Source organism: Triticum aestivum, chromosome 5B, assembly GCF_018294505.1.
Source record: "Triticum aestivum cultivar Chinese Spring chromosome 5B, IWGSC CS RefSeq v2.1, whole genome shotgun sequence".
Lineage (NCBI taxonomy): Eukaryota > Viridiplantae > Streptophyta > Magnoliopsida > Poales > Poaceae > Triticum > Triticum aestivum.
The window spans coordinates 341,977,791-342,049,879 of NC_057807.1; the positions used below are offsets into that span (position 1 = coordinate 341,977,791).

Consider the following 72,089-nt stretch of genomic DNA (forward strand, 5'->3'; position numbering starts at 1 on the left):
CGCCCAGACGTCCGACTGTGGCATTTCTTTTAAGCCCTTTATGTGGTGTCGCTTAGACGCCCAACTGCGGCATTTCTTTTAAAGCCCTTTATGTGGTGTCGCTTAGACGCCCGACTGCGGCATGCATTTTATTTATTTACCTTTCGAGGCGTCGCTCCAGACACCCGATCGGTTTTCAGTTATTTATTTTATTCATCAAGTCCTACAATATTATCGTTATTTTATGAGCATCACCCTTGTTCATGACGCATTCATGCATTCATTGATTATATTTTTTGTCCGAACTGTCTTGCGAGTACTTTCAAAGTACTCACCTGGCTTGTTGATTTGGCCAGATGTTGATGAAGGCGATCTCATGGATGAAGAGTTTGATAGCGAGTCCGACGCCTAGAGGAGTCCCAGTCAGTCCCGTGCGATCATGTCTTGGTCATTGTATTATCCTCTTCCGCAACTAGAAATAAATTCATCGAGCCTCACCTCGACGCTCGATGTGCTGCCAGTAGAAGTCAAGTTATCCGCCACCACGTTTCCTCGAGCTAGTAGCATACCACCACACCCCTGTGTCATAACTGCCCATATGTAAGATATTGGCGAGCTTGTAATAAATTGTTGAGCAGCCTCAGCTCAACCCTGTAATATATTTGATGCTACTGGTTCTCTGTTTATCAAGCGTTGTCTACCAGAAAGGATGACTTTTCCTATACTGGGATTAAAAGATCAGTTTTATCAATAATCATTTTATTAAAAAGCCGGTCGTGACACATAGTCAATCCGACTCGGCATATTCTTCTTCAATGCCATCTAACAAGCGGTCTAATTTACAGTCCTGTTGGGAATACTTTGCAGCCAGCTCCACCTGGCCATATGCCAAGCTAACCAGGATCTCCTTTCCGTCCGGACCTATAGGGCCGACCTCGGCCATGTGGTTTGGGTCAGCCTTCGTGTACCGAGTCTTCACCATGGCCCAGGCCTCCCTAGCACCTTGACGGCAAGCCGATATCTTCCATAACCGGAAGCGCTGCCGCACTTCCTCCAGCTTCTTGGCAAGCTCCTCAAGGCCTTCGGGCACGGAGAGGGATGGCCACATAGCCTGGATGACGCCTCGCATTGCCTGCCGAACTTGCTCGTGTAGTTGCAACAGCTCGGGAAGATGGTCTCCCGATGAACCGGGCATTTCCTCCGCCAGACGACCCGTCAGCAGACCTACATACATAGCTCTGTCAATCGACTTCCTTGCCGAATTATTTTTTCGAAGATTCATTCAAGCACTTACTAAAAATGCCGCGTCGAAGTCGCCGATTCTCCTTCGCGGCAGAAGACATCTGAATGCGAACATCTTTCAGTTCCTCGCCTAGCTGGTATTGGCGTCTTAAAGCTTGTTCTTCTCTTGCCTCACCCTTGTCAGCACGTTCTCGCCAGCCTTTAGTTGGTGTAGGAGTTGTTGCTGGTCCGGATTTGCTCCGGCCTCATCTGCATTATTATAGTCAGGGTTGCACGCCTGCCGCATTTCAAAACGGAGGTACCTTTCGAAGCACATATTACCTGTGGGCGTCCCCTTGACATTCTCTGAAGCGGCCAATGCGGCCTCGAGCTGAGCCTTGCACTCTTCGAGCTCCTGGGACAATTGCGTGTTCTTCTTTGTAAGACACTGCATAGCACATGATCCTTCAAATAGTTATCTTCACTGTTTCAAGTCTCGAGGGCTACTGACATATATAACCGTCAATTCTACTCACATGTATGTCTTTCACATACTGCTCCGTGGCTCTGGCTAGACCATTTTGAGTAGCACGGAGATACGCATCTCCTGTATTAAAGGCGTCCAACGCCTCTGGGGAAAACACGCGTCATGGAGAATAGTCCGGCGACGCCTGTGGTTTAGGGCACTCTCCATCTCTGAATTAGTGGCAGATAGTTCGTCGGTGCCCTCTGTCGGAGGAGCGCCCGAGGCGCGTCTCGTGTCTGCCTCCGCTTCCGGACCCGGCCTCGAACCTTGGTCGGCGGACATAGTCCGGCGGGCTCTCTTCTTTCTAAGAAAATCATGAGCATTAGTAGGACTCAAGGGCATAAACCCTAGGCGTTAAATCCGCACACCATACCATTGCACCGGAATCTCGATCTGGTCCACACTTCTTTTTGGCCCGCCTGGTTTCAGCGGCCCTTGTTGGCTGCCCACCGTGGGCTCGGCCTTCCGCCTCAAGGATTTACCCTGCGAAATGTTGTTAGTGCATGGCATGCAAGATAAAACATGAGAATACTGGGACTTCGGTCTTAGTTACATTGGAGGCTGGAAGTAGTCCAGGATAGTCAGCCGTGATGGCCACTAAAGAGTTATCCTTGCTCAATTGATGAAATAATCCATCAACCAACTCCACACATAAGTCCGGATCCTCTTGGGAGTCCGGATCGAGGGACCATTCCGGATCCTCGGGTTGTGGAGCAGAGCTGTTTATTTCCTTCACAGCCTGGCGCAGCTCCTGCGTTTAAACATTACTGGTCTAAGTACTCAACTACGGGGATTTCGAAAACGGATAGGCAAGTGAAAGTGTCCGCTCACCCAACTAGAAGGATTGTACATAGAGAATCCGCCTTCTGGGTTGACGAGGAGGAATTCTTCCTCTTCCCCCTTGTACAAAGCGGATAAGATTCTCGTTAAAGTGGCGGCCGAATCTGGCCCCTTGCGACCGCACCGGGTAGCATCATCCTCCCCGTTGAAATCCCACATGGGGTGGCCTCTGTATTGAAGCGGCTGCACCCCTCGCGTGATGCATATGGCCATGACCTTGATCATGGTCAGTCCGGAATGAGCCAACAACCTTATCCGGCTCATCAGGTATAGGACGTCCCTGTCAGCTTCCCTCTGAGGGTTCCGTGGGCGCCAACTCAGGCGCTTCTTCAACGGGGCATTATTGAACTCGGGGAGGCCAATCCGTATAGGGTCCGGCAGGGGGACGTCATCTATATAAAACCATTCCGAGGGCCAGTCTTCGGACACCCTCTTTGGGGTGCCGGATAGATATCCGGTCCCGGTGATGCGCCATAGTTCGGCTCCACCCACTTGATAAATAGACCCCTCCTGAGAACGAGGCACAAGGCAAAACAACCTCTTCCATAGAGAGATATGGGCCTCAACACCCAAGAACAGCTCGCAAAGGGCCACGAAGCCCGCAATGTGCAGAATGGAGGCGGGCGTGAGGTTGTGTAGCTAGAGGCCGTAGAACTCTAGCAACCCTCGAAGAAATGAATGAATTGGAAATCCGAGTCCTCTCATCAAATAAGGGACTAGGCATACCCGCTCTCCTCGAGAGGGATTGGGGACGCTCTCCGCCTGCTCTCCATCGCTATATTTAGCAATCCCGGCTCGAACTGGGACCATATATGCTGGGGGAGAAGCCCCTTGGACTGAAGCACTACTAGCTCGCTATGCGGGACGGAACACTACCCCCAATCTCCGGGCCGAGCGCTGGAGGGGCGAGAGGAGGAGCTGCACCGACCGGCCATGGTGGAATGGATCTCTGGAGAAGGCACTCTGATGAAATCTCGCGGAGGGGGATGGTACGAATTGGATCTAAATCCCCGTCTCTTTTATGGGCGGCTCATTAACGCAACCAGGGGGTAAATGAAAAAATCCCCTGGCTTTTCGCATTCGTTTGACACGTGGAAGATGGTCATTATGGGGCACAGAAGCAGAGGAGGGCAGCACGCACTAGAAGCCGGACACTATTCGACGGATACAGAGAATTTGCAGGAGAACCCGCCTTGCAATGCCGAAGACAACTTGCACGCCAGACTCGTCGTCATTGAAGCCTGGTTCGGGGGCTACTGAGGGAGTCCTGGATTAGGGGGTGTCCGGATGGCCGGACTAAGACCTTTGGCCGGACTCCTGGACTATGAAGATACAAGATTGAAGACTCCGTCCCGTTTCCGGATGGGACTTTCCTTGGCGTGGAAGGCAAGCTTGGCGATACGATATGAAGATCTCCTCCCATTGTAACCGACTCTGTGTAACCCTAGCCCTCTCCGGTGTCTATATAAACCGGAGAGTTTTAGTCCGTAGGACGAACAACAATCATACCATAGGCTAGATTCTAGGGTTTAGCCGCTCCGATCTCGTGGTAGATCTACTCTTGTACTACCCATATCATCAATATTAATCAAGCAGGAGTAGGGTTTTACCTCCATCGAGAGGGCCCAAACCTGGGTAAAAACATCGTGTCCCTTGTCTCCTGTTACCATCCGCCTAGACGCACAGTTCGGGACCCCCTACCCGAGATCCGCCGGTTTTGACACCGACACCCTTCAAGATGCTAAGGACAAAGGATTGGCTCAAGCTTCAAGATCAAGACTCTTCATTTTATATTTTAGTGATCCAAGATCACATTGAGTCTATAGGAAAAGCCAATACTATCAAGAAGGGATGAGGTGTTGCTTAATGAGTTTCTTGCTCCACAGTGCTTAGTGATATGCTCCAAAACCCTCAACTACTTTCCCACATCCACATATGTCCTAAACCAAAAGTCTAACTCAGCCCCAGTGATTCTTTCTATCCGGCGCCACCGAGTTTAGATGTCATAGCCACTGCCACAAACCTTAGGCAAATCGGTCTCACCGACAGGGATCTCGGTCTCACTGAGATGGGATTGTAATCTCTCTGTGTATGCCCATTATCAAAATCGGTCTCACCGACTTTGAGCAATCGGTACTACCAAGATTACAATGCAAACTCTCTGGTTAGCTTATTACCAAAATTGGTCCCACCGAGTTTGAGTAATCGGTCCCACCGAGTTTGCCTGACCAACTCTCTGGTTAGCTAATACCAAAATCGGTCTCACCAAGTTTGTGTAATCGGTCTCACCAAGATTACGTTATGCCCTAACCCTAACCACATCGGTCCCACTGAGTTGCATGTCGGTCCCACCGAAAACCCTAATGGTCACATTGTTTACTGAATCGGTCTGACCGAGTTTGTTGATTCGATCCCACCGAGGTTGGTAAATTGTGTGTAACGATTAGATTTTGTGTGGAGGCTATATATACACCTCCACCTCCTCTTCATTCGTGGAGAGAGCCATCAGAACAAGCCTACACTTCCAGCATCCTATTTCTGAGAGAGAACTACCTACTCATGTGTTGAGGCCAAGATATTCCATTCCTATCATATGAATCTTGATCTCTAGCCTTCCCCAAGTTGCTTTCCACTCAAATCTTCTTTCCACCAGATTCAAATCCTATGAGAGAGAGTTGAGTGTTGGGGAGACTATCATTTGAAGCACAAGAGCAAGGAGTTCATCATCAACGCACCATTTGTTACTTCTTGGAGAGTGGTGTCTCCTAGATTGGCTAGGTGTCACTTGGGAGCCTCCGACAAGATTGTGGAGTTGAACCAAGGAGTTTGTAAGGGCAAGGAGATCGCCTACTTCGTGAAGATCTACCGCTAGTGAGGCAAGTCCTTCGTGGGCGACGGCCATGGTGGGATAGACATGGTTGCTTCTTCGTGGACCCTTCTTGGGTGGAGCCCTCCGTGGACTCGCGCAACCGTTACCCTTCGTGGGTTGAAGTCTCCATCAACGTGGATGTACGATAGCACCACCTATCGGAACCACGACAAAAACATTTGTGTCTCCAATTGCGTTTGAATCCTCCAAACCCTTCCCTTTACATTCTTGCAAGTTGCATGCTTTACTTTCCGCTGCTCATATACTCTTTGCATGCTTGCGTGTTATGTATTGTGAATGTTAAACTTGTGCCTAAACTCCACTTAAACCTAAAGAAGTTAAAAACTACAACTTTGGTACTTAGTGTCTAATCATCCCCCCTCTAGACACCTCTTCTCGATCCCTTTCAGGAGGGCAGCGGCGCGGTGTAGATGGCTAGCGGCGCGGTGGTGACGGTCAGTAGCGGAAGCGACGGGGTGGGCGGCGGTGAAGACATGATCGGAACTGAGCTACCTGATACCAAATTGTTATGGCGCTACTAAAAGGAGGGCGTGAGAGGGCCGGCCGGGGGCCTTTTGCCCACGGCCGAGCAAGATGGAAGGGATTTCCTTCTTAATTCTTACTTGATTAGATTGATACATCTCCTCTCTTTATATAGAGAGGTTTACTTGACTCCCAAGCAAGGCTTACTTGACCCCTAAGCAAGCGACCCTTATCTCTAATTAATCCTAAGACTAACGGGCCCATTAGGCCCATTACGTACTCTAACAGGAAATCTGTTTTAAGGAACTCTCACCTTAAAATTCTAAATGAGCCACTTGTTCTTCCTTGAACACACTCAAAAGATATATGTGAAATGTTGGACCATTATCTGGGGTAATTTAGACACTTCATGGTACTCATATACACATTCATAAAATGTTTTTAAGTGTGTCTCTTATCACACATAACCATGATCTTACTCAATAAATAGCTTAACTTATCAAAGTAGGAGCAAATTTTCCTAAACAAAGGATAAACCCATTCGAATGGACAATGTCGTTGAACTCATTTCACAAGAATTTTCTGATTGCATTCAGTATCCTATGTATATACCCAGAATGGTTTAACTAAATTTCGTATCGAAGATAGTCAAATAAATTACATGACTACTTTTAAAGAATTGTAAATTTACTAGCCTCTTGCTGGATAAATATGGCCTTACACACCGTAAGTATGATCTAAATCATACCAACTGCATATCATACTACTTTCCCCTTGTAGTAACTACATGGAAATCAATAAAGTATTTCCCATCTGTGATAATTCGGTTACATACCGATATCACCACTCCAACGTACATCAATGGGCACTCACACAAAATTAGGGATCTATGTGAGGAATAACAATTTATCCCTCAATCAAAATTATTCATTGCCCGTATACTGATTGCATCATTAATAAGGATATTTTCTGGCATTAGGGGGAGTTAAGTACCACAAGGAATGCCGAAATTATAAATGTTATTGACGTTCAATCCTTATATCCACGTACTCAAACAATCTGAACTAGAAGTTTAGAGAATCATATATTTGCAACACATTGCAAATCAGCCATATACATTTAATGAAGACAAGGTGTCACTAAATTCTATATTCCTGCAGTAAAGTGTCAGAAAGATTGAAGGTACCTGATAAATCGTTCTTCTCCCCAAATAAGAGCAAGAGGGGGAGAAAGTCTGACCACATGAGATATAACTTCTCATATGCTTCCGCGGAAACAGAGGAAATTACGTCCTCAACTAGTAAATGCAATTCAACATCAAGTTGAGAGACACCTCATAGGATGCTCATCATCTAAAACCTGGCATAATTGTGCACAAATTTTTTGATGCCGGGACATCGAAACACCTTGACTTTCTTGTAGTAGGAAATCACAAGGAGTTAAAAGGAATAGATACATTTTCCACAAACTTCATCGATTCCACTAGAATCATATTGAAGGAAATATGCCCTAGAGGCAATAATAAAGTTATTATTTATTTCCTTATTTCATGATAAATGTTTATTATTCATGCTAGAATTGTATCAACCGGAAACATGATACATGTGTGAATACATAGACAAACTGAGTGTCACTAGTATGCCTCTACTTGACTAGCTCATTAATCAAAGATGGTTATGTTTCCTAGCCATGGACAAAAGAGTTGTCATTTGATTAACGGGATCACATCATTAGGAGAATGATATGATTGACATGACCCATTCCGTTAGCTTAGCACTTGATTGTTTAGTATGTTGCTATTGCTTTCTTCATGACTTATACATGTTCCTATGACTATGAGATTATGCAACTCCCGTTTACCGGAAGAACACTTTGTGTGCTACCAAACGTCACAACATAACTGGGTGATTATAAAGGTGCTCTACAGGTGTCTCTGAAGGTACATGTTGGGTTGGAGTATTTCGAGATTAGGATTTGTCACTCCGATTGTCGGAGAGGTATCTTTGGGCCCTCTCGGTAATACACATCACTATAAGCCTTGCAAGCATTGTAACTAATGAGTTAGTTGCGAGATGATGTATTATGGAACGAGTAAAGAGACTTGCCGGTAACGAGATTGAACTAGGTATTGAGATACCGATGATCGAATCTCGGGCAAGTAACATACCGATGACAAAGGGAATAACGTATGTTGTTATGCGGTCTGACCGATAAAGATCTTCGTATAATATGTGGGAGCCAATATGAGCATCCAGGTTCCGCTATTGGTTATTGACCGGAGATGTGTCTCGGTCATGTCTACATTGTTCTCGAACCCGTAGGGTCCGCACGCTTGATGTTACGATGACAGTTTTATTATGAGTTTATAAGTTTTGATGTACCGAAGGTTTTTCGGAATCCCGGATGTGATCATGGACATGACGAGGAGTCTCGAAATGGTCGAGACATAAAGATTGATATATTGGAAGCCTATATTTGGATATCGGAATCGTTCCGGGTGAAATCGGGATTTTACCGGAGTACCAGGGGGTTACGGGAACCTCCCCGGGGGTTAATGGGCCTACATGGGCCATAAGGGAGAAGAGGAAGGCCGGCCAGGGCAGGCCGCGCGCCCCCTCCCCCCTAGTCCGAATAGGACAAGGAAGGGGGGGCGGCGCCCCCCTTTCCTCTTTTCCCCTTCCCCCTTCCTTCTCCAACAAGGCAAGAGGGGGGAGTCCTACTCCCGGTGGGAGTAGGACTCCTCCAGGCGTGCCCCAAGGGGGCCGGCCGCACATTCCCCTCCCTCCTTTATATACGGGGGCAGGGGGTACCTCTACACACACAAGTTGATCTTCGTGATCGTTCCTTAGCCGTGTGCGGTTCCCCCCTCCACCATATTCCACCTCGGTCATATCGTTGCGGTGCTTAGGCGAAGCCCTGCGTCAGTAGAACATCATCATCATCACCACGCCGTCATGCTGACGGAACTCATCCCCGACACCCTGCTGGACCGGAGTCCGGGGATCGTCATCGAGCTGAACATGTGCTGAACTCGGAGGTGTCGTACGTTCGGTGCTTGGATTGGTTGAATTGTGAAGACGTACGACTACATCAACCGCGTTGTCATAACGCTTCCGCTTTTGGTCTACGAGGGTACGTGGACAAACTCTCCCCTCTCGTTTCTATGCATCACCATGATCTTGCGTGTGCGTAGGAATTTTTTTGAAATTACTACATTCCCGAACAGTGGCATCCAAGCCTAGGTTTTATGCGTAGATGTTATATGCACGAGTAGAACACAAGTGAGTTGTGGGTGATACAAGTCATACTGCTTACCAGCATGTTATACTTTGGTTCAGCGGTATTGTTGGATGAAGCGGCCCGGGCCGACATTACGCATACGCTTACAAGAGACTGGTTTTACCATCGTGCTTCGCACACAGGTGACTAGCGGGTGTCTGTTTCTCCAACTTTAGTTGAACCGAGTGTGGCTACGCCCGGTCCTTGCGAAGGTTAAAACAACACTAACTTGACGAACTATCGTTGTGGTTTTGATGCATAGGTAAGAACGGTTCTTGCTCAGCCCGTAGCAGCCACGTAAAATTTGCAACAACAAAGTAGAGAACGTCTAACTTGTTTTTGCAGGGCATGTTGTGATGTGATATGGTCAAGACGTGATGCTATATTTTATTGTATGAGATGATCATGTTTTGTAACCAAAGTTATCAGCAACTGGCAGGAGCCATATGGTTGTCGCTTTATTGTATGAAATGCAAACGCCCTATAATTGCTTTACTTTATCACTAAGCGGTAGCGATAGTCGTAGAAGCAATAGATGGCGTAACGACAACGATGCTACGATGGAGATCAAGGTGTCGCGCCTGTGACGATGGTGATCACGACGGTGCTTCGGAGATGGAGATCACAAGCACAAGATGATGATGGCCATATTATATCACTTATATTGATTGCATGTGATGTTTATCCTTTATGCATCTTATCTTGCTTTGATTGACGGTAGCATTTTAAGATGATCTCTCACTAAATTATCAAGAAGTGTTCTCCCTGAGTATGCACCGTTGTGAAAGTTCTTCGTGCTGAGACACCACATGATGATCGGGTGTGATAGGCTCTACGTTCAAATACAACAGGTGCAAAACAGTTGCACACGCGGAATACACAGGTTAAACTTGATGAGCCTAGCATATACAGATATGGCCTCGGAACACGGAGACTGAAAGGTCGAACATGAATCATATAGTAGATATGATCAACATAGTGATGTTCACCATTGAAAACTACTCCATCTCACGTGATGATCGGACATGGTTTAGTTGATTTGGATCACGTGATCGCTTAGATGACTAGAGGGATGTCTATCTAAGTGGGAGTTCTTAAAGTAATATGATTAATTGAACTTTAATTTATCATGAACTTAGTCATGGTAGTATTTTGCAAATTATGTTGTAGATCAATAGCTCGCGTTTTTGCTTCCCTATGTTTTTATATGTGTTCCTAGAGAAAACTAAGTTGAAAGATGTTAGTAGCAATGATGCGGATTTGGTCCGTGATCTGAGGTTTATCCTCATTGCTGCATAGAAGAATTATGTCCTTGATGCACCGCTAGGTGATGAACCTATTGCAGGAGCAGATGCAGACATTGTGAACGTTTGGCTAGCTCAATATGATGACTACTTGATAGTTTTGTGCACCATGCTTTATGGCTTAGAACCGGGATGACAAAAACGTTTTTGAAATGTCACGGAACATATGAGATGTTCCATGAGATGAAATTGGTATTTCAGACTCATGCCCGAGTCAAGAGGTATGAGACCTTTGACAAATACTTCGCCTAAAAAGATGGAGGAGAATTGCTCAACTAGTGAGCAAGTACTTAGATTGTCTGAGTACTACAATTGCTTGAATCAAGTGGGAGTTAATCTTCCAGATAAGATAGTGGTTGGCAGAGTTCTCTAGTCATCATCACCAAGTTACTGGAACTTCATGGTGAACTATAATGCAAGGGATGACGAAAACGATTCCCGAGCTCTTCATGATGCTGAAATCAATGAAGGTAGAAATCAAGAAAAGAGCATCAAGTGTTGATGATTGACAAGACCACTAGTTTCAAGAAAAGGGCAAAGGAAAAGAAAGGGAACTTCAAGAAGAACAACAAGCAAGTTGCTGCTCAAGAGAAGAAACCCAAAGCTGGACCAAAGCCTGAAACTGAGTGATTATACTGCAAAGGAAATGGTCACTGGAAGCGGAAATGCCCTAAATATTTGGTGGATAAGAAGGATGGCAAAGTGAACAAGGGTATATTTTATATACAGGTTATTGATGTGTACCTTACTAGTGTTTATAGTAGCCCCTGAGTATTTGATACTTGTTCGGTTGCTAAAATTAGTAACTCAAAACGGGAGTTACAGAATAAACAGAGACTAGTTGAGGGTGAAGTGACGATGTGTGTTGGAAGTGGTTCCAAGATTGATATGATCATCATCGCACACTCCCTATACTTTAGGGATTAGTGTTAAACCTAAATAAATGTTATTTGGCGTTTGCGTTGAGCATGAATATGATTTGATCATGTTTATTGCAATACCGTTGTTCATTTAAAGTCAGAGAATAATTGTTGTTCTATTTACATGAATAAAACCTTCAATGGTCATACACCCAATGAAAATAGTTTATTGGATCTCGATCATGGTGATACACATATTCATAATATTGATGCCAAAAGATGCAAAGTTAATAATGATAGTGCAAGTTATTTGTGGCACTGTCGTTTGGGTCATATCGGTGTAAAGCACATGAAGAAACTCCATAAAGATGGACTTTTGGAATCACTTGGTTATGAATCATTTGATGCTTGCGAACCGTGCCTTTTGGGCAAGATGACTAAAAGTCCGTTCTTCGGAACAATGGAACGAGCTACTGATTTATTGGAAATAATACATACCGATGTATGCGATCCAATGAGTGTTGATGCTCGTGGCGAGTATCGTTATTTTCTGACCTTCACAGATGATTTGAGCAGATATGGGTATATCTACTTAATAAAACACAAGTCTGAAACATTTGAAATGTTCAAAGAAATTCAGAGTGAAAGTGAAGAATCATCGTAACAAGAAAATAAAGTTTCTACAATCTGATCATGGAGAAGAATATTTGAGTTCCGAGTTTGGCCTTCAATTAAGACAATGTGGAATAGTTTCACACACTCATGCCACCTGGAACACCTCAGCTTAATGGTGTGTCCAAACGTCGTAACCGCGCTTTATTGGATATGGTGCGATCTATGATGTCTCTTATCGATTTACCACTATCATTATGGGGTTATGCATTAGAGACAGCTGCATTCACTTTAAATAGGGCACCATCAAAATCCGTTGAGACGACGCCTTATGAACTGTGGTTTGGCAAGAAACCAAAGTTGTTGTTTCTTAAAGTTTGGGGCTGCGATGCTTATGTGAAAAAGTTTCAACCTGATAAGCTCGAACCCAAATCGGAGAAGTGCGTCTTCATAGAATACCCAAAGGTAACTATTGGGTACACCTTCTATCACAGATCCGAAGGCAAGTTATTCGTTGCTAAGATGGATCCTTTCTAGAGAAGAAGTTTCTCTCGAAAGAAGTGAGTGGGAGGAAAGTAGAACTTGATGTGGTAATTGTACCTTCTCCCTTATTGGAAAGTAGTTCATCACAGAAATCAGTTCCAGTGATTCCTACACCAATTAGTGAGGAAGTTAATAAAGATGATCATGAAACTTCAGATCAAGTTGCTACCAAACCTCGTAGGTCTTCCAGAGTAAGATCCGCACCAGAGTGGTACGGTAATCATGTTCTGGAAGTCATGTTACTAGACCATGATGAACCTACGAACTATGAGGAAGCGATGATGAGCCCAGATTCCGCGAAATGGCTTGAGGCCATAAAATATGAGAACAAAGTATGGACTTTGATTGACTTGCTCGATGATCAGCAAGCCATGTTAAATACATGGATCTTCAAGAGGAAGACGGACGCTGATAGTAGTGTTACTATCTACTAAGCTCGACTGCGAAAGGTTTTTGACAAGTTCAAGCTGTTGAATACGATGAGATTTTCTCACTCGTATAGATACTTAAATCTGTCCGAATCATGTTAAGCAATTGCCACATTTTATGAAATCTGGCAAATGGATGTCAAAACTGCATTCCTTAATGGATTTTTTAAAGACGAGTTGTATATGATGCAACCAGAAGGTTTTGTCGATCCAAAAGGTGCTAACAAAATGTGCAAGCTCCAGCGATCCATCAATGGACTGGTGCAAGCATCTCGGAGTTGGAATATATGCTTTGATGAGTTGATCAAAGCATATGGTTTTATATAGACTTTTGGAAAGGCCTGTATTTACAAGAAAGTGAGTGGGAGCACTACAGCCTTTCTGATAAGTATATGTGAATGACATATTGTTGATCAGAAATGATGTAGAATTTTCTGGAAAGCATAAAGGAATATTTGAAAGGAGTTTTTCAAAGAAAGACCTTAGTAAAGCTACTTACATATTGAGCATCAAGATCTATTGAGATAGATCAAGACGCTTGATAAGATTTTCAATTAGTACATACCTTGACAAGATTTTGAAGTAGTTCAAAATAGAACAGTCAAAGAAAGAGTTCTTGCATGTGATGCAAAGGTGTGAAGTTGAGTAAGACTCAAAACCCGACCATGGCAGAAAATAGAAAGAGAATAAAAAGTCATTCCCTATGCCTCAGTCATAGGTTCTATAAAGTATGCTATGCTGTGTACCAGACCTATTGTATAGTCTGCTCTGGTTTGGCAAGGGAGTACAATAGTGATCTAGGAGTAGATCACTGGACATTGGTCAAAATTATCCTTAGTGGAATAAGGATATGTTTCTCGATTATGGAGGTGACAAAAGGTTCGTCGTAAAGGGTTACGTCGATACAAGTTTTGGCACTAATCCAGATGACTCTAAGTCTTAATCTAGATACATATTGAAAGTGAGAGCAATTAGCTAGAGTAGCTCCGTGAAGACCATTGTAGACATAGAATATTTGCAAAATACATACGGCTTTGAATGTGACAGACCCGTTGACTAAACTTCTCTCGCAAGCAAAACATGATCATACCTTAGTACTCTTTGGGTGTTAATCACATAGCGATGTGAACTGGATTATTGACTCTAGTAAACCCTTTGGGTATAGATCACATGACGATGTGAACTATTGGGTATTAATCACATACAAATGTGAATATTGGTGTTATATCACATGGCGATGTGAACTAGATTATTGACTCTAGTGCAAGTGGGAGACTGAAGGAAATATGCCCTAGAGGCAATAATAAAGTTATTATTTATTTCCTTATTTCATGATAAATGTTTATTATTCATGCTAGAATTGTATCAACCGGAAACATCATACATGTGTGAATACATAGACAAACTGAGTGTCACTAGTATGCCTCTACTTGACTAGCTCATTAATCAAAGATGGTTATGTTTCCTAGCCATGAACAAAAGAGTTGTCATTTGATTAACGGGATCACATCATTAGGAGAATGATGTGATTGACATGACCCATTCCGTTAGCTTAGCACTTGATCGTTTAGTATGTTGCTATTGCTTTCTTCATGACTTATACATGTTCCTATGACTATAAGATTATGCAACTCCCGTTTACCGGAAGAACACTTTGTGTGCTACCAAACGTCACAACGTAAATGGGTGATTATAAAGGTGCTCTACAGGTGTCTCCGAAGGTACATGTTGGGTTGGCGTATTTTGAGATTAGGATTTGTCACTCCGATTGTCGGAGAGGTATCTCTGGGCCCTCTCGGTAATACACAACACTATAAGCGTTGCAAGCATTGTAACTAATGAGTTAGTTGCGGGATGATGTATTACGGAACGAGTAAATAGACTTGCCAGGAACGAGATTGAACTAGGTATTGAGATACCGACGATCGAATCTCGGGCAAGTAACATACCGATGACAAAGGGAACAACGTATGTTGTTATGCGGTCTGACCGATAAAGGTCTTCATAGAATATGTGGGAGCCAATATGAGCATCCAGGTTCCGCTGTTGGTTATTGACCGGAGACGTGTCTCAGTCATGTCTACATTGTTCTCGAACCCGTAGGGTCCGCACGCTTAACGTTACGATGATAGTTTTATTATGAGTTTATAAGTTTTGATGTACCGAAGGTTGTTCGGAGTCCCGGATGTGATCACGGACATGACGAGGAGTCTCGAAATGGTCGAGACATAAAGATTGATATATTGGAAGCCTATATTTGGATATCGGAATCATTCCGGGTGAAATCAGGATTTTACCGGAGTATCGGGGGCTTACTGGAACCTCCCCGGGGGTTAATGGGCCTACATGGGCCATAAGGGAGAAGAGGAGGGCCGGCCAGGGCAGGCCGCGCGCCCCCTCCCTCCTAGTCCGAATAGGACAAGGAAGGTGTTCGCACACGAACACGTCACCGTGTACCCTCGACGTCGGGGGTGATGCACCGCAGCTCACGTCGAAGGAGACCCGGCCGGAAGCGCGGTACGCAGGCAATCCGGTGGGTGCTTTTGAGAACCCGAAACCCCACACGCCCGGGAGGGACCCTGTCAGGGCGCGCGGCGGCTATTGGCTGCACTAGGTCGACCTGATTGCCCCTAGGGCCTCGTGGATCGCCGCCCTACAACTAGAAGAACGAATGAAGAACGAGGAAGAAGAAGAACGAGGGAGAGAGATAAAGGTAAAGATAAAAGATGATAGATTTATTGTTCGATTGTGTGTTGTTCAATCGGCCGTCACCCCTTTAGTATATAAGAGGCGGCTGGACTTCCCGTGCAAGGAAAAGGCTTCAATTCACGTCCAAAACCCTAATCCAATTCGGATTTGTTTGGTCTGAACTTTCCAAAACTGTTCGGTAAAATCTGGCTGCACCTTGCCGGCCATGTTTGGGTGAGTAAACGGTCTCGGATGGAAACGATCCCAAAAGCAATCTTGACCGTTTCGACGAGACGAACAACTTCTATGTTGAACGTTTTTTGATCTGAGGCCATCTTGATAGGGTTTTCGGCTGTTTTATGAAGTCTGCAGCAGCGAAATTCAAAACCCGGATGAACATGCCCGGAGTGTCCGGCTATCCAGAGAGAAAATCAAAACCCGGATGGTTTTCCCGGAGTGTCCGGCCATCCAGTGTAGCAGCGTCTTGTACTGGCTGTAACTTTTGCATACGACCTCGGATTAAGACGATTTTTATATCAAAATCAACCGTTTCGACGAGACGAAGAACTTTGCAGTTGAAGACTTTCTCATCCGAGGCCATCTTAATAAGATTTCATGCCATTTTCTATGCTGATATCCACACGGGTATCTCCGAAATTGTCATATCTTTTGCACCTGAGCTCCGTTTTGCACCATCTTCATATATATCTTGATCTTCTCGAAGAGATCCATCTCATGGTGACTTTCAATAATAAGTTTGAATTAATCTTGACATAGATTCAAGCTACTTTTTATAACCGTGCCACTTTTGAGCGTCAACACATGACCCCCTGTTTTTCGGCAAAGCTAGTGTGCCGAAAAATAACATGCACCGTGTTGGTTCTAAGGACGATGTCAACACTCTATCGGCCATTTATATGCTTAGGGCGATAATTATATATCGGCCATCATTTTTTTTGAATCCTTGATGCAAGCTTGGGTGAAACCTTCTCAACTTCCGATGATAAGGTCCCGTAGATATGTATCTCAAGGTCATCCTCCAAAGCATATTGCTCGCCCTTTTGCTAAAATTTTGCAAATAATCAACAATAAACTTTCTTCAATCCTTACTTTTTGCCTGCATAAAAAATCATTAGTGGCCGAAGCGATGGACTTCGGTTCAGCCTTACCTATGTTGACGAGACTAAGCATCGGCTATTGATAGAAATACAATACACCATGATTAACATAGTAGCCGGATGCTTGCTGTGCGAACTCTTTTGAATTGTCATGCCTAAAAATATGAACAATTTTAAAGCAACCAAGGTAAATTTTGCATCTAGACATACCTCAAGATAAACTACAAGTGATTTGTCAAAACATTCATAACCCTTGGATATTTGTTGCACTACTCATAACGAATCACCGAAAGCCTCAATGTGTATAGCACCTATTGCAACCAAAAGCTCCAAACCGAATAAAATTTTATATTCGACTTTGATCATTGTGAAAAAATATTTTAAGCGACATGAGGCTTGTTTTGGTCTCCAATTGAACTAAGGACGATGTTAGGATACTACACCGGCCATGCTTTGACATATTCTTAGGGCGATAGATAAATATCGGCCATTAACATGAGGTCCATGTAGAATTCACCCACGAAACTATGTATAGCTGAAATAAACAAATAAAATAGGAATAAAATATTTCGGCCCCTTTGCATTAGCAACAATGTAACTAACCAAATGTATGGTAATTTGGTAATACCCTCTCATGATATAGAAAATTATGTTGCATCCATGGATCAAAATAAATCCATGGAGGGTAATTGATCATACCTAGGTATGAATTCCATGGCAAAGGCATCAACAGCATGGTTGAAGAAAATGGATGATGTGCTAACCGAAGATTTTGATGTTGTGATGTGCACCTTCGGCTTAATTGTTTGTTGCTTTCATTATTTCCCTTCTTCATTTTTATTGTACTTGTTGCAACAGAAGCATGCACATCATTTTTGTCTTGATTGATATTCTTGGGAACCCATGCCATGTTCTTCTTTTTCAGCTCTTGTGCACTAAGATTTTGTAATTTCTTCTTTTTCCAATAGGATAAACCGAGTGGGCATCTCAGTTGTGATTTTGTTTAAACCAATGGCAACTCTTTTTGGGCCTTGTGCACCCTCAACTTCTTTTCTTCAGATTTGGCACTCTGATTTTTATCAACTGATTGCTTCACTTCTTTGCCTTTTGTAGCCAATGTCAACACTTTTAATTGGCTCTTTGTTATTTGAGATCAAATCTGAAGCAGCACACTTACGACAATCTCTTTTCACGCGGTAAACTTGCTTTACCACCTCTTTCTTCCTTGAGCTCTGGACCGATTCCTTATGATTGAAACGGTCTTTGACGCGTGATTGTTCAAATGTTGATCTCCTTGGAGCTGCATAGTATTGGTGAGATGGTCTAGAATAAGATGAAGAATGTGCCCTTGTATCATACCTGTCCCATGATGAATATGTATCTATATGAGCATAGGGAGGCATCCACAGTATTGGCATTGGCAGCCCAAAATAAGGATATGAATATGTTGAATTAAAATTATCACTTCGCCAATACCAATCCTCATATTTGCGCCTTGGGGGTGATCTGGGTTTCTTTGCATGATTTGGCCGATAAACATTCTTCTCTTCACTCTTCTTTTGATATTTATCCAATAGTTCAGCGAAGGTGATTTTTGATCTCTTACACGTGCGCTTGTTTCGGCATTTGTTTTCTTTTGGTTTGCTTTCATCGATCATTGGATTTGCTTGCTGCCCCCCAGTCCTTGGCATCTCCATTGTAGCTCCAATGGAATTCTCACCCTCAAGATTATGTTCGTTATGCTCTTCAACAACTTCACTTCTTGAAAGCTTGATCCCATCACCTGCAGTTTTTACCTTCTCTTTAAATGGATCGGCTTGAAGCAGCCGATGCATAAACTTTTTTCCATCAGGACCAATCGGAATAGACTGGTCATCTCTTGGTGTCTCAACAAATTTCAATCGTCCTTTTTCAATGGCCGATTTAACTATTTGACGAAACATATTGCAATCCTCAAAATTATGTTTGAACGAATGATGCAACCTGCAATACATTCGTCCTTGGTTTGATGGCTTGATATAGTGATCAAGAATTCTAATGTAATTATTTTTCAACAACAAATCAAAAATTTGATCACACATGTTTGAATCGAAGGTATACTTTTTGTTTTCTAGCCGATCTTGGTGTGCGTACGACTTTGGAGGTAAGCAAATGAATGGTTCAGATTTCGAATCTCCCCGTTCGGCTATGCAATGTGTTTTGCACTCTATATCCGATGTCTTTCGATAAGATATCATAATAGCATCGGTTTTCTCAAAAGAATTTAACCTTGGCTTTAAATTTCTGAAATAACAATAGTTAGAGCATACATGTCTCAATTGAGACCAAATTAAAGCCAGGTAATAAACAAGCAAAGCCACCCAATTAGATATGATCTCTAGATAAAGCAATGGGGAAAGCCCTGGCTGCAACAACAAGTCATTATCGGTCTTTATAAATGGCGCAATGGGTTGACCGATATGCTCCATAAAATTTTTATTGCTAATAAGTAAATTACCCTTCTTCATTGGTCTTTCAAAATTACTTGTGAGGATTTGTCTAATAGATGCATCAACAACAAAGTTGTGACCAAATCTGAAAATAGGTAAATTACTTGGCAACCATACCTCTTCAAATATGTTGGGAGAGCATGATGGTGGTGCCACTTGAAGAACATCTTGCTCCGTCTTTGGATGGCTCCCCAACACCTTGTCATCATCTTTTTCTTGATTCCGTGCATCATTGCTTTGAAGATCCATGTCAGCCAAACTTTGTTCGGCTACTTGTTCTTGTCCTTGAGGCTTGTCAATTTCTATGGCACGAAACTCATAGGGCAGGAAGTAGGTTCCATTGACTTTGGAAAAATCAAGTATGGCTGCTTTGCTATGCTTTCCATGCCCTTTCTCAATAATGCTTGCCTCTTTGGATTTGACAGACTCAGAATATATACTACTTGATTCGGCTTTTCTAATAACCGAATTTTCGTTGTTACCTGAATCAACAACTTTATCTTTTTGAATTTGCAAGCCTTCTCGCTCTTGTCTAATTTTAGCCCACATCTCAGCTTGGCGAGCTTTAAACTTTTTCATCTCAATTTCCATCCACTCGTCATGAGATTGCCCCCCAATACTTTGAGACTCTTTCGGCAATGAGGTGCCGAAACTTTGCGATTGTTTAGGTGGTACACTGGATGGTACAACACTAGGCGATTGCATCATTTGCACAACTCTAGCTTTTACTACAGCAAAATCATGAGGCTTCCCGCCTTCTATTAGTTCATGTCGAATGGAGTTGCACAAATCCCAAGAAAATGTAAGCTTGTTCTCAACCACCCAGTCTGGATATGGTTGCCTCTCGATGCTTTTAGACTCTTTCGGCAATGAGATGTTGCCGAAATTCTGTAATTGTGTAGGGGGGACATGATATGCCACGGTAGTAGGTGAAGACATTTGTGCTCCTGTAGAAGTTTCACTTATTCGGCCATGACCATGAAGGTGCGGAGCCAAATTATGGACATCAACAGTTGCGTATGGTGCCAAAAAATTAGTAGCATTACATGTAGCATATGATGTTTGAGGGTAATTGGCCAAATAACTAGTAGTAACATGGCCAATTGCCCTATCCACCGGCACGTTTGGATTAACGCACTGCAAGTTATTTGCCGATGAATAAAAACTTGAAACACTTTGTTGCATACCATTGGAAGTTCCTACATAGGGTGTCTCAACTTGATTAACCGAACTCATCATGTTATTCATCAGCATATAAATTTGTGGGGTTGCCGATGCATGGAAGTTGGGATACATATGTTACATGTTGCTAAAATTATATGAAGTAGAATCATGGAGATTTTGTTGCATCGGCCCTTGCACATAATTAGATACATGGTTGATAAAGCTAGGGCTAGCTGATACATTGTGCTCATTAGATGATCTAGCAACAACATATGAATTATTTGCATCTACAAAGGGGAATTGGGTGTTCATATTACCTTTGTAGATTGCAAACCCTAGATGACGATCTCTTCGTAGCAAGAACGGGCCGGAGACCGTTCAAAGCTTCGTTCCTAGCGGAGTCGCCAAAAAGTGTGTTCGCACACGAACATGTCACCGTGTACCCTCGACGCCGGGGGTGATGCACCGCAGCTCACGTCGAAGGAGACCCGGCCGGAAGCGCGGTACGCAGGCAATCCGGCAGGTGCTTTTGAGAACCCGAAACCCCACACGCCCGGGAGGGACCCCGTCAAGGCGCGCGGCGGCTATGGGCTGCACTAGGTCGACCTGATCGCCCCTAGGGCCTCGTTGATTGCCGCCCTGCAACTAGAAGAACGAACGAAGAACGAGGAAGAAGAAGAACGAGGGAGAGAGATAAAGGTAAAGATAAAAGATGATAGATTGATTGTTCGATTGTGTGTTGTTCAATCGGCCGTCACCCCTTTAGTATATAAGAGGTGGCTGGACTTTTCGTGCAAGGAAAAGGCTTCAATTCACGTCCAAAACCCTAATCCAATTCGGATTTGTTTGGTCTGAACTTTCCAAAACTGTTCGGTAAAATCTGGCTGCACCTTGCGGGCCATGTTTGGGTGAGTAAACGGTCTTGGATGGAAACAATCCCAAAAGCAATCTTGACCGTTTCGACGAGACGAACAACTTCTATGTTGAACGTTTTTTGATCTGAGGCCATCTTGATGGGGGTTTCGGCTGTTTTATGAAGTCTGCAGCAGCGAAATTCAAAACCCGGACGAACATGCCCGGAGTGTCCGGCTATCCACAGAGAAAATCAAAACCCAGATGGTTTTCCCGGAGTGTCCAGTCATCCAGTGTAGCAGCGTCTTGTACTGGCTGTAACTTTTGCATACGACCTCGGAATAAGATAATTTTTATATCAAAATCAACCATTTCGACGAGACGAAGAACTTTGCAGTTGAAGACTTTCTCATCCGAGGCCATCTTAATAAGATTTCATGCCATTTTCTATGCTGATGTCAACACGGGTATCTCCGAAATTGTCATATCTTTTGCACCTGAGCTCCGTTTTGCACCATCTTCATATATATCTTGATCTTCTCGAAGAGAGCCATCTCATGGTGACTTTCAATAATAAGTTTGAATTAATCTTGACATAGCTTCAAGCTACTTTTTATAACCGTGCCACTTTTGAGCGTCAATAGAAGGGGGGGGGGCCTTTCCTCTTTTCCCCTTCCCCCTTCCTTCTCCAACAAGGCAAGAGGGGGGAGTCCTACTCCCAGTGGGAGTAGGACTCCTCCAGGCGCACCCCAAGGGGGCCAGCCGCACCTTCCCCTCCCTCCTTTATATACGGGGCAGGGGGGCACCTCTACACACACAAGTTGATCTTCGTGATCGTTCCTTAGCCGTGTGCGGTGCCCCCCTCCACCATATTCCACCTCGGTCATATCGTTGCGGTGCTTAGGCGAAGCCCTGCGTCAGTAGAACATCATCATCGTCACCACGCTGTCGTGCTGACGGAACTCATCCCCGACACCCTGCTGGATCGGAGTCCGGGGATCGTCATCGAGCTGAACGTGTGCTGGACTCGGAGGTGTCGTACGTTCGGTGCTTGGATCAGTCGGATCATGAAGACATACAACTACATCAACCGTGTTGTCATAACGCTTCCTCTTTCGGTCTACGAGGGTACGTGGACACACTCTCCCCTCTCGTTGCTATGCATTACCATGATCTTGCATGTGCGTAGGATTTTTTTTGAAATTACTACGTTCCTCAACACATATAACATAAAAGACTACATTTGTCGACATGTATTTCTTCTCAAATTACTAAACCTTTTGGTCCCTGAACCAAAATCCATGGTAGAGTGCCTCTTGCACTCCTATTGGTTCACATAAAAGGAAGCAAGTAATGAAGAATAGCACTCGCTCTACAAACGAGTGGTATTTACCGCAGTAATACCTACTCCTCATAAGTACCTTCCGTATGGAATACTAAAAACTTATCATTCATAGACAAAGTCAATGAGGTGGTGAGAAAGCGAGGCTTGTAGCAAATGGGTTCACGCAGAGACCCGACATCGATTACGATGTAACATGCCCTCTCGGTATGAGTGGAATTATGTTTCAATACTAAATATTATTGGCAATAAAAAAATCTATGCGGTTGATGGAAAATGTGGCATCATACTCATATGAGTCACTCGTTTCAGAAATCACTATCGAAGTCCCTGACGGGCTTATACTTCTCAATCCAAAAGCAAATCGTAACAAGTTTTGTGTAAAACTTCATAAGTCACTTATGACTTGAAATAGTCGAAAATCATATGGTGCTACCGACTAAATGAGTTCCTTTTTCAAAAGGATTACTCGAATAATGATGATTATTTACATGTTTAATAAAGGAATCCCAAATTTGATTTCCTTACATCACTTAGCGTATATCGACGACCTCATCATCAATGTCTATACAAGACCTAAAAATACACAAAATCATCTCAACACGAAAAATTTGGGTTAAACCAAATTTAGCTTAAGTTACAACTTGAACACTCTCTCAAGAATACATATCAGTCTAGTTATATCCAAAACATATATGAGAAGTTCAATGTGGATATATCATACCAACAAAAGGTATATGGTCGATATGAGGAATATTAGCTTATATCTCAAGTTTACAATAAATCTTGGACAACTCCATCAGGAAAATCAAGATATGACCATGGAATGATGTAATGGTATTGGCTCTTTATTTGATCCCAACAAGGGCATGCCAATGACTGAATTGATGGAATAGCCTTCTTATGGAAGTCATCAAAATGGACTTTTACGGCTACTCCCACTTATCATTCTGACATAATTGCTTTATCTTAAAATATTGCAAAATATACATGGCTCAATAGAGATTAACCACACTCAAAATCATGTGGTTGATATTCATCAAAATCACATAACTTGATTTATCAAGATGCTTCCACTTGTGTTACTCAATACCTACAGGTTATATGAAGAGCAATATCATAAAGCAAATTGCTCAAAAAATTACTTATCCTCGTGAATTATAGAAAAGTGAGGAAATAACTTGCAAACAAAATACTATGAAAATCCTACAGATTATTTACAGTGTCATGATGATGTCAATGTAATTGGTATGACATGACATCCTCTAGATTTCCAAAGTTCAGGGGGAGTAATCTCCCAAACTATAACATGTTAACAATCATCAGATTGCATATATTGTACTCTTTTTCCTTCATGAGTTTTTCCCTAATGGTTTCTCATAAAAGGTTTTTAATGAGAAAATATGAACACAAGTATCTGTATATGTCATATCATTTTCTCCTTATATTTTCCCCACTGGGTTTTAAAGGAGTTTTCAATGGCATATCAGATCGCACTCTTTTCCTTTATGAGTTTTCTCTCAAACTTTCTCATAATGGTTTTTAATGACGCAATATCTTCTTAAAGATCATATGTCATACTTTCTATTTTCCCTATCGGGTTTTTTAAAGGAAGTACTCAAGACATATTAATTGTTCTCTAAACTCACTGATGAGTTTTCTCCTTCTTCAAAGGTTTTTCTCATATGAGTTATCAAGAGACAATAATCAATATATGTTGCATTATTTTCTCCTTATTATTTTTCCCACTGGGTTTAAAGGAGTTTTAGCAACATATCTGCACTATTCTCCTCATATTTTTCCCATAGGGTTTTCGGGGGAGACTCTCAAGACTATGCATATGATTTCTCAAGATGGATGGCAAATATACAAGACGATACGAATGATAGATTATTCAAGAAGAAGTGTGATCCAAGGGGGAGTGTTAGAAGTAGTTTTTAGGGCGTGTTTGTTTGCTAATTAACATGTGTTAATTAGCAACCGACCTAGTAATTAGTAACTGCTAGTTGCAGTTAGGATTTGTCTCACATCTTAGCAACTGCCTATTGCAGTTAGAATCCATCTCACATACTTGTAACTGCTCCCTTCGGGGCTTGTATAAATAGTCAGACATCAATAGAAATCAATACCGTCGATTCATTCATCTCTCCCTTTCTCAGTTTTACTCTCAACAAACTCCACGTACTAATGAACCTGTCATCACATTTAGCGTAGTAGCATGTACATGTAGTTGTTGTTGTGGAAAGGGTGAGTACTTTGGGTACTCAAGAAGTCTCATTATTGAAGATACTTGAACTAACAATACTTTCAGGTGTGATAAATGGGTTAAATGGTGAAGTTACAACAAGCGGCTAAGCAACATACTATACTTACTTTTATTAGAATTTGAGATGAGAAAGCATATGCGAACGACGTCATAAGTTGGTCATATATCCACCTACCTACCCATTCATAACACTCTATTGTCCTCTCCTTCGGGAATTACCCCTCAAAGAAGAGACAATCAAGGCATGCACATGTTGGCAATTTTTTTGTTAAATTGATTAAGGTTGTCCATGAATCAGCATTAAGCTCCAAATCATTCATAAACGTGAACACGAATTTTGGAGTACATTTAAACCTGCAGGGGTGCACCAACATACCCATTATAGGCTCCATAAGAACTCTGTTAACAACCGGAATCTACCCCTTAGAGGCACCCATTTTATGAGTTAGCACCGGAAGTTCCGAGCGGCACGACAATGCTTGCTCGGCAACATGAACTACTATGACCCAAGACATGCTGATTAAGGCAGATTTGAATGAACGATACTTGCTCTGTTACTACATCCTAGTCCAGGAGACACCCGGTGGGTCGACATCCAAACCAAGAGTCGTCGTATCTCTGACCCGGTCCCTAGTATTGCACCAAGTTCCGAGGTGGCTAGTACTAAGTCCCAAGTAGCCACTCGTAGCTTCGCACGTGCAGACCAACATGGGATTCCACACCATTGGCCCAAGTTTTTCGAAAGATCCACGAGGCCATGGTCTTTGACAAAGAAAACGCAAGTTTGTAAATATAAATCAGCTTGTGACTCTTGGATAGTTTGCAGTTGTGAGAACTGTCAAGGGGGATGGGTGATGGTCAGTCCACCCATCCACGGCCGAACCCAGGCTACAAACGGTCAGCTGACAGGTGTCTTGAACACTTGCACCGGAAGGACGCAAAATACCCGAGACTTTGACTTACAGGTAAATGTCCACACGTGGGGGGTCGCAACGTGGTTGCTTTTGGTTGGACATGCAAATGTCCACACGTCCGCAAAACATCCTCAAATTTGCAACCAGGTCCATGGATATTTAGGGGATCCCGTTGAATGGTAAAAAAACGATCTAGACACTGCGGTCCAGACATACAAGAGCTTTGAAAGTCCTTTTTAGAGATTTCCTCACCAGCTTGCAGAAAATGAAGGTGCAATATGCATTGATTTTTTCCCATCCGTTTGACATACGTATGGCTGATTGTGGAATTCGGCAACCATCGTGTTGCCGCAACCGCTGCAGAAAACACTAGTAGTATGTCAAAGTTACTAGAAGAGCGAAATAAGTGAGTTGGCTGATGGAGCACATGTCAAAAAAAAAATCAGCATATGGAGCACATGTCAATTAATCCACCATGCGACGACAAACCGTGGGATAAAAAAAATCTTAGGGTGGCGTGCTCTTCATGGACCCCTTGCCAGAGGTATTTTTGCAAACCGGCATGTTGGAACTAAGCACAACCTTGACCTCCACCTCCTAGGAAACCTTGTGATGGCTATGTTATGCGTGCTTAACCTTTGCTAAGTGTCATGCATAGGATTTGCAGAATCTGTCTTATGCCATGTTGTTACCTTCGTTGCTCTTATCTGGGACATGTTACGTACTCTCTTCGTCCAAAAATAAGTGTCTTTGATTGATTTAGTAAAACTTTAGAGTATATGATATTACGATATGGTAGTGCACAAGACGGGATCAACCGTCATGTTATGATCTGGAAGTGATCAGGCTACTATCACTGTCGATCGCGACCACGGACTTTGACAACCCTGCGCAGCTAGCCAGTTAGGCTCTCTCGGCCGTCCTATCTGAAGGCGTCTTGCTTATAACTATGGTCGATACCCCATTGCTAGCTGCATTGCATCCCTCTGGCTGGCTCCGAGGGCAAAGGATGGGTTTGAATAGATTGATGGATTGCACGATACCTTGCTTGATCTTTCTTGCTGCGAGTCTACTACATGTACATGTGCACTCCGATGCTGATTCCTTAGGTACGTCCACGGCTTTGCTCTCAGTATGAAGGGTTTTTTTTCCCTTGCCAAGTCCAAGATTAATTAAATTTTCATGGTTACTATAGTACTAGAAGGGTTGGGCGCGCTTTGCTGCGTCGTTGATATTGTTGAGATCCTTAAAAAGTTACTCATTTTGTTTTAAAATATAAGATGTATTACTTTTTTGAGAAGTCCAATCTCTTTAAGTTTGATCAAATTTATAAAGAAATATATCAAAATTCGTAATATCAAATTTGTGTTATTAGATTCATCATGAAATGAATTTTCATAATTTTTTGGCTTAATATTGTGGATGTCGATATTTTTGGCTATAAAGTTGGTCAAAGTTAAAGAAATTTGACTTTCCAAAGAGCTAATACTCCTTGTATTTTGAAACTGATGGAATATTTAGTTTGACGGATGGGGAATACGATGGTGTGTGTTTTATTTTTATTTATAATGCGGTTATTTGTGGGCCTTTCATGGTATGATTCTATATATGCGCTAATCAACTCATACTTTTATGGGTAAATTTCTGCATCGGTGCCTACATGTACTATATTGGTGCTATAGTATCATCGCATGGTGGCACTTCTTTTTTCTAGGTGGTAAGAGGGTGCACGGGGTTGATATGTTTTTCTAGCCGGTTGGTGTTGATTAATTAAAAAAATCATTGGGCCGATCAAAATCGTAAACCAAATTCAAAATTAAATATCTTAATCAAATAAAAGAGCTGGGAATATAATGAATTAAAATAATTAAATGTGAGAATTCCTTGAAATTATTGACCCGGTCAAAACCAGGTGACCAAGTTCTAAACTGAAGATTTCAATTAATTGCAAACATTAGGAAGCATAGTGTATAGTATAAAAGAATTGAATGAGAGTTTTGAGAAATTGTTGACTTGGTCAAAATCGGGTAACCCAATTTCAATTGGATACCTCAATTGATTGTGAGGCCTTTTACCACTAGGGAGCTTAGTAATATAGTAAATAGTTGGATGCAATAAACAAAATTCAAATGATACCATTTTTTTTATAAAGAAGGGGCCAATCCCGGCTTATGGTGAAAGCTTCAGCGTCTTGTTCTGGAGTTTGGATGGAACTCCAATCATACTGAATACAACAAAAAATACAAGGAGTTTTGAACAAATTAGCATAAAGGCTTCCTATACCCCTTCTAGGCTTCTCGATAGCGTCTAATCCGCAAGTCCACTTCTTTTATTACTTTCAAATGTATGTGCGAAAATTTGCATGGGCGTGTAGGTGCGGGGGCACGGACCTTTCAAGTTCTGCCCGGCCGCTCAATTGCCTCGCAATTTATGAAGTAGTTGTATCACCAACAAGAGCATAATAAGTTTTAAGTTTTAATCATTAAAACTTATGAGTTTCAACTGAAACTAGTGATTTTCTCACTCATTTTTACTAAGTTTCATAGATAAAATTTTAAGGTATTTTTTTATCGGTCGTAGCCACAACAATCATGATTTTATCAGCCGGTCGTACTGAGTTTTAAGAGTTGAAACTTAACATTTATTTTTAAAATTCATCAAAACATATTCAAAATGGATTTTATTTGAAAGCCTCATCACGATAAACATGAATATGAAAATAGAACTTAATTTGGACTTTACGTTTAAAACATATAAAAGTTTAAAAATCGAAAGCCAAAAATAAAAGCACGCACAAGGGACTCGGTGCCCCCACACTTGTACCGCCCACTGCTTTGTTAAGCCCAACCCGCGCCCCAAGGTATGATCAAGTTTAGATCAAAGCGGTGGGCAGTACAAATTACAAACTTGACATAATGAAAAATTGCACTTAAGTCCATGAGAGGACCCCAAACAGAGATGAAAGATCACAATTGGGTCTGAATCTTCTCTCGAATGAAAACAATCTCTCGGCGCCTGGGACAGAACCACTTGGTCCGACAAGACCTCCCTATAACCAGGGACGGACGCACGTTGATGGTTGTGGGGGCAGCTGCCCCCACTCGATTTTTGTTCGTACAGTTGGATCGATCCTGTCAAGCTACGTGTGCCCCCACTTGGCCCATTACTTTGCCCCCGCTCAGCCCAATTTCTTGTTTACTTTCAAAAGCCCACATATATATATTCTGAATCTGTAGAAGGCTAGTAGCGGGTGATCTATTCTGCGGCAAATAGTCGCCAGTTCGCACAGACCTTGCCCGATTGGGCCGGCCATTTTGTTTCAAACCGTTAGCGTATGGTCAGGCGCAAAAACTCTGAAAAGAAAATGTGTGCGAGCCAGGATTCGATCCGGAGTGCTGCTGCAGAATACGGAGCATCGCTGCCAGTCGAGCTGACTAACTGGTTGTGAAACATGGGTAGCGGTAAAATATAAATAACAAACGAGAAGCAGCGTAACTCAACATTACTCAAAGAAATTAAGAAACACATACAATTTATTAACTTCCTTTTCCTTTTGGAAATGCGAGTATTTTTTTGAAAGCACGAAACAATCTTTGAAACAATTGGAACAAATTTGAAAAACGAGAACAAAAAATTGAAATTCTGAACAAAAAACATACGGAATTTGAACCTCCAAACTTTTTTGAAAACACGAACAAATTTATAAATTTCGAACATTCTTAAATGAAAAGATATGAAATTCTAAACCTTTTTGCAAAATACAAACAAAATTTCAAATTCAGAACATATTTTATGAAAATGTGACCAATTTTCGTAAATGCAAACAAAATTTTGAAACTCCGGAACAGCTTTGAATTTGTGAACAACATTTGGAACATTTTTTTGAAATTTCCATACATTTTTGCATTTGCAAACAAAATTTAAACATGTGAACAGTTTTTGTATTTGTGAACAAATTTTGGAAATGGGAACTTTTTTTGAAACAAAATGATTTTTGTTTTGTGAATAAACCATTAATAGGTGAACAGTTTCTGAAACGATGCAAACAATTTTTTAAAGCACGAACAATTTTTGAATGTTGAGAACAAATTTTGAAATGGAGAACAAATTTGGAAGCTCGACCAATTTTTTAAAGCACGAACAATTTTTGAATGTTGAGAACAAATTTTGAAATGGAGAACAAATTTGGAAGCTTGACCAATTTTTGAAAGCACGAACAATTTTTGAATGTTGAGAACAAATTTTGAAATGGAGAACAAATTTTGAAATGGAGAACAAATTTGGAAGCTTGAACAATTTTTGAAAGCACGAACATTTTTTGAATGTTGAGAACAAATTTTGAAATGGAGAACAAATTTGAAAGCGCGAACAATTTTTGAAAGCACGAACAATTTTTGAATGTTGAGAACAAATTTCGAAATAGAGAACAAATTTAGAAGCGCGAACAATTTTTTAAAGTACAAACAATTTTTGAATGTTGAGAACAAATTTTGAAATGGAGAAAAAATTTGGAAGCGCGAATTTGAAATGGGAAGATTTTTTGAAACTCCCAAACATAATTTGAAATGTGAACAAAAAGAAAAAAAAGAAGAAAAAGGAATTGAAAGATGAAATAAAGAAACAGAAAAACAAAGAAAGAAAAAGAAAAAAACAGGAAAAATAACAAAGAAAAAGCAAACAGAAAAAACCAGTGAAAACCCGGTTCAAGAACCTTCTAGAAGGTTCCCAAAACCGTTCAGGAACCCTACAGAAGGTTCCCAAAACCGGACGCTGCAGCGCTAGCGCTACCTCGTAACTGGGCCGGCCCATCTAGATCGCTATCGCTAGCTCTCTCTGTGCGAAGCCTCGACAAGTCGACGCAGCGAGCATCCAATAGGATTTTCCGCTAGTAGCCACCAACAACCAAGAAACAGTCTACGCTGCGAGCCAGAACCTACGGTTGCATTATTCGATCGATTAGTGCGGCCTTAGTCCACGCACGCACGTAGTGACTGAAAGTAAAAACGCATGATACGGCATCCACCCCGAAATTGTCGTTCAGGCGATCGCGGCATCACGCAGTCACCGGCTCGCCGTCGCCCATTTCTCGCCCTTGCACGTCGCCGCCGCAACACGGACTCATCACCAATTATGCAATTCTACCGTTCTAATTGACATCAAGTAAGCCGTATATATATACTACGTAGATCATTAGGATTCTTTCTTTTCAATCTTTTTTGTTCGTTTGCAGTTTCTATGTACAAACCATGTTAGTATAATCAATTTATGTGTATAATTTTCAGGTTTAGATGACTAGGTCAGTTCAAACAATTTTCTCGTAAGATGTAAATTTCAGTTCCAAATTTAGTCTAGACTGACACACTCAAAATTTCATTCGAGTAATACATTCTTCTTAGTTTTCAGCACACTTCAACTTCATGTATGATGTTCAACCTGACAATTCATTTAATGTTTTGCGTTTTAGCACTTAAAAGCTACTGGGAATGTAATGGAGAGGTTATTCCAAAAACCAACAATCTCAAAGATGCCTGAAAACTAGTTGATTTGAACAAGCTTCCAATGCATCCATCTAAAAGGAAGAGGACTCACAAACAGAAAGGAAGAGGATAGCATATTACAATCTCAGTCGACACGAGGATATAAGAAGAAAGTATTTGATGTGAGGGCCTCATCAGCGTCGTCCTAAAAAGTTGAAGCCAGGGACAATTGTGAAGATCAATCGACATTTTAGTGCTAATTGGTATGAACCATAGTCGTATTTGCTTTGTCGAAAAAGAATTGCAAAAAAAAAAAACTAATGTGATAGTTAAACGTTTTCATGAGGTGAAAACCATAGTGGGATGAAATGAAAGGTAATGTGCTAAAGCTCTTTTTCATCTTTATAAAGGCATTCTTCAATGTTTTCATTCTGCCTCCATTTGACAACGATTTTTTTTCTTCAGGTTGTAGGTTGGATTGTTAAACAATGTGTCAATGTTCTCTTTCGCAACATCGGAACAAGATATTGAAATACTCATGTAAGTCATTTTATTTCAAATTGTTATTTTTTTTTCAATTTGCATTGAATGTGGTTATCTCATGAAGAATGAATTGATTTTGCCGAGGTTTTAGTTTATATGAAGAATTGGTTTGTTAATTCATGAATATGACCATATATTTTTGCCCCCTCTTAACTTTTTCCCTGGGTCCGCCCCTGCCTATAACTGCATTGCCATGGACTCTACCCTGAAGCACATGAAGCACACTATCTCGCTCTGGCATACGTACGCTGTTTAATTCAACACTAAATTGATAACCATTACAATCTCGTGTCAGGCCTTTTTTGTCAGAAATTGTGAGATATATTCAGCTCAATAAATCAGAGTCTAATTCATTTATCGACTTCTAGCAATTCACAGAGTACGTATTCGAAAGAATTTTTTACAGAAGTTAGAAAAATGAAAAGTTCACCAGAGCCTCCTGAGAAAGTACAAAAATAATCAGAAGGAAACTGGGATCAGCTCACTACAGCCCAAGATTTGATCCATTTCTTGCTCCACCCGCGTTCCATTGATTTTTACCTAACATGTTTCCCCATCCGTGCAGATGAAGGATTCATCAGCATAGATTGCGGGCTTCCAAGTGGATCCAGCTACCTGGACGAGAAAACAGGTCTTAACTACACTTCAGACAATGGGTACATAAACATGGGAGAGAACCACAACATCTCTGCAGAGTACAATGCGCATGAACTGCTCAGGTCAAGTTTGAACCTGAGAAGCTTCCCCAATGGAGGCCGGAACTGCTACACCTTATCTCCTGCCACGGCAGGCCTCAAGTACCTCGTGAGAGTAACGTTCTTGCACGGGAATTATGATGGCACTTCTGCTTCGGTACAACCCCCTAAACACATCAACGGATAAGATCTCTCGATACCTCTTCATAATAAAAGGTAGGATGGTCTTTTTATATAGTATATTTTTTTAGAAAGAATAGTCTTTTTGCAAAATACAATTCTGTACACAGCCGCGTACCTTAAAGGTTAACTGGGCCGGCCCAGCAGCGAACACTCTCTCTCTCTGTAGTAGTGAAACAGGTATAGTGGAAAATCCAAAAATAGGATTCGAACACAAGACCTTCTGCTTTGACCGAAACAGCCTAACCACTTGATCAAGCAAGCTTACTATTGGCTAACTCGCAGCGCGGCTTAGAGAACTATTGCCACCATCCAGGATTTCAAGGGCAACCAGGCTCTCTGAGGCGTTGCAACGAGCCAGCATGCAGGAGCGATGGCTGGATTAATTAATTATAAGTAATATAAGCGATGAGAGTAGCTTTTTGGCACATGGGAGCGCATGCTCCTCGTTTTGAAAATGTGTTTTAAACATATTTTAAAATGTTAAAAAAATTCCAAACAAAAACCTGAGGCGCACATCTCGATATTGTACATGCGCACAAAGTCATTTCACGAAAAACCATCAGCTTGTGTGCCGTGTGTGAAAAAAACAAAATCCGGTGTTAAAAAATAATTTTCACAAGACATCATTTTGTATTTTTTACACAAGCCACAAAAAGTTTTGATTTTCTCCGAAACTTGGCGTGTACACATATAATGTCGAGATGTATGCGCCATATTTTTGTTTCAGTTTTTTTCGCACTTTGAAATATTTTTTTTGCGTGCAGAAGCGATGTCCTATATTAGAGGACCAGCAGGCGCCCGACAGCAAACAAATGTCAAATAAGGTTTTCTCCCAGCAAACACCCTATATTAGAGGGTTTGTAAGGTTTTCTCCCAGCAGGCACCCGACAGCAGAGATGACATCGCTAGTTGGACCAGGGCTTAAGCATTTTTTTTCTATTTTTACGTTTTTGTTTTTCTTGGTAGTTTATTTCTCTCCTTTTAAAACTTTGTTACTCTTTTTGAAATATGTTCAAAAAGTTGAAAACAATGTTCTTGTTTTCAAATATTCTTTACAATTTTAAAAAGTGTTCTGGAATTTCAAAAATGATCATGCTTTTTATAGTTTCCATTCAGAAATTCAAGAAATGTTTGCGTTTTAATAAAAGTTCATAGATTTTAAAATGGACGTAGTTTTCTACTCGTGTACAAAATTTTCATCAATTATTCAGAGTTTGTTAATAATTTTGGAAAATCTGTTCAACCTTGCAAAAGTTTCACACGCAATTTGTTCATGTTGATTGATAATGACAGAAATTGCAATTAACATACAAATTAGAAAAAACTACATGCTCATGGATGCACCCCAACTGGTGGTTATTTTGATATATGAATAAGTGACCCCAACTTCTTGCAGCAGCCTGACATGAATATCGGGTTTGAATGACTTCAGATAAAGTTTACACGTTGCGACACATCTAGCCATTTATCTGTCCTTTTTGACTGAGAAAACTTCAAAAAAATGCAAAATTTATCAAAATTCAAATAACTTGCCGTGATGCCTTGAATTGGTCATAGAAACTTGTGGGGAAAAATGGGGTCATTTGACAGATGTCGAAAAACAACATGCTTTCAAACGGACCCTTCTGGTCTCTACTCGAACACCCTTTGTTGAACATGTTATATTTTTTGACATGCTTCTAACGACCCAAACTGTTGCAAGATGGTGGGCAATGCCCATCATAGGCATTCATGTCAAGGTTGAATGATTATTGACACCGTATGCAAGTTGCGACGCTGACCATTTATCAGTCTTTTTTAACCGAAAAACTCCAAAATATGCAAAATTTATCGAAAACCAAAATAACTTGGCATGGTGACTTGAATTGGTCATACAAGACCGTCAAAAAAAATGAGTTCATTTCAAGGATGTCTAGAAACAACTTGCTCTCTGACAAAACCTTCTGGCAAACCCGAATACCCTCCGTTGAACATGCTCTCAGACGAAGCATTCTGTTCTACCTGGACACCCTACATTGCTACACTGAACATGGTCTATTTTTGAACATTTTCGAAATGGCTCCAACTTTTACGAGCAGGTTGGCATGCCTTGGTAGGCATCCATCCATGTTTGAACGATTTTTGACATGTCTGGCCATTTATTGGCCTTTTCTACCAAGAAACTCGAGAAAATGCAAAATTAATTGAAAAGAACGTGCTTCCAAACAGGACCTTTTGGGCTTTTAACATGCTTTCAAATTTTTGTTTGCGCTTTTAAGAAAACATTTGTGTTTTGGCATTCTGAGGAATTTTGAAAGGCACGAACATAAAAAAAATTGTACACATTTTTAAAATGCTAATATTATGAACAAAATTTTAAAAAGTGAACAAAATTTTGAAAGAATGAGCAGTTTTTGGAAAAGAAAAATAAAATTAAAACAAAAAATGAAAAAGAAACAAATAGCAAATTAAAAGTAAAAATAATAGTGGGAAAAAGAGTGGTTCTCTAAGTAAACCGGTCGCTGATGGATGGTTCTTATAGTCCGCATTACCTAGTTAGATACGGAAGCCTTTCAGGTCGTGTGGCTAGCGACAAGTGGTCAGAAGTGGGAGTTACATTGTTTGATCTCATGCACATTCTTTTTCAAGTGAATTCTTTCCTATTTCCGCGCGCGACAATGGGGTGGCTCAGTCAGGCGGCCTTCTATGCATGGAGCCGTCTATTTGACGTGACTCCCCGAACCCGTACGGAATTTCCTATTTGCCACATGTTGTGGCAAAAAACCGCGCAATCACACACACAATAGTTGAATGGGCCGGCCCATCTGAGCGTTCGAGCCACAATATGGTGAATCTTCTGGAAGGTTCCTGGCTTGTTTTGGGAACTATCTAAAAGGTTCCTAAACCGATTTGTCGTATTTTGTCAGCTATAATTTTGTTTCTATTTTTCGCATTTTTGTTTCTTTTCTGATTTTATGTTTCCTTTGGAATTTGCTCATGTGAACACTTAAAAAAAATCATGATTTTGATTTTTGTTCTCATTTTTTAATGTGTTCGTAATTTCAAAATGTGCTCCAAATTTTAGTGTTGTCATTTTCAAATATTTTTCACAGATTTAGAAAAAAAACATGCATTAAAAAAAGTTCATGGATTTCAAAAAATATTCGTGTTTTCAATTTTGTTCTGGAATTTCGAAAATGTTTATGTTTTCAAATAACAATCACAGAATCTAAAAAGTATTCGTTATTAAAAAATTCACAATTTTCAGTGAAGAGTTCGAAAATTAAATGTGCCGCTTCTAAATGTTTATAAAATGCGTGCGCTTGTTCACGTATTAGGTAGGTGGCTGGTCGAGTGGCTAGCAGCACTGTTCCACAATGCTTTGGTCGTGAGTTCGAATCCCTTGCTGCGCGTATCCTACTTTTGTGATTTTGAGTTACGCCGCTCGGTTCCTGTTAGTGGGCCGGGCTAGTATCGGATCCTCTACGGAAACATACCGTTTATACGTCCAGAGTGGGTATAATTTGTGAAATGACCCTATTGTTTTTTATACGTTTTGTTGGTCGTGAGTTCGAATCCCTTGCTGCGCGTATCCTATTTTTGTGATTTTGAGTTACGCCGCTCGGTTCCTGTTAGTGGGCCGGGCTAGTATCGGATCCTCTACGGAAACATACCGTGTATACGTCCAGAGTGGGTATAATTTGTGAAATGACCCTATTGTTTTTTATACGTTTTGTGAGGGGGTTGTACCGAAGCGGAACTCATATGATGGTAAGGAGCGTGACCTCGTCAGGTCGCCACTGATGTTTGATCTCTACATGGGGCTTCATTTCTGGGACCGGATCAGCGTCAGCAGCACTACAACGATGTACTCCCTCCGTTCTGAATTACTTGTCGCTCAAGTGGACGTATCTAACACTATTTTAGTGTTAGATACATCCATTTGAGCGACAAGTAATTCGGAACGGAGGAAGTACGTCGCAGAGGCAATCTTTGTGGCTGAGGTGAGCTCAATATCCGTTTGCTTGATAGACATTCACAGTGGGACTGCCTTTGTGTCGTCGCTGGAGATGAGGCAGATGAAAAGCTCATTGTACCCAGTAGCCATGCAAAATCAGTCCATCGCGCTCCAGGAACGGCGTAGCCTTGGTGCAAGCAGCCTAGTCAGGTAATTAAGTTCAGAGAGTAATATATTTTCTAGTAACTACTCCCTCGGTAACAAAATGTAAGATGTTTTTTATGCCCTATACAAAACCAAAAAAAAGTCTTACATTTTGGTACAAAGGCAATATAGAGTAACAATACCTGTAAATAAGATGAAGAACAGTGAACTGCACTGTATCTTTCCAAACATTGTATTACTTGGGTCTTTCATTCATATCTACTAACAACAATAATTCTCCGCTGATTTCTTCTACATGACAATTAAGTGGTCACGAGACTTAGATTGAGCCAAAATTCAATACATGGGCATGCTGAATAAGATTAACACACCTGTTAGCTCATCTGTATAAGTCTGAGGATCATATTATAAAAATGTAAATCTTAAGCTTACAATCCAGGCAAAGAATTTGATAAAGTTTACTAACCTGCATGCAGTTTACTCAATGATGAAACATTAGCATATACAAAACCACTAAACACAGTTTACATACAAACTTTTAGGAAGTGTGGTTCACATCAATTGCAGAAATAGTGCACAACAAGAAAATAAGTACAAAGTTGCTACTTCATAACCAGTGAAAACATAATAATTTACATAAATACATAAAGATATACACAAGCATATTAACTCAGTTTTTACTTTCGCAGGTGTCCGGATGATACCTACGATCGTTTGTGGTGGCCATCAAACGGTACCTCACGGTGGCTGAATCTATCGACAACAAGTGAAATTAAACGTTATTTAACTGATACAGCTGAGGTGCCAATTAGAGTGCTCCAAACTGCCGTCACCTCGCTTACCACCTCCATCCCTCTCAACTTGTCGTGGGCAGTTCCTTCTGCCTGGCCGGCCATGGCACCGCCTGGGTACTACCTCAATTTGTATTATACTGATTTCCAGAATCAGAGCAGGCGGGAATTTGATATATATTACAATGGCTTCCTGTGGGAGACAAATAATCGGCCGGTCAGCCCAACCTATCTCTTTGCAGACTATACAGCTGCCACAGCTCTATTCACTGATGCCAGCGGTTTCTACAATGTCTCCATAATCGCTACCAACACCTCTGTGCTCCCTCCCATACTAAGTGCATACAAGATATACTATCTCATCCAGCATGATGATACCGCAACCGATACACAAGATGGTACGTCCAGATTCCGATCTCCCTCGGTTCCAGCCAACGGAGAAGAGTTCTCTGCATAATTGTGAAGTCATGATTTGCCATTTTCACATGTGTTAAGAGAAAATGATAAATACGAAGATGCAAAGAGAAACAGCTAAGACCTATTCTGAATTAAAAAAAAGGCAAGAAATTTAGGATAATGTCTGGTTCACCATAGGGTCCTACAGATGATACACTTCACACCATTCCAAATATTGAGACGTAAAGTCATTTGTGCAAACACGAACACGGCAGGTATCCAGTACAAAAGCCAATTTTGGGCACAAAGCAACTTTTGGCTAGGTATCGGATCAACACTTACTTTCTTACAAATAAGTTCTAGATGTAGTTCATGGTGTGTGGTGCCATTCTTTAAAATTAAACTTCAAATTAACAGTGTGTTAGAAGACAAGACAAGTTTGCTCAGAACACATCTACCTTTCATTTAATTTTCCTATCCTTTTTATTTATAACTTGTCAGAATTTTCTTACCTTTTCTACTCTTTATATAGATTATGTTGAATAAACGTAAACTTGAAACACTAAATGTATAAGGCTAGTAATTTTCAGAATTTTCATGCTGATTTGGTACTTAAACTAAATCTTTGCACTTCTGTACCAGATACCTATGCAACATTCAGCTTCTTGAACTTCTCACTTGTTTCTCTTCATTGCAAATGATTTTCCATCCTAACTAGCTGCACATAACTATATGTACTTCATGTGTTCATTCACAACTTTTCCAATGCTATTTGGTAAAGGATGGGGACATGTATCTCTACTCGGGAATAGTAATTGCATTTGCCCCTACCGATTTCCAAGTTTATCAATTACTTTAATCAGGACCCTGTAGCCCTTCTTTCAAGGGGTTACAACCAGCACCATCTCTGCATTTCATGTGTACTTCATACAACAATCATATATACTGCTAATACTTCACACATCATGTGTATATTCATTGTAATTTCAGACTGGTTTTAATTCTGAAATCTGAATAGGTAAAGAAATCTTTAAACTGAAGAAGAAAAGGAGAAACATCACAGATAACTCACATAGGAATACCAGATTGTAGTATGCATTGCAAATTAATAACTTCTTTTCAGTTCATAAGGTTAATAGGGTTGTCCCTAATTATACTATTGTAGTATATGCTAATTTCATGCTTTCTTCTATCATTTTTATTCTACTTAGTTGAAGCAATGATGAATATCAAAAGTGAATACCAAGTTGAGAAGAACTGGATGGGTGACCCATGTTTACCCGAAAAATATACATGGATTGGATTGACATGTAGAGGTGATGGAGTGACATCAAGAGTAAAAAGTTTGTAAGTCTATGGTTAATTTTGCTCATACTACTTTCGAATTAATAAAGCTGGCACTGAATTTTGGTTCCAAGTGTGTGAGATTATCCAGATTTAAACCCTAACTCTAAATCATCCAGCGGATTAATTATTGTTTTTCCAACATAGTAGCACTAACAGAGCACATCATTTTTTCAGGGACATGTCCAACAGTGATTTGCAAGGTGCAATATCTGAACAATTTTCTTTTTTGAAATCACTCCAATACTTGTGAGTATAATTTTATAAAAGTTTGTTTTCTTAGTTAATAGCTCAAAATTCTGCTAGTAAGTGGTATGTTTTCAAAATCTATTTCAGGAATTTGTCATTCAATAATTTATATGGACCAGTGCCTGATTCTTTGACAAACTTATTGTCCCTTCGTGTCCTGTAAGTCCTATACTTTGGCAGTTTATGAAACAAGGCAGTCATATAGATTGATAGGGGATGATTTGTTGTCTTTTTTTTCTGCAGCGATCTATCAGGGAATCATCTTGATGGTCCAATTCCTGAAGCTTTATGCATGGCACGCTCACTTACTTTAAGGTTTGGATCTCTTTCTTCTCTTTGATTTTGCTCCATAGATGCTGATACAATTTTAAAGCAGACCTCCTTGAGACCGACTTGTAAGAATTGGAATGCAACATCTACAGATTTAGGGTGGAATAAAAAGCAACATATTAAGTGTTTATTTTTAGACTCGATGTCTAGTAAATCAACCTCTGGAACATCCATATATGCCTTCATCCAATTCATTAGAGAATTTTTTTATGTAATTTTAGGTATGACACCATAAATGGAGATCCATGCAATGGAAAATCACCACATAAGGAAAACACCCTCCTCATAACTGTCGTAGCAGTACCCGTGGTGATAATGGCATTGCTGGCATGTACATTGACAGTGTTTTGTTTCTGCAGAAAGCAAGGTAGATATATGTCCTGTTAATTCTTACAAATTTGGTTTATTTCAAGATATGAGTTCTAATGATTTCAACCTTTTCCCTTTGCTGCAACAAATGATCTATCAAGATACAGTTCCAAGTGTGCTACTGGGATGTGTTGATCTGCCAGGTCCCAAAAGTCAAGAAAACTGTAAAGGTCACATACACACATCCGACAGCCGTGAATTCACATAAGCAGAGTTGGTTGCAATAACAAACAATTTTTCCGCATGCATTGGTGAAGGAGGTTATGGACCTGTCTTCCATGGCCAATTAAAAGATGGTACTCAGGTTGCTGTCAAGATGCATTCTCCAACATCAGCAACAGGAAAAGGAATGGAAGAGTTTTTAGCTGAGGTATTTAATTTGAATCTATAGAGTATGACAGGCAATTTTTATAAGTATGCATTCCATGCAGAATATAGATTCAATTGTCCAAGGATTTTTCATGTTATTCGTAGTATACTGAAAAGATTTGTGAAATTACGGGTATATGAAGTTTGTAGATCATTAGGTAAGATAAAATAACAGGTGGAACTAATAAATGCATATCAATATTGTAACTTGCAAGGTGAAAGGGATAACGATTCCATCACTTCCATACATATATCATTTTGAAACTGACTTTCAGAACTAAAAACACTTCTGCAGGGTCTCAGACTCTAAATTTATTTTATTTTATTTTGTAGGTTGGGAGCTTAACAACCGTGCACCATAGGTATCTCGTTGTGCTGGTTGGCTACTGCACTGACAAGGACCATTTAGCTCTAATTTATGAGTACATGCCTAATGGAAGTCTTTATGATAACATACGAGGTTCGTAATTTGCAAATTCCAAAATTATAATGCCGGACTTCCTTGCAAAATCCCTTTCCTGAAGAAAAAAAAACTATGATTAGTAGTACTATGTATCATTGTTCTTTAGAGATCATGCAATGTACAAAACTATTTACATGATTTTAAGCCTTCATTAAATGCATCTTGTGTCACTCACTTTGCAACCGCATCCGATAAATTGTTAGCTTTTACAACTTCAATTGTGATACTTCAGGCAGAAATGCAATTGTTCAGACACTGGGATGGCATGATCGAGCACGGATTGCACTTGAAGCTGCTCAAGGTGTACTCTGGAGGAAACACTGCATTTCTTGATTTTGCCAGTTAAATGCACAAGCAATATATGATAACATGTACTATCTTACATAGGTTTGGACTACTTGCACACGGGATGCGTATTACCAATAACTCATAGAGACTTGAAGGCGCACAACATTCTTCTAGGACATGACATGGTTGCTAAGATCTCAGATTTTGGATTGTCCAAGTCATACATCAATGTGGCACAAAGTCACATATCTGTGACAGCTGCAGGAACTCTAGGCTACATCGATCCAGAGTTTGTTTTCATACCTATTCTCTTAGAATCATGTAAAAGTTATTAGGAAGTAAAAAACACTTCACTATAAAAAAAGGTGCATTGAATTATATTATTTTTTACTAAAATAAAGGCCTCATATTAGGCAATCAGGCCTTTGTAATGAACCCATGCATATGTAAGCGTCTTCGATTTAAACACCAAATTAATATTAGAAGTTCCCACCAAAATTAGTTGTGCCTCGCGATTTACTATAGCTGTGTACGAAATATCTAAGTTCAGACTCATTGAATGTTATGAGTAACAAAAATGTGGAAAATCCGACAAATGGCACATTAAATGAAAAAGAAAAACATACATACTAGTACATCGTAAAATAAAAATAAAAGATTGTGCATATTTGGTGCCTAAACTAGAAGTAGATTGCAGCTGCACAGCAAAGGGTGATTGCATATGAATCCTGCTAACCAGGCATTGTTGGCCTATGTGTGCATTGCTTCATTTCTACTTAACTTCATAAAATTCAAATGGTTTTCACAGAACGAACTAACCAGGCACATTGGCCCAACTGCTCTTATCTAGGTACTGTGTTAGCGGCAGGCTCACCACAAGCAGTGATGTCTTCAGCTTTGGAGTGGTTTTACTAGAGATTGTCACAGGTGAACCTCCAATCTTGCCGACCCCTGTGCATATTGTGCAGCGTGTAAAGGAGAAGGTTATCATGGGCGATATTGAGGCAATTGTTGATCGAGGACTTCACTGTCAATATGACTTCAGTTCTATTTGGAAGGTTGTGGACATGGCCCTGCTTTGCACAAGAGAGGTATCCAGTGAGAGGCCAACAATGAGTATGGTGGTGGCTCAGCTAAAGGACGCTCTAGCACTGGAAGAATCACGTGTAAGTTCAAGCACCATTAGCCAAGTCGGTTCTAATGTGGACCTGTCAATCAGCTGGGTAGCATCAGGAAGATGAAGCCTAAGTGATCCATTCTGAAATTACTCTTTAAATATTGGTGTATTCATGGACATTTGTGCCTGTCTAATGGAGTCCTAGACACGTACGCTACAACTTGAGAGATGTATCTGTGACATATAGCATATCATGCATTCTGTATCCTATAGAACTATGCAATGTCTGAAAGTTTAGCTTTCTAGGTGATGTCTTGAGAGTATTTCAAAGGTCAATCAGAAATACTACCTGAAAAACCTATAACAGGATGTCAGAATTGCCACTTCCAAGTTTGGAAGTTCTTCTGCAAACTGGAGCAATATGTAAAGCTTAAAAGATTACCCGGGTCTGTATTTTCTGTCACATCTCTCCAGCAGAATATCCTGTTGCATACATACCAAACTCTGTTCAGGAGCATCTACAAGCAAATGAAAGACAGCTCTCCAATGTTGATGACAAAAAACAAGACGAAATATGATGAATTCTCAGTTGCTAATACGAACAAGCACAAACCATTCGAACCTGCAATTCGCTATTCACAGCTAAAAACGCCAGGAATTCGATTGAGCCCGAGTTAGCCCATCTGGTGCGTAGCAATGCATAGCGAAATCATGCTGGAAAATAGTACAACTGCAACACATGGATATGGATCAAAATTTGAAGCATTCGATGAATCAGGTTGCGGTGTAACCTACCTCGACAAGGATACGCTACTGCAAACTGTGGCAGGAACTCGAAGCCTCGCCACCAGCACCAGATGGGGGAACATGGCCGCGGGGAATCGGAGGGGAGCTGGCTAATCTCGATGGCCACCTGAGGCTGTGTAGGGCGTGGGCCGCGCCGCCGCGGGGCGCGCACCGCTCACTCTGGCGACTCGCAAGTCAACGCCCAAGGAAGCGTTTTTTTTTCTGTTGCTGGCGCGGACTGCGCAGGAATGTTACGGAGAAAATATCGGATATATCCGGTGTTTCCTCGGAAATGGCTCCATTTACAAAAAAACTGAATTTAACTCTTTAAATTTCAAAAAATTGAAAAGAATACACATGTACATAGGGATGTATATTGAATGTTTGTAAAATTTAATGATGAAATAAGTTTTGACGTGAGCAGCCAAAAAAAATCATGTAAGGGCCCAGGATTTGAAGATTTAAAGAGTGTCTAATCAGAATTTCAAAGATTATTTTTTTATTACAGTGATATATCAGAATTGATCGTAACATGAAATTGCTTCATATTTTAGAAAACAGGCATAAGAAGTGTTGGGCTTTAAATTAATAGTAAAAGTCAACACAGCCAACATAACATAGTTGTAAACATACTCATATGATAAGTGACGAAGTTACAAATGAGCTACACACTACTTATAGAGTACATCAAGATTCAAGAGGGGCCATGAGTCCGTAAGCGCTGCAATTACGAATGAACTTTCCTATGGTAAGCATGAAGCTGCTTTCTTGAGCAAGACATTCTCGCGGCGTCATTGTCCTTCCTCTTCGTAAGAGGACACCATGGCTGCAAAAAAAAAGACACCATTTAAGCGCTGGGGACGACATGAGGCTAGCAAGAGGACATCACTGAGCGATCAGTTTTTTTTAATCACTAAAAAACTAGCGATCAATCTTTTTTTTTTTTTGAAAACTCACGCCACTTTATTGATTCATAACAATGTTCATAGGTACAAGTGCTGGGCCATGTGTATTTCCCAACCAAACATATCTACCATGACCTAAGTTACAAGCATACTTGACAAGATTTCATCAAGCAGCGATCACTGGTCTCATTTCATCCTAAACTTCATCAGGGCTGCACAGGGACTGAAAATAGCCTTGCCAGCCCGCATATGCGATTGTGTGACAGATTAGGCAGTTTGTTTCATCCCTCGTGTACAAAGCTAGAGGGTAAACTGAAAGCCATGTGCTCTTGCATGCGAGACAAGGCAAGTGGAGGCCGTTTCAATCCTTCCTTGATTAGTTTGGAAGGATGTTCATCAGAGAGAGGCATTTTGGTGGCCGAGCTACCTGAAGGCCGGTATCTCGTGACGTACAATATAGCCCCGCGATGTGTGCTGGCTTTTCTTATCGCATATATACGCCGGCGGTTAAGTTGAAATACGCTGGTGATATGGGGTGGGGTGCTACCATTTGTACGTGGGCTGGGGTACACGTTGCCGCGCATGAGCCTCATGTGCCTGCTGGGCTGGTTTGAAAATATCGCCCGTGAACCTGACGCCCTGGGAGTGAGTTGGGTTGGTGCGATATTAATTCTCTGGCTCGACGGGCCCATTTGCGGCTCCCGGTAGTTTAACTTCCAAGCGGTGGTCAGTTCACTGTCGCCATTCATCCCCTTCGCCTGGTGGCTGGGCAAGCGACGAATCGCCATGGATGGTCTCGAGTTCTTCTTTGAGGAAGCGGAATTAAGGTAAAAAACTAGCAAGTGTGCCAATTTATTTCTGTTGGTCTTGCTCTTTTGCTTCCAGAATTTGTATGTCGTGGGATTTTGATAGAATTTCTTTTTTGTCTTATTTTCTCTGCATCTTTGTTGGTGGATCTGATAGGATGACAAATACAGTTGACTTGCAGTTGGTCCCTAGGGTGGATGCGGTGGATATTTTGGGCGGCGGAGTCGCTACTGTGGAGTCCGTTGTTGCTTTCATCCATGAAGCTCGCGGGCGCTCAGCATTTGATCTCTTCTGATCCCATGTCCGGCAGTGGTGTCGAACTGCAATTCCAAGAGGAGGACGAGAAATCGAGAATGTCGGCTCGTACAATGGTACTAGTGTGAGATAGTCAAACGAGATGGCTCCTGAGAATATGACCAATGCAACAATGGGAGAAGATGGAGATGCGAAGGGTGTCGTCGTGGGCTCCTGCTGGACTCCGCGGTAAGAACCAAATACTCATGCAGAAAATTATTATTCTCATTTTTCATTGATTCTATTAGTCTATAATGTTCAGTCTTGCTCGACCAATGTTGGTCCTATAATTTTCAGTTAGTGGACGCCCCCTGCTAGGTCGCACTTTTAGTACTGAGAGTGATTCCGCAACATTTTTTCTTAAGAGATTGATCTATTTATGTCGGTCTGCACAAGTACAAAGTACATCGGTGGACATTTTTTGAAAAACATTTGCAGTATTTCAGATTGGCAGTGTGTCAGATGAGTTTTTTTTCCTGATGCCACTTATTCTAGAATTTTTAGTGTTGCTGGGACAAGCCTTGGTTCTATGATTTTCGTTACATTCTCCACTTGGTAGGTCATACTTTAAGATCACAAGTGATTTCACACCATTATATTTTTGGGATTGTTAAGTTCATGTCGGTCTGCGTCATATAGAAAACAATGCAGTGATCCGCTATATTTTGACACTACAGCATTAGGGTCGGCAAAAGCGTCAGATGAGAGGGATGTTGACCCAAGCAGAGTGCCTGCACTTGAGGCTTTGATGCGAGCTTACGCAGACAACAAGGCTGGTACTGTTGTTAATCCGGCAATCGGTACCAGTTTTGATTCAGTCGAAGAAGCATACGAGTTTTACAATTTACACTCGTGGGAGACGGGCTTTGGCGTGAGGTATGCGAAGAGCCGCCTCAACGTCCACCCAAAAAAGTGTTTGCAGAAAATTGTGTGTGCTTGTGTGGTGGCATATAAGCCCGGAGCATTCTCACAAGGTTGCGGCGCATGACATAGCATCACACATGCAACGGCCCTGGAGGGGGGGTCAGCATCTTGCAGCTTATCGATCAACATGTCCATCATCTTGATTCTGAAAGGGTTCCTTGGATCCATGGATCCGATAATCGAAAATTGTTTTTTTCAGCTATTTATGAAAATTCTGTCAGATTATTATCTCATGCTTTCTTTCAGTGAAAAAATCTGCAGGGAAAGCCATTCAAATCCAACAGCCGTTCGACAAGGTGTGGCTGCACTGCATTGATGTGGATTCTTAGGCCTGATGACAAAGGATGGTACATACGCGAACACAAATCAGAGCACAACCATGCAGTGGCGGAGCTTGGCCTAGAAATCTGGGCGGGCCGGCTGTAGGAAATTACTCTAGGGGTTGTGTTTCATTGGCCAAAAATACGTATATACTGCAGGAAAATCGTATGGGCTGGGCGGGCCACGGCCAATTCGGCCTTGCCGTAGCTCCGCCACTGCAACCATGCGCTTTCAGTTAACTGTATGGAGAAATTGTATTGGAAGTTGCACCGACACATAGATAGATATGCGAGAGACCCGGCGAAATAGCTGAGAGAGAACAACATAAGCCTAAGCAAGGTTTACAATGTTGTGGGGTTTTTTCTTTTTTGGATCAGTGAAGGAGGTGCCATTCATGAAAGGATCTTTGAAAACACTTTGTGGAAAACTTAATAGAGAACAGTTGAAAAATGATGCCACAAAAACCATAGAGGTGTTCAAAGCAATGCGGGCTGAAGATCCTAAGTACAAATATAGTGTACAGGTTGATGATGATGGCCGAGTAAAAATTCTGATGTGGACGACCGGGCGAAGCATTGAGCAGTTTAACTGTTTTGGTGATGCTACAAACATTTGGTATCACGTAGTCCCTCCGTCCGAAAATACTTGTCATTAAAATGGACAAAAATGAATGTATCTAAAACTAAAATACATCTAGATACATTCATTTTTATTCATTTTGATGACAAGCATTTCTGAATGAAAGGAGTACAAAACTAATCTGTATGACATGCTCTCACACTCAAAACGGCTCTCTGCCATGGCACATGTTGACAAAGTCAAAACCCATGTCGTTCGGATGAGTCTTTGCCAGGTGCGCCTGTGCCCGCGCAGACATCTGTGCACATGCTGCTGTGCCTACTATTATACATGGGCTGCCACTGTTCGATTTCTAGCAAATACGAGCACATTGCAACGGCCTCTACTGCAAATACAGTACCTACCTACCGGCTTGACATTGATCACGATGAGCGCAGACGGGTATGATAACGGCTTGCAGGTAGCCCGGCCACCAAAGAGCATTTCTGTGTTCATCACGACTACTTGGTACAAAACAAAGGTCAATAAGAGCAACTCCAATTGGACGATCCAAACGGACGGCGATTTCGTTCGCTCTTTGTCCGTTTGGGTCGATAGGCCGCACGGCGTCCGCCCTGTTTTAGATATGGATCGGCAGGGCGCCCAATGCGCCGACCTATATGTGCCTGCGTGGCTGCCTGCCCCCCCTCCCCCCCCGCTCCTTTTTTTGCATGATTGCATAGTTCAAAATAAAATCGTTTTGGACCGAATAAAATAGCATAGTTTATTACAAGCCAAATGAAAATAAAAAGGTCTCACATAATTCTCACATAGTTTTGTAAACGAATAAAGAAGATACATCTATTGATTGCCAACATGAGCCCACATATTCTCAACCAAATCATTTTGCAGTTGCACGTGAGTTTCCCAATCACGCATGTCTTGATGAAATTGGGTGAACTATTCAAATGTTGCCGCTAATCCATGCTCAGGCACAACATTCTCACCTTGAAACTAAAACCCTTGATCATACAGACGCTCTGGGCGCTCGTCTTCTACGATCATATTATGCATGATCACACCAAGCAGTCATCACCTTCCACAGTTTCTGCGTGCTCCAGGTATTAGCAGGATATCAAACGATGCCCCATCGAGATTGCAAACACCGACGAGCGTTGAAGCACGTTAATATCATTGTGTGATCCGGCCATGCCAAAGAAAGAGTGCCAGATCCATAGATCTTGAGACGCCACGACCTCAAGTATGACAGTACAAGCCCTGACATGGCCCTTATACTGCCCTTGTCAAGCAGAAGGGCAATTCTTCCACTCCCAATGCATGCAGTCTATACTACCAAGCATCCCTTGGAAGCCCCTGCTGGCATTCATCGCCAACAAACGGGCTGTATCTTCAGCAGTCGGCTCTCTCAAGTACTCAGGGCCAAACACAGCAATAACAGCCTTGTGGAACTTATACGGGGACTCTAGGCAAGTAGACTCGCGTACTCGTCAATGAGATCACCGGGCACTCCGTATGCAAGCATTCGGATGGCGGCAGTGCATTTCTGATAAGAGGAAAAACTAATCTTGCCAACGACATCCTCTTTGCACTCGAAATAGTCATCATAGCCGACCACCCCCTCTCTAATACGGTTGAAAACATGCCTACTCATACAGAAACGGTGGCGGAATTTCTGATGTTTGAACAACGGGTTTGTTGTATCAAAGTAGTCCTTCCAAAGAAGGAAATGTCCGCTCTCGCGGTTGCGATTCAGCGCCGGAAGGTGGCCCGGAATGGAGCCACCGAACAATGGCCGCTGGCTGTTGAGGTGGTGATGGACCAACACGGCAGCCAATATCTTCTCCTCGTCATCGGAGGAGGAATCGTCGGAGTCGCAAAGAAAATTGTGAAAAAAGAACTCGTCAGCGGAGTCCATTTTGTACCTTGGCAAACCTTCGAACAACTTGCGGGCGTCGGTGAAGGAGACGGCCGGCGAAGGGAGTTGCGACGCGCACGGACCAGCTAGTTGTCCTGCTGGCGTCCGACGAGCGTGCCGGCGTCCGACGAGCGTGCCGGCATCCGACGAGCGTGCCGGTGAGGATCTAGCCGGGCGACGAGGCGGCTTCTTGGTCGGGGGCGGCTGTGTGGTGGGGTGTGCTGGGGGTGGGAAGCAGTCGGCTCACCAGCGGCAAGACGGCGGCGGCGGGCGACGTGGGAGTGGGCGGCGTAGCTGGACGGATGTGGAGGCCCCGGCAGCTGGCAGAGTCGCCGGCGAAAATGGGCGGCGGCGTCGGCGGCGAAGGAGAAGGACGAGGGTTGTTGTTGGATGGGGGAGGACAATGTGACACAAACCAGCGGGCCCGGAGGAGGAGAGGGCGAGCGTGCGCGCGTCCGTCGCGTGTCCGCGCCGACGCAAATCTGGCTCAAAATTGGACCGGGGATGGGTCGTCCGCGGACGAAAAGTGGACGCGCGTCCGTTTGGATCGGCGCGTTGGCCCGCCTTTTGTGTCCGCGCCGACCTAAACGGACGGCAGCGGACGAAATGGATCGCCCGGTTGGAGGTTCCCTAATTCTTGTTTCGAGGCTGCATTTAGCTTCCACTAGCTAAGGTTTAGTCTGGAAGAAATCCACATCTAGTACCATCCAATAGCTGTAGCTGAGACGCCATGTACGCATGATGATATATTTAGGGTAAACATGGTAATGCAAGCTTCAAATCAAAATTAAGATAAAAAAAGAAAAAAGTCTATTTTACTACCTTGAACAAAGTTGGTGGTTCACATTACCCCCTGAGCTTTATTTCGGTTCCCTTTACCCCCTGAACAATCCCAAACCGGACAAAAGACCCCATTGAATGGTTTGCCTCAACATGCAGCTGATGTGGCGCTGGCAATGGTGGTTTTGACCTGCGGGTGGGGCCACGAGGATTAACTTAACTGAAACAGGAAATTAGCCCATGGTTAATTAGGGAATGGGACCCACTTTACAGTGACTCAGGGGGCGCTCAGTGAGGAAATTAGCCCTCGAGGCGGCGCTTGATGTCGAGCAGGTCGCGGCAGAGGTCATCGTCGGTGGGGAACCGCGCGTCGATGGCCAGGAACTCGTGGGCCGCAGTGGTGGCGGCCGCGAGGTTGTTGGCCGCCAGGGCGTGGCGCGCGGCGTCGAGCGCGACCTCGGCGCAGGCTAGTGCGGACTCGGCGCGCGAGTGCGTCGCGCCGAGGTGGCGGATACGGGAGGAGAGCGCCTCGGCGACCGCAGCGGTGGAGGAGGATGACTCCCTGAGCGCGGTGGCGTCGGAGGCGGCAAGCGAGAGGAGCGGCGGGTCGGAGCGGAGCAGGGAGGCGGCCGCGCGGTCGAGGTCGGGAAGGCGAGCGAGGAGCGCGTCGAGGGCGCGCTGGTAGGCGACGCACTCGTGGAGCAGGCGGGTGGCGGCGGTGAGGCCGCGGAGGGCGGCGAGGAAGGCCGGGTCACGAAGCCCAGGGACGGGGCGTCGTCGGCGACCGCGGATGAGGCCGGGCAAGGGGAGCGCGGGGTGGGCGCGGCGGACGGCACGTCCATGGCCACCGGGGGGCAGGGTGGATCTCAATGAGTTCAGATGTGCAGCAAGGGAGAGGAAAGAGAAGGGAGAAAGGAGAAGCAGGGCGTCAGGGCAGCAGCTTGGAACTCCGGCAGTCGCCGGCGTCATCCAGAGGCGGCGGGGTCGGGCACGGTGCTCAGGAGGGAGGCAGCTGCGAGGGGAGGCTCCGGAGGAGCTCCTCTGTCTCAACCCAGCGTGACGAGGGAGAGTCACCCGCAGGTCAAAACCGCCCATTGGCCATTGCCACGTCAGCAATCAGTCAAGTCAAACCACCCAGAGACTGATTTTGTCCGGTATGAGATTGTTCAGGGGGTAAAAAGAACCGAAATAAAAATCAGAGGGTTATGTGAACCACGGACTTTGTTCAGGGTAGTAAAATTGACTTTTTTCATAAAAAAATGATGATGCAAATATTATCTCTTGGCGATGCATTTTCTTGCTGATCTGAACACGCATGCATGCCTTGTGTAGCGTCACGCTGGGCTGCTCAAGCTCTATAAAACCCATCACTCACATGCAACCCTCCACTGCAACCACAACCTCTCAGGCTCTCACACACACAATCCAACAACAATGGCTTTACCGTGGTCTCCATCCTCTTGCGCTGCTCACTCCTAATTCTCTTCCTTGTCCAGTCCACACACTCCTCCGTCACCCCGAAGGCCAAGAACGCCATTGCCGAGGAGCACAAGCCGGCTCATTCTTTCTTCTTTAATAGATGATACGCACACCCGTGTGTATTCGATTGAAAAAAATCTCTATGTGCTTGTGGACATGCAGGATTTCCTGAATGCCCTGAACTAGGTACATACATGGTTTCTAATCGAAATGGATGCAAATGAATCGAGCGTTGGTCATGCCGAATCACAAGAAGGTGGAGACCGAAGAAGTTGGCATGACGATGAAGCATTTAGTATTTCCTCCTAAAGTGCCATATATGCCTCATTGCCACGTCAACACTTATGGTGGGCCCCACCGGTCTGATTCAGCATCATTCGGTGATTGTCACCCGATCCGTGTTTTTTTGAATTTTTTTTTTACCGAATGCTGGCTGTTTCTGCCAAAATTTCAAAGTTTCTTTTTACTCAATAGCCTCCTCAAGAGTGGTGGTTTTCTTTTCGCAAAAACAAAAGTGTGCTGGTTTTCTCCACATTTTTTTTTGTAATTGACTCAATGCATGATCATGTTATGTGCCGGGACTTGACTTGTCATCATTCTTATCTTTTCGCTCTTTCCCTTGATCACAGGTCACGAGTATCAGCATCGAAGGCGTTTTAGTAATAGGAGATCCAAATAGTTGTGCTCTTGCGTATGGCTGTTTAAGTTCTCATGGGAAAGTGTAATGGATGTTACTACTTGCTAGCTTCTTGACGCTGATGGTCTTGTAGTACCATGAGCGATGTGCATTTTTGTGTGGGAGGAAGTACCAAGTTTTCTGCATCAGGGACTGAAAACAGCCCTGCCTGGCATCCCGTGCTATTGCTGACAGATGAGGCGTTGCACAAAGCTAGAATGTTAACCGAAAGCCAGCGCGTTTGCATGTGTTGTGTGCTTCACTCGACGGGGGGACAAGGCAAGTTGAGTTTTTAGGAAAAGACAAACGGGCAGGGTGCAGGCCGTTTCACTCCTTCCTTGTTTCGTTTGGAAGTCTGTTTCATCACGAATAATGGAGCTGTGGATGGCAAAGTTGTGCTTATGCATTTGCCTAGCATCACCCTACCTCCAAGACTTGAAATGGAGACTAGTTTGCTCATCCATGTGCCCTTGGGGCTTGCTGTAAAAAACTGCTTGCTACAATGTATGTCACTACCCACTGGTTTTGTTACAAAAAATCAATAAAAATTTGTTCCCTTGCAAAACAAAGCCCAATAGTTTTTGCTTCGAGGCTACATTTACCTTCCACTAGGTCTGGATCACCGTGCATCTACCATCCACTAGCTGTAGCTGAGCCACCATGATGATATATTTAGCTAAACATGGTAACGCAAGCTTCAAACTAAGATAGAATTGGGATGAGACCATGAGCCTAACAGGTGTGTGATGCAAAATATTTTCTCTTGGCGATGCATTTTCTTGCTGATCTGAACACGCATGCATGCCTTGTCCGGTAGCGTCACGCTGGGCTGCTCAAGCTCTATAAAACCCACCACTCGCATGCATTCCTCAACCACAACCTCCCTCACACACAATACAACAATGGCTTCCATGATCTCCATCCTCTTGCGCTGCTCCCTGCTACTTCTCCTCCTTGTCCAGTCCACACACTCCTCCGTCACCTCGAAGCCCAAGAACGACATTGCCGAGGAGCACAAGCAGCCTCATCCTTCGACCTCCAGCACCTACATCGTCCTCACCAACCACCTCGCCAAGCCGTCCAAGTTCGACACCCTCGAGCGCTGGTACGCGTCCATGGTGGGCAAGAACTCCAACCGCATCCAGTACACCTACGGCACCGTCATGCACGGTTTTGCGGCTCGTCTCACGGACGGCGAGGCCCAGCGCATGGCGACCGTCCCCGGCGTGTCCCGCGTGTACAAGGACAGGCTGTACCACACCCAGACCACGAGGTCTCCGTGGTTCATGGGCCTCCACGACGACTTCGGCGCGTGGCCGGACGCCGAGTTCGGCGACGGCGTCATCATCGGCTTCGTCGACACCGGCATCTGGCCGGAGCGCGCCAGCTTCAGCGACGCCGGGCTCGGCCCCGTCAGGTCCACCTGGAGGGGCAAGTGCGTGGACGCGCCGGGATTCAACGCCAGCTTGTGCAACAACAAGCTCGTCGGCGCCAAGTCCTTCGTCGATTCGAGTCCGAGGGACATCGAGGGGCACGGAACGCACGTGTCGTCAACGGCTGCAGGCTCCGAGGTCCCCTCGGCCGATCTCTTCAAGTTCGCGCGCGGGAGAGCGAGCGGCGTGGCGCGCAGGGCAAGGATCGCCATGTACAAGGCGTGCACACCCATGGACGGATGCTCCTTGTCGGCCATTACCGCGGCGATCGATGCCGCGGTGAGCGACGGCGTGGACCTCATCTCCATGTCCCTCGGAGGCCCCGTGGAAGCCTTCTACGACGACCTCGTCGCCGTCGCCACGTTCGGCGCTGAGCGCAGAGGCGTCTTCGTCGTCATGGCGGGCGGCAACGACGGCCCGAAAGCGTCAAGCATAACCAACGTGGCCCCGTGGATGACGACCGTCGGCGCCGCCACCACGGACCGGTTGTTCCCGGCGACACTCCGGCTCGGCAACGGGGTGGTGCTCACCGGGCAGTCCCTCTACAACATCCCGTTCTCCCAGGGCGCGGGCATGATCCCGCTAGTGAGCAGCGACTGCGGCGAGTACGACTACCACCTGACGCCCGACAGGATCATGGGCAAGGTCGTGGTGTGCTCCCAGGGTGTAGGAGCTTGGGCCGGCTTTGACGTGGAGAGAGCCGGCGGAGCCGGGATGATTTCCGCAGATAGTAGGGTACGGTTCGGGGACGCGGTGAAGGCCCAACCCTTCAACCTTCCCGGTCTCCAGCTCAGCTCCACCGGCGGCAAGAAGCTGGCCGATTACATGTCGTCCGTGGCGTACCCGGTGGCGTCCTTCAACTTCACCTCCAACACGGTCACCGGCGAGAACCGGGCGCCGATGGTGGCGGGCTTCTCCTCGCGGGGCCCCAACCCGATTGTCCCCGAGATCCTCAAGCCGGACGTCATCGCGCCAGGAGTGAACATCCTCGCCGCTTGGTCTGGTGCCGCCTCGCCATCTGGCTCCGACATGGACCCGCGGAGAGTGGGGTACAACATCCTCTCGGGGACGTCGATGGCGTGCCCGCACGTGGCCGGCGTGGCGGCCCTGATTAAGAAGCGGCACGGCGACTGGACGCCGGCCATGATCCGTTCGGCGCTGATGACGACCGCCGGCCCGCTCGACAAGGACGGCAGGGACATCGTGGACAGCGGCAGTGCCATCGGCGCCGCCGTCATGGGCGCGACGCCGCTGGCGGCCGGGGCCGGGTTCGTGCTCCCGCGGCTCGCCATGGACCCGGGCCTGGTGTACGACGCCGGCACGCAGGACTACGTCGACTTCCTCTGCACACTCAACTACACGGTGGAGCAGATGCAGCAGTTCGTGCCGGAGCTAAGCAAGTGCGAGAGGACGATTCCCGGCGGCGTGGCCAACCTGAACCACCCGTCGTTCGTGGTGGTGTTCGACGGCCGCACCCGCGTCCGCACGCTGACGCGGACGGTGACCTTGGTGTCGGCGCGCCCCGAGAGGTACAACGTGACGGTCGCCGCGCCCGACGGGGTGAAGGTGACCGTGACGCCGGCGACGCTGGAGTTCAGGTGGCCGAACGAGAAGAGGAGCTACAGCGTGCAGTTCAGCAGCGAGGCGGGGGCGAAGGCGAGGCCGGCCGGCACGTGGGAGTTCGGCCACATCGCCTGGGAGAACAGGAAGCACCGGGTCAGGAGCCCCGTCGCCTTCAAATGGGACAACTGATGCCATGCATGTAGGCCGGAACTCTGAGAGTGAGTCTGATTGCCTGAACTCTGAGAGAGTAATGTTATGATACTTGAGAGTTGATCTGTAATGAAGAAGAAGAAGAATCGGCATTTCATTGTGGTGAACTTGTGATGAGGAGAAAGGAATAATCATCATGTTATTTTTCTCCTGTCCAATTGCATCTAATTGCGTATGGATCGTCGTCCAACTTCATGGAATGAAATCATATACGTACATACTACATAGTTTTAATCCGTAGACTCGCATTTGCATTTTGCATGGCTCTCTCAGTGGCTGACCATGCATATTTCCTTGGTGATGCATTCATGTTTAGCTAGGTTAGAGTACTTGAGATGTACTCCTATCATGGATCGTACTGTACGTCATACGTCTAAACAGACTGGTGTTGCTTCCGCGCATCATCTGCCGCCGTATTGTATCGGGACAAATGCTACTTGGAGAGAAGCAGATTTGAAAATAGCTAACAGCGTCATATTAGAAAGTATCAATACCTATAATGTCTAACAAATATAATATAAAAATATAGGCCCTGTTTGGTTCATAAGTCCTAGGACTTTTTTTAGTCTCAACTTATAAGTCGCAAGTCCCTAAAAAGTCCCTACTTGTTTGGTTCCTGGAACTTATAAGTCCCTATAAGACCATATTACAACTATAAGTCCCTATAAGTCCCTACTTGAGAGTCTTATTTCATAAGTCCCAAATGCCCACTTTAAGTCCTTATAAGTCCCTCCTGTTTGGTTTAGATGGGACTTATAGGGACTTTTTTAAGTCCCTAAGCCAATAAGTCCCTGGAAACAAACACCCTCATATTTAATAAATGGTATTGTATGTCATATGTCTAAACAGAACATTTGGGTCAGTCGACTGATTGGGTTCATGAACATGATAACACGTTCTTCGGCTTTCTTCTCTCTCACAAGCCTTTCCTCCTTGAGTGCATGCCTCCGCTCCTCCGCCTTCAACTTCTTCTCTCCGGCCGCCAACTTAGGCCTCCATTTGTCGTCCTCCAAAGACTTGAGCTCATTCCACCTTTCCGCCTTCTCTTCTTTGCGTTCGATCACCAATGATTTCTTGGTCAGTCATAGACACAACACACAAGCTCTATCTTGTAGTTGCCGCCGAAGGCTCCTCTCCTTTTCCTCTCTCTTGCAATCTTGTTAGCACCGGGCCTCTTATTGGGATTTTCATCCTCCTCATCACTGGCTTCAACGATATGCTAATCCTTGACCTCTGTGGAGTGGCCTTGAAGTTTCTCCTAATCCACTTCTCATTGTTGGCGAGTTCTTTGTAGCAATGGTGCAACATGAAGCCCTTGCCACCATTCTTCTTGCTGTGTTGCTTGTATAACACTTGGACGAGAGGCACATAAAGATTTTCACCACACTCGGTGGCAAATGGTTGACTTGATCAATACAACCGAACCATTGGTTGCATTGCTTTTGGATGGTGCCCCGGCAGTGCCCAAAAGAGCCTTGAGTGCAGCTTGATGTGACATCCACAATGGTGCTATGGCACTCTTCCGTCCTACGTACCCCAATACTTTCTTTTGATTGATCTGTGTTAACCGATGCATCAAGCGTCACATTCATCCAAGCTTGATAAAAAGCAATCTTCTTCTTGGCAATAGTTGTGTATTCTCGGTCTCTTCATGCTTGATTGTGTCTTCATGGGATTATTGACCTCCTCGGCCTCGTCCTCCTCCTCCACTTCAGGATCATCCTCCTCCCCACCCTCTATTGTTGAGAAAATATCGGATATTCATATTGAGGGGCGTAGGGGTGGCTAGCGACGGGGTACAAGCAGCCGGACAAGTCGAGGTGCTGGAGTTGCCTTCTTCTTCGCCTCAGCCTCGGCAAGCACCTTAATGGCCGATGTCGGCTTCTTCGCCCGCTTACCGCCAGCCAAATCAAGAGAAGGGTGACTTGCCATCGTTGGGGCCGGCCTTGCCACCGCTCTTGCTGCCGGCCTTGGTTGACGGTGGGGAGGCCCGAAGCAAGTTTTTGGTCCCCGACCTCTTCCTTCGTGCGGGCAGAGGCACGTGGGTCGACTCCGGCGGCGTCACACCGACGGCGGTGGCTGAAGTCTTGCAGTTCATTTCGGCCAAAATCAGGGGCATCGATGGCAAAAACAAAAGTGTGCTGGTTTTCTCCACATTTTTTTTTGTAATTGACTCAATGCATGATCATGTTATGTGCCGGGACTTGACTTGTCATCATTCTTATCTTTTCGCTCTTTCCCTTGATCACAGGTCACGAGTATCAGCATCGAAGGCGTTTTAGTAATAGGAGATCCAAATAGTTGTGCTCTTGCGTATGGCTGTTTAAGTTCTCATGGGAAAGTGTAATGGATGTTACTACTTGCTAGCTTCTTGACGCTGATGGTCTTGTAGTACCATGAGCGATGTGCATTTTTGTGTGGGAGGAAGTACCAAGTTTTCTGCATCAGGGACTGAAAACAGCCCTGCCTGGCATCCCGTGCTATTGCTGACAGATGAGGCGTTGCACAAAGCTAGAATGTTAACCGAAAGCCAGCGCGTTTGCATGTGTTGTGTGCTTCACTCGACGGGGGGACAAGGCAAGTTGAGTTTTTAGGAAAAGACAAACGGGCAGGGTGCAGGCCGTTTCACTCCTTCCTTGTTTCGTTTGGAAGTCTGTTTCATCACGAATAATGGAGCTGTGGATGGCAAAGTTGTGCTTATGCATTTGCCTAGCATCACCCTACCTCCAAGACTTGAAATGGAGACTAGTTTGCTCATCCATGTGCCCTTGGGGCTTGCTGTAAAAAACTGCTTGCTACAATGTATGTCACTACCCACTGGTTTTGTTACAAAAAATCAATAAAAATTTGTTCCCTTGCAAAACAAAGCCCAATAGTTTTTGCTTCGAGGCTACATTTACCTTCCACTAGGTCTGGATCACCGTGCATCTACCATCCACTAGCTGTAGCTGAGCCACCATGATGATATATTTAGCTAAACATGGTAACGCAAGCTTCAAACTAAGATAGAATTGGGATGAGACCATGAGCCTAACAGGTGTGTGATGCAAAATATTTTCTCTTGGCGATGCATTTTCTTGCTGATCTGAACACGCATGCATGCCTTGTCCGGTAGCGTCACGCTGGGCTGCTCAAGCTCTATAAAACCCACCACTCGCATGCATTCCTCAACCACAACCTCCCTCACACACAATACAACAATGGCTTCCATGATCTCCATCCTCTTGCGCTGCTCCCTGCTACTTCTCCTCCTTGTCCAGTCCACACACTCCTCCGTCACCTCGAAGCCCAAGAACGACATTGCCGAGGAGCACAAGCAGCCTCATCCTTCGACCTCCAGCACCTACATCGTCCTCACCAACCACCTCGCCAAGCCGTCCAAGTTCGACACCCTCGAGCGCTGGTACGCGTCCATGGTGGGCAAGAACTCCAACCGCATCCAGTACACCTACGGCACCGTCATGCACGGTTTTGCGGCTCGTCTCACGGACGGCGAGGCCCAGCGCATGGCGACCGTCCCCGGCGTGTCCCGCGTGTACAAGGACAGGCTGTACCACACCCAGACCACGAGGTCTCCGTGGTTCATGGGCCTCCACGACGACTTCGGCGCGTGGCCGGACGCCGAGTTCGGCGACGGCGTCATCATCGGCTTCGTCGACACCGGCATCTGGCCGGAGCGCGCCAGCTTCAGCGACGCCGGGCTCGGCCCCGTCAGGTCCACCTGGAGGGGCAAGTGCGTGGACGCGCCGGGATTCAACGCCAGCTTGTGCAACAACAAGCTCGTCGGCGCCAAGTCCTTCGTCGATTCGAGTCCGAGGGACATCGAGGGGCACGGAACGCACGTGTCGTCAACGGCTGCAGGCTCCGAGGTCCCCTCGGCCGATCTCTTCAAGTTCGCGCGCGGGAGAGCGAGCGGCGTGGCGCGCAGGGCAAGGATCGCCATGTACAAGGCGTGCACACCCATGGACGGATGCTCCTTGTCGGCCATTACCGCGGCGATCGATGCCGCGGTGAGCGACGGCGTGGACCTCATCTCCATGTCCCTCGGAGGCCCCGTGGAAGCCTTCTACGACGACCTCGTCGCCGTCGCCACGTTCGGCGCTGAGCGCAGAGGCGTCTTCGTCGTCATGGCGGGCGGCAACGACGGCCCGAAAGCGTCAAGCATAACCAACGTGGCCCCGTGGATGACGACCGTCGGCGCCGCCACCACGGACCGGTTGTTCCCGGCGACACTCCGGCTCGGCAACGGGGTGGTGCTCACCGGGCAGTCCCTCTACAACATCCCGTTCTCCCAGGGCGCGGGCATGATCCCGCTAGTGAGCAGCGACTGCGGCGAGTACGACTACCACCTGACGCCCGACAGGATCATGGGCAAGGTCGTGGTGTGCTCCCAGGGTGTAGGAGCTTGGGCCGGCTTTGACGTGGAGAGAGCCGGCGGAGCCGGGATGATTTCCGCAGATAGTAGGGTACGGTTCGGGGACGCGGTGAAGGCCCAACCCTTCAACCTTCCCGGTCTCCAGCTCAGCTCCACCGGCGGCAAGAAGCTGGCCGATTACATGTCGTCCGTGGCGTACCCGGTGGCGTCCTTCAACTTCACCTCCAACACGGTCACCGGCGAGAACCGGGCGCCGATGGTGGCGGGCTTCTCCTCGCGGGGCCCCAACCCGATTGTCCCCGAGATCCTCAAGCCGGACGTCATCGCGCCAGGAGTGAACATCCTCGCCGCTTGGTCTGGTGCCGCCTCGCCATCTGGCTCCGACATGGACCCGCGGAGAGTGGGGTACAACATCCTCTCGGGGACGTCGATGGCGTGCCCGCACGTGGCCGGCGTGGCGGCCCTGATTAAGAAGCGGCACGGCGACTGGACGCCGGCCATGATCCGTTCGGCGCTGATGACGACCGCCGGCCCGCTCGACAAGGACGGCAGGGACATCGTGGACAGCGGCAGTGCCATCGGCGCCGCCGTCATGGGCGCGACGCCGCTGGCGGCCGGGGCCGGGTTCGTGCTCCCGCGGCTCGCCATGGACCCGGGCCTGGTGTACGACGCCGGCACGCAGGACTACGTCGACTTCCTCTGCACACTCAACTACACGGTGGAGCAGATGCAGCAGTTCGTGCCGGAGCTAAGCAAGTGCGAGAGGACGATTCCCGGCGGCGTGGCCAACCTGAACCACCCGTCGTTCGTGGTGGTGTTCGACGGCCGCACCCGCGTCCGCACGCTGACGCGGACGGTGACCTTGGTGTCGGCGCGCCCCGAGAGGTACAACGTGACGGTCGCCGCGCCCGACGGGGTGAAGGTGACCGTGACGCCGGCGACGCTGGAGTTCAGGTGGCCGAACGAGAAGAGGAGCTACAGCGTGCAGTTCAGCAGCGAGGCGGGGGCGAAGGCGAGGCCGGCCGGCACGTGGGAGTTCGGCCACATCGCCTGGGAGAACAGGAAGCACCGGGTCAGGAGCCCCGTCGCCTTCAAATGGGACAACTGATGCCATGCATGTAGGCCGGAACTCTGAGAGTGAGTCTGATTGCCTGAACTCTGAGAGAGTAATGTTATGATACTTGAGAGTTGATCTGTAATGAAGAAGAAGAAGAATCGGCATTTCATTGTGGTGAACTTGTGATGAGGAGAAAGGAATAATCATCATGTTATTTTTCTCCTGTCCAATTGCATCTAATTGCGTATGGATCGTCGTCCAACTTCATGGAATGAAATCATATACGTACATACTACATAGTTTTAATCCGTAGACTCGCATTTGCATTTTGCATGGCTCTCTCAGTGGCTGACCATGCATATTTCCTTGGTGATGCATTCATGTTTAGCTAGGTTAGAGTACTTGAGATGTACTCCTATCATGGATCGTACTGTACGTCATACGTCTAAACAGACTGGTGTTGCTTCCGCGCATCATCTGCCGCCGTATTGTATCGGGACAAATGCTACTTGGAGAGAAGCAGATTTGAAAATAGCTAACAGCGTCATATTAGAAAGTATCAATACCTATAATGTCTAACAAATATAATATAAAAATATAGGCCCTGTTTGGTTCATAAGTCCTAGGACTTTTTTTAGTCTCAACTTATAAGTCGCAAGTCCCTAAAAAGTCCCTACTTGTTTGGTTCCTGGAACTTATAAGTCCCTATAAGACCATATTACAACTATAAGTCCCTATAAGTCCCTACTTGAGAGTCTTATTTCATAAGTCCCAAATGCCCACTTTAAGTCCTTATAAGTCCCTCCTGTTTGGTTTAGATGGGACTTATAGGGACTTTTTTAAGTCCCTAAGCCAATAAGTCCCTGGAAACAAACACCCTCATATTTAATAAATGGTATTGTATGTCATATGTCTAAACAGAACATTTGGGTCAGTCGACTGATTGGGTTCATGAACATGATAACACGTTCTTCGGCTTTCTTCTCTCTCACAAGCCTTTCCTCCTTGAGTGCATGCCTCCGCTCCTCCGCCTTCAACTTCTTCTCTCCGGCCGCCAACTTAGGCCTCCATTTGTCGTCCTCCAAAGACTTGAGCTCATTCCACCTTTCCGCCTTCTCTTCTTTGCGTTCGATCACCAATGATTTCTTGGTCAGTCATAGACACAACACACAAGCTCTATCTTGTAGTTGCCGCCGAAGGCTCCTCTCCTTTTCCTCTCTCTTGCAATCTTGTTAGCACCGGGCCTCTTATTGGGATTTTCATCCTCCTCATCACTGGCTTCAACGATATGCTAATCCTTGACCTCTGTGGAGTGGCCTTGAAGTTTCTCCTAATCCACTTCTCATTGTTGGCGAGTTCTTTGTAGCAATGGTGCAACATGAAGCCCTTGCCACCATTCTTCTTGCTGTGTTGCTTGTATAGCACTTGGACGAGAGGCACATAAAGATTTTCACCACACTCGGTGGCAAATGGTTGACTTGATCAATACAACCGAACCATTGGTTGCATTGCTTTTGGATGGTGCCCCGGCAGTGCCCAAAAGAGCCTTGAGTGCAGCTTGATGTGACATCCACAATGGTGCTATGGCACTCTTCCGTCCTACGTACCCCAATACTTTCTTTTGATTGATCTGTGTTAACCGATGCATCAAGCGTCACATTCATCCAAGCTTGATAAAAAGCAATCTTCTTCTTGGCAATAGTTGTGTATTCTCGGTCTCTTCATGCTTGATTGTGTCTTCATGGGATTATTGACCTCCTCGGCCTCGTCCTCCTCCTCCACTTCAGGATCATCCTCCTCCCCACCCTCTATTGTTGAGAAAATATCGGATATTCATATTGAGGGGCGTAGGGGTGGCTAGCGACGGGGTACAAGCAGCCGGACAAGTCGAGGTGCTGGAGTTGCCTTCTTCTTCGCCTCAGCCTCGGCAAGCACCTTAATGGCCGATGTCGGCTTCTTCGCCCGCTTACCGCCAGCCAAATCAAGAGAAGGGTGACTTGCCATCGTTGGGGCCGGCCTTGCCACCGCTCTTGCTGCCGGCCTTGGTTGACGGTGGGGAGGCCCGAAGCAAGTTTTTGGTCCCCGACCTCTTCCTTCGTGCGGGCAGAGGCACGTGGGTCGACTCCGGCAGCGTCACACCGACGGCGGTGGCTGAAGTCTTGCAGTTCATTTCGGCCAAAATCAGGGGCATCGATGGCAAGAATGGGTGTCGACGACATGAAGTGGTCATTGTTCGGGGGCCGAAATATTTACTATGGGAGGCACCGGTCGAGTATATGTGAGAGAGTCAGGCTGCCTTTTGCGGCCAACTCATATATTTTTTACGCTCTAACGGTTTCAGAGATCGCTAGGTATGACAACTTCTCGAAATGAAGAGTTAAAGGTTGGGTGTGGCTAGATCTCAGTCGTCTGAGATTTAGCAAGTCTCTGTCAAGTGATAAAACATATAAAAAGGAAAAATTAGAATCGAAATTTTGCACGAATCTTCACGTAAGATCCCACAATTATTGCAGCACTGAGACTTGGTAAGTCTCAGTCGACTGAGATTTAACAATCCTGTTAAAGCTTTTAAGAGACCGGTTAGAGATGCTCTAAGTAGGTAGCTATGTCAGCCTATGACTTTTTTTGGAAAGGAGGATATCCCCCGGCCTCTGCATCAGGACGATGCATGCAGACATATATTATTAATAGTGTGATCCAGCAAGCGAACATCATCGACCCGGAAAAAAGAGAAAAACAAACCCTGAGGCCGTATACCTCGCGACAGTAACTCTCCCAGATAGCAACTAACCCTATGATACAAGACACAACATAAACAAAAAATACACAACTCCTAGGCTACGCCTTCAAGAAGGAATCGTCGCACGTGCACTGATGATGGCGAGTCCACCACAAGGTTGAACTTTGGATTTTCATCCCCAAAGCAAAGCTTCAATCCACCACCTTCAACAAAGGACACGACGCAAGCGTGCGGCGACATAGCCCGATCAGACATCTTGTGTTTCCACCAGAAAAGGAGGCATTTGCTGCTGCATCTCAGTACGACCCCAGCTACAACTATGGATATCAGCCAGGCGGTCCTTGGTATTAGACCAACTTAGGCCAAAAGCCTAAACTTGAGGGAGTACGTATTTCTCACCGACTTTACATTCGTGTTCACCCACTAGTCGTCGGTGCTCATACTCTTTCATTGTATTATTCATGTTAGTTTAAATTTCTTTTTCTAGTTTTCTTGTGTGTTTGATAAACCTTAAGAAAAACCAAAAAATTAGTTAGTTTAATTTCCATGCTTGTAATAGTAATTAAAATGAAAACCCGAAAAGATTTCTCATTCTTCTTCTTACTTGTTGAGAGCTTTCCCGTGTAAATAGTTTTATTTTTCTTTTCTTTCCTTTGGGGGTCGAGAGTAGAAGACCATATTGAAAATGCTTAGTGGCTCTCATTTGCATACTTTTTTATTTAACTTAGAGCCCATATTATCTTGTTTTCTCTCTCTTGAGTTGAATGCTTGCAGATTCCAGCTTAGTCCAATGCACGTGCATTATTATTATTATACACATCGTTCGGTCGTGGGAGTGAAAGGCAATAATGACAATATATGATGGACTTATTCAGATGAGAAAAACTGGTATGAACTCGACCTCTCTTGTTTTTGAATATGATGAGTTCATCGTTTCTGATTCAACTTATTGTGAAGTAAACATATTTGCAATGACATTTAGAAATTATAGTTGCTTGTGCCATGCTTGATTAGCTATGATTTATAATGGTTTACCTTGCGTGCCAACATGTTATTAGAATGATTATGATGTGGTATGATGGGATGGTATCTTCCTTTGAATGAATTGAGTGACTCGACTTGGCATATGTTCATGCATGTAGTTGAAACAAATCAACATATCACGATATTTATGTTCATGGCAGATTATATCCTACTCATGCTTGTACTCGGTGTGAATTAATTTTAATGCATGTTCATGACTGTTGTCGCTCTCTCAGTTGGTCGCTTCCCAGTCTTTTGCTAGCCTTCACCTGTACTAAGCGGGAATACTGCATGTGCATCCAAACTCCTTAAACCTCAAAGTTGTTCCATATGAGTTCACCATACCTTCCTATATGCGGTATTTACCTGCCATTCCAAGTAAATTTGTATGTGCCAAACTCCAAACCTTCAAATGAAATTCTCTTTTGTATGCTCGAGCAGCTCATGTTACAACTAGGGCTGCCTATATCTTCCATGCTAGGTGGGTTATTCTTAAGAGGAGTGGACTCCGCTCCTCATTCATGAGAAAGGGCCGGTAACCGGGATGCCCAGTCCCATGATCCAAAAGTATCAAAGCAAATCAAAATAATTAAACAAAACTCCCCCAGGGCTGTTGTTAGTTGGAGGCACTCGTTGTTTCGAGCAAGCCATGGATTGATGCTTGTTGGTGGTTGGGGGAGTATAAACCTTTACCATTCTGTTTGGGAACTACCTATAATGCCTGTAGTATGGAAGATACAACCATCTCATAGTTGTTGCGTTGACAGCAAAAGTATGCCACTCAAAATGTTATTCAATCTCTATTTTAAAATCGAGCTCTGGCACCTCTACAAATCTCTGCTTCCCTCTGCGAAGGGCCTATCTATTTACTTTTATGTTGAGTCATCATCCTTCTTATTAAAAAGCACCCGCTGGAGAGCACACTATCATTTGCATTCATTATTATTAGTTTATATTGGGTATTGACTTGACTAGATCTCTTTTACCGTGAATTACAATGTTTAGTCAGTCCTTAATCTTTAAAGGTGCTCTATATTTATGTTTTGCGGTCTCAGAAAGGGCTAGCAAGATACCATTTTGTTATATCATGTTATTATTGTTTTGAGAAAGTGTTGTCATCCGAGTTTTATTATTATCGCTCGCTAGCTGATTTATGCCATTGATATGAGTAATTTTGAGACCGAGGTGTTATTGTGAGTATGGTTAGTTCATAATATTTGCTGAAACCTGAAAGATGGCTTTGCATGTTTACAACAACAAGAGCAAACAGACTTTGTAAAAGTTTTTCTTTATCACTTTCAGTTTATCAACTGAATTGCTTGAGGACAAGCAAAGGTTTAAGCTTGGGGGAGTTCATATGTCTCCAACGTATCTACTTTTCCAAACACTTTTGCCCTTGTTTTGGACTCTAACTTGCATGATTTGAATGAAACTAACTCGGACTGACGTTGTTTTCAGCAGAAGTGCTATGATGTTGTTTCATGTGTAGAAAATAAAAGTTCTCGGAATGTCCTGAAAATCCTCAGAGGCACTTTTTGGAAAATATAAAAAATACTGGAGAAAGAATCAAGACCAGGGGGCCCAGACCCTGTCCACGAGGATGGGGGGCGCGCCCCCCTGTCTCGTGGGCCCCCTGAGGCTCCGCCGACCTCAACTCCAACTCCATATATTCCGTCTCGCGGAGAAAAAAATCGGAGAGAAAGTTTCATCGCGTTTTACGATATGGAGCCGCCGCCAAGCCCTAATCTCTCTCGGGACGGCTGATCTGGGGTCCGTTCGGGGCTCCAGAGAGGGGGATTCATCGACGTCGTCATCATCAACCATCCTCCATCACCAATTTCATGATGCCCACCGCCGTGCGTGAGTAATTCCATCGTAGGCTTGCTGGACGGTGATGGGTTGGATGAGATTTACCATGTAATAAAGTTAGTTTTGTTAGAGTTTGATCCCTAGTATCCACTATGTTCTGAGATTGATGTTGCTATGACTTTGCTATGCTTAATGCTTGTCACTAGGGCCCGAGTGCCATGATTTTAGATCTGAACCTATTATGTTTTCATGAATATATGTGTGTTTTTGATCCTATCTTGCAAGTCTATAGTCACCTATTATGTGTTATGATCCGACAACCCCGAAGTGACAATAATCGGGATACTTCTCGGTGATGACCATAGTTTGAGGAGTTCATGTATTCACTATGTGTTAATGCTTTGGTCCGGTTCTCTATTAAAAGGAGGCCTTAATATCCCTTAGTTTCCACTAGGACCCCGCTGCCACGGGAGGGTAGGACAAAAGATGTCATGCAAGTTCTTTTCCATAAGCACGTATGACTATTTACGGAATACATGCCTACATTACATTGACGAATTGGAGCTAGTTCTGTGTCACCCTATGTTATAGCTATTACATGAGGAATCGCATCCGACATAATTATCCATCACTGATCCATTGCCTACGAGCTTTTCACATCTTGTGCTTCGCTTATTTACTTTCCCGTTGCTATTGTTACAACTACTACAAAACCCAAAAACATTACTTTTTCTACCATTACCTTTATTATCATATTACTTTGATACTAAATACTTTGCTGCAGATACTTAGTTATCCAGGTGTGGTTGAATTGACAACTCAACTGCTAATACTCAAGAATATTCTTTGGCTCCCCTTGTGTCGAATCAATAAATGTGGGTTGAATACTTTACCCTCGAAAGTTGTTGCGATCCCCTACACTTGTGGGTCATCAGTATGAACCATAGAGAACTTGGAATAGAGTAGGTTTAACACCAATATAAATAAAGAATGAGTTTATTACAGTACCTTATGTGGTGGTCTTTCTTTCTTTCACTAACAGAGCTTATGAGATTTCGTGTTGCGAAGTTTTCAAGTTTTGGGTAAAGATTCGATGGACTATGGAATAAGGAGCGACAAGAGCCTAAGCTTGGGGATGCCCATGGCACCCCAAGATATTCAAGAATAGCCAAAAGCCTAAGCTTGGGGATGCCCCCGGAAGGCATCCCCTCTTTCGTCTTCGTTTATCGGTAAGTTTACTTGGAGCTATATTTTTATTCGCCACATGATATGTGTTTTGCTTGGAGCATCATGTATGATATTAGTCTTTGCTTTTTAGTTTTCCACAATCATCCTTGCTGTACACACCTTTTGGTAGAAGCCCACTTGATTAGAATTTATTAGAATACGCTATGTGCTTCACTTATATCTTTTAAGCTAGAAAATCTTTGCTCTAGTGCTTCACTTATATCTTTTAGAGCACGGCGGTGGATTAATTTTGAATAAATTGTTGATCTCTCGTGCTTCACTTATATTATTTTGAGAGTCTTTTAGAACAGCATGGTATTTGCTATGGTTATAAATTTGGTCCTAGAATGATGAGCATCCAAGTTGGGTATAATAAAAACTATCATAGAAAGTGCATAAAAACACTAGGATCAATTTGATGCTTGATAATTGTTTTGAGATATAAAGGTAGTAATGCTAGAGTCATGCTAGTGGGTAATTATGAAATTGAGAAATACTTGTGTTGAAGTTGGCAAGTCCTGTAGCATGCACGTATGGTAAAAGTTGTGTGACAAATTTGTTGCATGAGGTGCTCTTTTGATTGTCTTCCTTATGAGTGGCAGTCGGGGATGAGCGATGGTCTTTTCCTACCAATTTATCCCTCTAGGGGCATGCATAGTAGTACTTTTCTTCGAGGGCTAAGTAGACTTTTGCAATAAGTATATGAGTTCTTTATGACTAATGTGAGTCCATGGATATATGCACACTCACCCTTCCACTTTGCTAGCCTCTATTATAGCGCGCAACTTTCGCCGGTATCATTAACCCATTATTTACCTTCCTCAAAACAGCCACCATACCTACCTATTATGGCATTTCCATAGCCATTCCGAGATATATTGCCATGCAACTTTCCACCGTTCCGTTATTATGACACGCTCCATCATTGTCATATTGCTCTTTGCATGATCATGTAGTTGACATCATATTTGTGGCAAGGCCACACTCATAATTTTCATACATGTCACTCTGGATTCATTGCATAGCCCGGTACACCACCGGAGGCATTCATACAGAGTCAAATTTTGTTCTAAGTGTTGAGTTGTAATTCTCGAGTTGTAAATTAATAAAAGTGTGATGATCTTCATTATTAGAGCATTGTCCCAAGTGAGGAAAGGATGATGAAGACTATGATTCCACCACAAGTCGGGATGAGACTTTGGACTTTAAATAAATAAATAAAAAGAGGCCAAAGATCCCACCAAATAAAAAAAAAGAAAGGCCAAAAAAAGAGAAAGGCCAAATAAAAAAATGAGAGAAAAAGAGAGAAGGGACAATGCTACTATCTCTTTTTCTACACTTGTGCTTCATAATAGCACCATGATCTTCATGATAGAGAGTCTCTTGTGTTGTCACTTTCATATACTAGTGGGAAATTTTCATTATAGAACTTGGCTTGTATATTCCAATGATGGGCTTCCTCAAAATGCCCTAGGTCTTCATGAGCAAGCGAGTTGGATGCTCACCCACTTAGTTTCTTTTGTTGAGCTTTCATATATTTATAGCTCTAGTGCATCCATTGCAAGGCAATCCCTACTCACTCACATTGATATCTATTGATGGGCATCTCCATAGCCCGTTGATACGCCTAGTTGATGTGAGACTATCTTCTCCCTTTTTGTCCTCACAACCACCACCATATACCACCATAGTGCTATGTCCATGGCTTGCGCTCATGTATTGCGTAAGAGTTGAAAAAAGCTGAAGCGCATTAAAAAGTATGAACCAATTGCTCGGCTCGTCATCGGGGTTGTACATGATGGGAGTATTTTGTGTAATGAAAATGAAGCATGGCCTAACTATATAATTTTGTAGGGATAAGCTTTCTTTGGCTATGCTATTTTGACATGACATGATTATTTGTTAGTATGCTTAGAAGTATTATTATTTTTATGTTTTATAAGCTTTTATCTTGAATCATTTGGATCTGAACTATCATGCCACAATAAAGAAAATTACATTGAGAATTATGCTAGGTAGCATTCCACATCAAAAATTCTGTTTTTATCATTTACCTACTCGATGACGAGCAGGAATTAAGCTTGGGGATGCTTGATACGTCTGCAATGTATCTATAATTTTTGATTGTTCCATGCTATTATATTACCCATTTTGGATGTTTATGGGCTTTACTTTACACATTTATATCATTTTTGGGACTAACCTACTAACCAAAGGCCCAGCACGTATTGTTTTTTTGCCTATTTCAGTGTTTCGAAGAAAAAGAATATCAAACGGAGTCCAAACGGAATGAAACCTTCGGGAGCGTGATTTTTGGAACGAATGCGATCCAGAGGACTTGGAGTGCAAGTCAATAAGCAGCTGAGGCGGCCACGAGGGTGGAGGCCCCCCCTGGGCACGCCCCCTATCTCATGGGCCCCTCGGGAGTCCATCGACGTACTTCTTCCTCCTATATATACCCACGTATCCCGAGAACATCAGAAGCGACCACGAAAACCTAGTTCCACCATCGTAACCTTCTGTATCCGCGAGATCCCATCTTGGAGCCTTCGTTGGCGCTCCGCCAGAGGGGGAATTGACCATGGAGGGTTTCTACATCAACACCATAGCCTCTCCGATGAGTTGTGAGTAGTTTACCACAGACCTTCGGGTCCATAGTTATTAGCTAAATGGCTTCTTCTCTCTCTTTGGATCTCAATACCATGTTCTCCTTAATCTTCTTGGAGATCTATTTGATGTAACTCTTTTTGCGGTGTGTTTGTCGAGATCCGATGAATTGTGGGTTTATGATCAAGTTTATCTATGAAAAATATTTGAATCTCCTCTGAATTCTTTTATGTGTGATTAAGTTATCTTTGCAATTCTCTTCGAATTATCAGTTTGGTTTGGCCTAGTAGATTGATCTTTCTTGCAATGGGAGAAGTGCTTAGCTTTGTGTTCAATCTTGCGGTGTCCTTTCCCAGTGACAGCAAGGGTAGCAAGGCACGTATTGTATTGTTGCCATCGAGTATAAAAAGATGGGGTTTATATCATGTTGCATGAGTTTATCCCTCTACATCATGTCATCTTTCTTAATGCATTAGTCTGCTCTTTATGAACTTAATACTCTAGATGCATGCTGGATAGCGGGCGATGTGTGGAGTAATATTAGTAGATGCAGGCAGGCGTTGGTCTACTTGTCACGGACGTGATGCCTATATACATGATCATGCCTAGATAATCTAATAATTATTCGCTTTTCTATCAATTGCTCGACAGTAATTTGTTCACCCACCGTAATACGTATGCTATCTTGAGAGAAGCCACTAGTGAAACCTATGGCCCCGGGGTCTATCTTTTATCATATAGGCTTTCAATCTACTTTTATTTGCATCTTTACTTTTCCAATCAATATTATAAAATACCAAAAATATATTTATCTTATCATATTATCTCTATCAGATCTCACTTTCGCAAGTGGTCGTGAAGGGATTGACAACCCCTTTATTGCGTTGGTTGCGAGTTCTTTGTTTGTTCGTGTAGGTGCATGGGACTTTTGAGGAGCCTCCTACTGGATTGATACCTTGGTTCTCAAAAACTGAGGGAAATACTTACGCTACTATTGTTGCATCACCCTTCCCTCTTCAAGGAAAACCAACGCAAGCTCAAGATGTAGCAGCGAGCAACTGACTTATTGGAAATAATACACGCTGATGTATGCGATCCAATGAGTGTTGAGGATCGCGACAGGTATCGTTATTTTCTGACCTTCACAGATGATTTGAGCAGATATGGGTATATCTACTTGATGAAACACAGAGTGAAGTGGAGAATCATCATAACAAGAAAATAAAGTTTCTACGATCTGATCGCGGAGACGAATATTTGAGTTATGAGTTTGGTCTTCATTTGAAACAATGTGGAATAGTTTCGCAACTCACGCCACCTGGAACACCACAGCATAATGGTATATTCTAACGTCATAATCGTGCTTTATTAGATATGGTGCGATCTGTGATGTCTCTTACCGATTTATCACTATCATTTTGGGGTTATGCATTAGAGACTACTGCATTCACGTTAAATAGGGCACCATCTAAATCCGTTGAGACGACACCATATGAACTGTGGTTTGGCAAGAAACCTAAGCTGTCGTTTCTTAAAAGTTTGGGGCGGCGATGCTTATGTGAAAAAGTTTCAACCTAATAAGCTCGAACCCAAATTGGAGAAATGTATCTTCATAGGATACGCAAAGGAAACTGTTGGGTACACCTCCTATCACATATCCGAAGGCAAGATATTCGTTGATAAAATGGATACTTTCTAGAGAAGGAGTTTCTCTTGAAAGAAGTGAGTGGGAGGAAAGTAGAACTTGAAGAGGTAATTGTACCTTCTCCTGAATTGGAAAGTAGTTCATCATAGAAATCAGTTCCAGTGATTCCTACACTAATTAGTGAGGAAGCTAATGATAGTGATCATGAAACTTCAGATCAAGTTACTACTAAACCTCGTAGGTCAATCAGAGTAAGATCAGCACCAGAGTGGTACGGTAATCCTGTTCTGGACGTCATGTTACAAAACCATAACGAACCTACAAACTATGAGGAAGCGATGATGGGCCCAGATTCCGTGAAATGGCTTGAGGCCATAAAATCTAAGTTGGGATCCATGTATGAGAACAAAGTATGGACTTTGGTTGACTTGCCCGATGATC

At 43.9% G+C, this 72,089-nt stretch overlaps 2 protein-coding genes, 2 long non-coding RNA genes and 1 pseudogene across 4 annotated transcripts; all 5 read left to right on the plus strand.

The window, feature by feature from the left end:
- The first annotated feature begins 30,721 nt into the window (after positions 1 to 30,721).
- LOC123111757 (uncharacterized) lies at positions 30,722 to 33,567 on the plus strand. Its single transcript, XR_006454705.1, has 5 exons — positions 30,722 to 30,937; positions 31,242 to 31,629; positions 31,720 to 31,794; positions 32,363 to 32,708; positions 33,440 to 33,567. It is a non-coding gene; the product is annotated as an uncharacterized lncRNA (long non-coding RNA).
- Positions 33,568 to 36,724: 3,157 nt separating this feature from the next.
- On the plus strand, positions 36,725 to 42,617 carry LOC123114775 (probable leucine-rich repeat receptor-like protein kinase At2g28990; annotated as a pseudogene).
- Positions 42,618 to 44,796: 2,179 nt separating this feature from the next.
- LOC123116087 (uncharacterized) lies at positions 44,797 to 46,962 on the plus strand. Its single transcript, XR_006456923.1, has 3 exons — positions 44,797 to 45,011; positions 45,162 to 45,474; positions 45,963 to 46,962. It is a non-coding gene; the product is annotated as an uncharacterized lncRNA (long non-coding RNA).
- Positions 46,963 to 52,837: 5,875 nt separating this feature from the next.
- On the plus strand, positions 52,838 to 55,316 carry LOC123116088 (subtilisin-like protease SBT1.7). Its single transcript, XM_044537090.1, has one exon. The coding sequence runs from the start codon at positions 52,862 to 52,864 to the stop codon at positions 55,142 to 55,144; it is 2,283 nt and encodes a 760-aa protein (XP_044393025.1). The 5' UTR covers positions 52,838 to 52,861; the 3' UTR covers positions 55,145 to 55,316.
- A 3,025-nt stretch (positions 55,317 to 58,341) lies between these two features.
- LOC123116089 (subtilisin-like protease SBT1.7) lies at positions 58,342 to 60,764 on the plus strand. Its single transcript, XM_044537091.1, has one exon. The coding sequence runs from the start codon at positions 58,366 to 58,368 to the stop codon at positions 60,646 to 60,648; it is 2,283 nt and encodes a 760-aa protein (XP_044393026.1). The 5' UTR covers positions 58,342 to 58,365; the 3' UTR covers positions 60,649 to 60,764.
- Positions 60,765 to 72,089: the final 11,325 nt, after the last annotated feature.

Coding starts and splice junctions, on each gene's coding strand:
- LOC123116088 (XM_044537090.1), top strand. CDS start 52,862: ATGGCTTCCATGATCTCCATCCTCTTGCGCTGCTCCCTGCTACTTCTC.
- LOC123116089 (XM_044537091.1), top strand. CDS start 58,366: ATGGCTTCCATGATCTCCATCCTCTTGCGCTGCTCCCTGCTACTTCTC.